Source organism: Thunnus maccoyii, chromosome 19 (genome assembly GCF_910596095.1).
Source record: "Thunnus maccoyii chromosome 19, fThuMac1.1, whole genome shotgun sequence".
NCBI lineage: Eukaryota > Metazoa > Chordata > Actinopteri > Scombriformes > Scombridae > Thunnus > Thunnus maccoyii.
In genome coordinates, this window is record NC_056551.1 from 24973104 (window position 1) to 25045192 (window position 72089).

The 72089-nt window shown below is 38.3% G+C and overlaps 4 protein-coding genes across 6 annotated transcripts in view; 3 read left to right on the plus strand and 1 right to left on the minus strand.

The window, feature by feature from the left end:
• Positions 1–11010: 11010 nt before the first annotated feature.
• grk5 (G protein-coupled receptor kinase 5) lies at positions 11011–31007 on the plus strand. Of its 2 annotated transcripts, none has more exons than XM_042396265.1 (16): positions 11011–11186; positions 18038–18127; positions 18224–18336; positions 19507–19584; positions 19808–19905; positions 20987–21079; positions 21236–21299; positions 23243–23383; positions 25221–25411; positions 25488–25525; positions 26879–26968; positions 28341–28549; positions 28632–28769; positions 29935–30072; positions 30159–30290; positions 30372–31007. In XM_042396265.1, the coding sequence occupies exons 1-16, from the start codon at positions 11123–11125 to the stop codon at positions 30459–30461; spliced, it is 1767 nt and encodes a 588-aa protein (XP_042252199.1). In that variant the 5' UTR covers positions 11011–11122; the 3' UTR covers positions 30462–31007. The 2 variants fall into 2 exon arrangements, with proteins under 2 accessions (XP_042252199.1, XP_042252200.1); XM_042396266.1 differs by lacking the exon at positions 11011–11186 and adding an exon at positions 16415–16903.
• A 1253-nt stretch (positions 31008–32260) lies between these two features.
• ash2l (ash2 like, histone lysine methyltransferase complex subunit) lies at positions 32261–41073 on the minus strand. Of its 2 annotated transcripts, XM_042396183.1 has the most exons (17): positions 40989–41073; positions 39889–39955; positions 39605–39750; positions 39340–39428; positions 39129–39223; positions 38124–38219; positions 37910–38005; positions 37751–37826; positions 37573–37590; positions 35950–36049; positions 35293–35510; positions 34968–35135; positions 33515–33708; positions 33338–33430; positions 33156–33254; positions 33005–33064; positions 32261–32920 (listed from the first exon to the last, which is right to left on the minus strand). In XM_042396183.1, the coding sequence occupies exons 1-17, from the start codon at positions 41045–41047 to the stop codon at positions 32813–32815; spliced, it is 1782 nt and encodes a 593-aa protein (XP_042252117.1). In that variant the 5' UTR covers positions 41048–41073; the 3' UTR covers positions 32261–32812. The 2 variants fall into 2 exon arrangements, with proteins under 2 accessions (XP_042252117.1, XP_042252118.1); XM_042396184.1 differs by lacking the exon at positions 37573–37590.
• A 7301-nt stretch (positions 41074–48374) lies between these two features.
• Positions 48375–50103, plus strand: pnx (posterior neuron-specific homeobox). Its single transcript, XM_042395766.1, has 2 exons — positions 48375–49104; positions 49536–50103. The coding sequence occupies exons 1-2, from the start codon at positions 48984–48986 to the stop codon at positions 49994–49996; spliced, it is 582 nt and encodes a 193-aa protein (XP_042251700.1). The 5' UTR covers positions 48375–48983; the 3' UTR covers positions 49997–50103.
• A 14850-nt stretch (positions 50104–64953) lies between these two features.
• aebp1a (AE binding protein 1a) overlaps positions 64954–72089 on the plus strand; it is a 24453-nt gene continuing 17317 nt past the window's right edge. The window contains exon 1 of the mRNA XM_042395728.1: positions 64954–65595. Coding sequence (XP_042251662.1) covers positions 65346–65595 — 250 coding nt within the window. The 5' untranslated portion in view covers positions 64954–65345. The remainder of the gene's footprint in view (positions 65596–72089) is intronic.

Here is a 72089-nt window from a genome sequence, read left to right on the forward strand (position 1 = left end):
ATATTAATGTGTAGGTGTGTATTTTTTCTCTAAAGTGTGTGTTTTGAGTCAGGTTTGCACATATGTACTACTTCTGTTTATATATGTTCTTTGAAAGAATTCTTAATAAAAAGTAAATAACAAAATAAATAAATAAAATTGACTAAATTTGTTTCTGAACATTCTGATTTACATGTGTGGAGAGTTTTTTGTCTGATCTAATTCATAAAACTGGAACACAGAACATTATACTGAACATGAGTTCATTATTTAAGACGTATCTTTGCATATATTTCTGTCATTTATGGAAAATACTCATAAATATCATGATATAGATTTCAAATATCACCCAGCTGATGTATCAACTGTTTAAGCAGCATTTTAATATTGTAACTGCTTGAGATGAAACATATTAGATGGTTTAAAATGATGAAAATAATCGTTAGTTGCAGCCCTGTGTGCTGTCACAGCAAAAAAAAAAAAATTGTGACCCCTTCTTTATCTTATAATCTGAATATCATATTCTATATTATCATTGGTTATTGTTGTGGTCTATGCCAATATATGGACACTCAAATAAACAAATCAATCAATGTATTTTACATCAATTCTAATGCTGCAATGTTTACATGTTAATGCATCTGTAACACTGAGAATCATTCTGCATAATTAGTCATTAAAAGTGCATTTTGTTGCTAATTACCTCTGTAATTAAGTAAAAAAATGCAATGCAGGACTTGAAAAATGAAATATTTTTATAGTGGTTTTGCTACTTTTACTTGAGTAAATGATATGAATTCTTCCTCCACCACTAATAAAAACATCAATGTATTTTTAAATGTAGAACTTGTAATAAAAAGATTCTCTTTTGACATAAAACAGACTATAATGGTTCCAATCTGAGGTCATAACTTACACATCTTTAGCACAAGACTGGTTGTTATGGTGAAATTATAACTTATAATGACTTATGATATTAAGTAGGTGATATTAGATGTCACTTTTAACAAAATTCAAATGTCAGTGAAGCCTCATTTTGTTTAAAACCTCAGATTTCGATGATCCTGTTATTACTGGCAGGTTCGAAATGAAAGGTTCACCATTTCTGGCTGCATTGTGTGGAGCAGAAGGATTTCCCAAAATGGAATTTGGATAAATAACGTAGCTGCAAATAGCTCAAAGTTGCATTTTTATTGGACCAGTTAAGCATGTCATCCAGACGCACCAGCTGTCATCCATGTGTGAGACATAATATTTTAGCAACAGATCCAAATGAGTCGCACGAGTTATTTTACAAGCTGTACTTTTAGATGCAGCAATCCAATCTGCAGAAAATCACAACCCACAGCACATGCATTTATCTTTTTTTAGTCTATAATGAGCAAAGACTGGCCACAAAATGTGCAAATATGCAACTTCAGTAGATTCTATTGAATGCTCCTTTGCTTTTTTCAGTGGATTTTTTTTTTTTTTTAAAAAGCACCCAAAGAAAGAAAAACAGAAAATTAAGAAATTGTTATAAATCCTAATGCAGGAAATATGATCAATTATGACTTAATAATCCTAAAGTATTCAGATTATGACTTACTTTTGTTATTTGGTCGTTCATCACAGTTGATCCCACAAACAGAAGAATCACTCCAAAAATCACCGTCAGAGTCCCTGTCACCATAAACCCGATAGCTACTTTGGATTTATTGATGGCCATAGTTGCTAATAATGATAAAAGTAAAAGACTTTTTTTCCCCCAACTGTCTCTGTGTCTGCAGATCCAACAGCTTGAATAAAAATGAGTGCTGCTGAATTAAAGTCCCGCCATGAACAGTGATGGATTCAGATGAAGCTGCAGTCCAGCGTGTCAGCTGTATATACTCTGCAGACCCCTCCCCACACTGTGCACCTCCCACATTTCCATCGAGAATCCATGCTTATTTGTGGGAAGTCACATTGTAGTCAGATGACGGCTCCGTTTTTCAGTGTGGATCAGGTTGACAGACTCCAGTCTCTACTCTAAGCACATTTACTCAAATAAGTATTCCAATTTATACATTTAATCCAGCACATTTATGTGACTGCTCTACATTTATGATTAAATTTCCATCCAAAACATATTACGTTTTGACTAAGATCATCTAAAGCAGTGACTCAATTACTAATTAGGTTCTAAAATACTCCTAAAAACACTGACATCCAGTTAAAGGACAAGAAAAAGCATCAGATTTAAAAACTTTGTATACTGAAATACAGAGAGGCTTAACCCGCATTGTGTGAGCTCGCTTGGCTCGAATGTAACGGACATTCACTAACATGTAAAAGATACGTACTGCAGGTTTAATAGTCAGCATGAACAGGAGGAATGATTACAGCGAGGAAAAGCTCTTTCACTGTTCAGATGGACACCTGACTGATGTTTTAAGACAGATTTTAAAAAACTGTGAACCTGTCCCTCAAGAAAACAGGTAGATTATGCAGCAGTGATTTCAATCCCCAAAGAGGAACCAAGTTTTGCCATTTAAAATAAAGCTGCAAACGGTTCCAGGCAGCATTTATGTATAAAAACTCTTTTACTTAATTCTGTGAGAACTTTGGGGAAGTTCAAATATCAAACGCCCAACAGTCATGGTCGGATTAACCTCCTAACGGGGCCCCGTGGCAAAAGTTTGTTGTTGGGCCCCCACTGATGTCCACTATACATGGTGGTACTGTAGGGCTGAAATGATCAATTAGCACTGACAGAAAGTTAATTGGCAACAGTTTTGATGACATTTTAAGTCATTTTTGAAGCAAAAATACCAAAAAAATCTCCATTTAAACAGATCTGCATGATAATAAGCTCAGCATCTTTCTGTTTTTGACTGTTGGTGAGATAAAACAAGTCATCTGAACATGTTCACTCGCTGACATTTTATACACTGAACAATCAATGGATCATTAAAGAAAATAACAGTTGACTGCAGCCTTACAGTACTCCTATGATGGAATAATATAACCTGTTCCTCAGTTTTCTGTGTGCAGTTTGATAAAAAGGGCCCAGTATTTGTATTTGTATCTGTATTTGTTGAGGCAGCAAAATTATTTGTATTTGTATTCGAATAAAAGTGGAAAGAGGCTTAAAAATCCTGTTTTTGTTTTCATTACGCTTTTAATTTTAGAAAATTAAAGATGAAAATTAAAGTGATGTCCAAATTAGGAAATATGCGTCATGTAGCAGGTGGATGTGACTCCCCTCATTGAGACCTGCTGATAGACGTCACAGCGGAGCAGAGGAGAGACACTGAGATAGCGACTATATTTGACGTTTTTTTTTCTTTCCAAAAACAAATAATTTTTAAAATATTTGTATGAAACAAATATTCGTAAAAAAAAACAAAAAACCAAACACTATTTGTGCTTTGCCGAATAACGTATTCGAACACACCCCTAATATAAACCCCAACCAGCTGCAACTTAAAAGTGATGCTTAAATATTAATGCATCAATAATAGTATTCCAATAATATAATCCACAGTATGGTATTTTTTAAAAAAGTATTTGTTTAGTTTATTTTGACATTGTAGGAAGGAGGAAATCACACATAAAATATAACAAAGTGAGTCCAAGACTGATCTTCCTTGATGTGGTCCTTGATATAAAGCTGTGTGTCTTTCATCAGTAACCACCTGAACCTGATTTACTTCTCAGGACCGGACGAGCACATGACGGCCTGGAGATATTCTTCAGTGGTGATTTCCTGGTTCTTACAGCTGCTACTTTACCGCTGCTGGGTGTTTTGATAGTTATTGTCTCTAGTTTCACTGCAGACTTCTTCCACAAGTGTGAGTTTTGTGACTCAGTCACACCAACTCTCATTGTGTTGCTAATATTGGGGACAAACTGCAAACGCTGCACTGAAAATGTATTAAAATGTTTCCCTATAGTTCAAACTTTAAAGCCAAACTGGAATTAGAAACATCTGTTTTGCTATGAACTCAGTATACTGCATATATCCTTGCAGGTGTTGGTTTTGTATTTATTTGGTCAAAATTACCACAAAAAAAAACACAGCACCACCTACATTTGTTCTCTCCAGGAGGAGTTCATTCTACTGTCATTTTTATTTGTTCATTATCTTTGAGGACGGACACACAGACAGTTAAATAATTGGGGAATGACTTCATAAGTGTTGCTAAGTCCCATCTGTGATTTGAGCACTCCCTTTACTATTTGGCATCTCCATGCAATACATACTGAAGAACGAAAGAACATACCGAAGGGAGTTTCAACAGTGATGCAATTACCAGCCTAGAAAAAAGTGAACAAACTACACACTCAGTTATGATGACGTGCTGCAGTCAGTGGTGAAATATGGAAGTTGAAGCATGTTTCCTGACATGCAGACAGTTTCCATAAATATGTCCAAAAAAGCTTTTATTCTCTTCTGAAAAATGGAAAAACAGCTACAGTGTCATCATAATTTATATTTCCCTTCGCAAAAATGACACATTTCAGTACAACTTTAACGACAAACACAAGTGGAGCCAGTGCTGGAAGAAGTAATCAGATGCTTTACTTAAGTAAAAGTATCAACACGGCAATGTAAAAATACTCCATTATAAGTATAGAAGTATTATCAGCTAAATTTATTTATAGTAAAAGTACTTGTTTTGCAGAAAATCAGGCTGTGATTGAAATGTAAGATAAAGACGCACATTATTAATACCGAGTGCATAAGCAGCATTTTATTGTTGGTTAGCTGGTGGACGTGGAGCTAGTTTGAACTTCTATATAAGGGTCACCAGATATGATAAATTGGGAGGGGAAGAAGAAAAAAGAAAGTTCTGCTACATACATTTGGATTAATTTTTCAGATTTTTTCTTTAATCTTTGCATTTTTGTGAAATATTGGAGAGTTTTTCCTCTTTCGGTCTTAAACCATTTTACCAATTTGGAGGTCAAATGTCTCTTTGGTGGAACTGCTAACAACACATAGACATCTAAAACACTACACATCATTATGTTATTTAATGTAAGATTCTAATCTGAAATGTAACTAGTAACTAAAACTATAATATAATATTATATACCTCTGAAATGTAATGGAGTGGAAGTATAAAGTAGCATCACATGGAAATATTCAGTTGTACTTAAGTGAACGTACTTGGTTACATCCCATAGAAGTTGATACTTAAGTGGTGATTTTCTGCTGCTGGTTGTTATGACAACTGTTGTCTCTGGTTTCGCTACGCATTTCTTTGCAAGTGTGACTTTTTAGGGGGTCACGCCCGTTCTCATTGTGTTGCCTATGCGGCGTCGGCTGTCATCAGTACACTGCTGATTGACTGATTAGCCGTGTTATATCTGGAACAATCAGGTACAATCCAAAGCAAAATACTGACCTCGGCAATTAGAGGGTTAATTACCAAGATGTCATGTCTGTTTATGTACGCGAGTCTTTGTATTTTTGTATCAGACCTCAAGTTTTGTTTATTTCAAAGATGGAAAGTTGATGTTCTGTGGAATCAAACTCATTTCCACCTATTGGCTTCATCAGAATTATTTTTATAACCCTGCTGACATAAAGTATAATTAATATTTAACATTATCATCCATTAATGAACATGATGAAGCCTGGCCTTGTGGTTTTTATCGTGAAAAAAACAATTTTTCATTCCTCTGGCAAGAATTCTATGGACATTATACATATATATATATATATATATATATATATATATATATATAATATACACATATATCAATGAAAAATCTTATAATCTTATATTTGCACATCTGTGATTTTTTTACCCATCACATCTAACATGGTGGGTTACAAACTTATATTACTATTAATTGCACACTACATGTACTGTTTACACATTCCTGGTCAATATCTAATACATTTCATTCTCTTCAATTTAAACTTTAAATTTGCAACAGCTCTAATCACTCAGAATATATTTGACATATTTTATTGTAAAATTCTCTTGAAACTTGTATATTTTGATTGTTATGCACCACAACACAAGGGCAAATATGTTCAAACCTACCAGACAACAAACCTGTTTATGATTTTGATTCTGGTTCTGATTGACGATGGATATTGTGTACTTACAGTCCTCTGAACATTGTGATCCAGAGCTCCTGTACTGTTGGATACTCCCACAGACGAAGCACCAGAGCACCCCCCTCCCGGCCCCTCCAGCACTGGGAAGTTCGAAATTCAATACATGGGAGGAACAAATGGGGGGGCTCGGTTTTTATATGCTGGTATTATCTCCTTGGCAAGCAAATGAACAATCAGTCCCCCTCGGTGCAGAGAACAGTGATGCACATGCTCTGTCAGTTATAAAAGAAAAGAGCTTCCTTAGTCAGAGAATACTGAACAGCCTGCGAAGCTAAATGTAGGAGTTCAATCTGAAAACTGACAACTGCAAGTAAATCAGGTTTTTAGAGGAATCAGACTGTTTTAAATGCGTTATCCAATGTAATGTAATGTGTCTTTTGACCATGTAAGATGTATATTCTATCAAGCAAGACTTAAAGATACCCTCAAGATAGGTTTTAATACATAAAAAAATCCTCCACTTTGAGTAATAATTTGTGTCTGATGGTTATTAAATGTTTAAACTACATCCAATGAATGACAATGATCAGGAAGAAACTGAGAAAGCATTCAGGTTTAGAGGAGATGAGGGCATGGATGAGGTCAGTGTTAATTTTTGGAGATGTTCCTTTAGTGGAGAACACATGATTAGGCAATTCAATTCCCAGGTTGTTGACAGTCTCTGTGCTATTGATTGAAAGGAAAAGTGCAGGTCAGGTCCTTTTTTTGTTCTTCATTAAAGGAGTAATCCACAGATTTTACACATTTTTTTTAATTGAAGGTTATTTTGAGGACATGTTTCAACCTTTATTTATACAGGTTGTCAGTGAAAGCAGTTCACTCTGTTTTGCAAGTGTGCACACAAGACAATCAAAGCAAAGAACTAACTCGTATTAACTACTTTTTTTGTCCACTAGTTGTCAGCAGAAACTAGTAGTGAGCACAACACTGACATATTATCAGCTTTTAAGTTGATATATTGAACTTGTTAGCAAACAGTTGCTTATTTCAACATCCAGCAGTTACGGAGCAACATGTGGTCACATGTGCCTCTCACGGCAGAGGGAAGCTAAAGATAACGGTGTTGAGAAAACAGATTTTGCAATCTGTAGCATGAGTCAGTTTTCATTTCTGGGTCACTTTTGAGTGAATTCAGCAACTATGGCGCGTGCGTTTTGTTTACAATTTTAACAATGAAGCATTGACACCTCTGACTGGCTTCTTCTCCATAGCTACGATGGCTGAGGCTCATGGGTATCGTAGTACCTGATGTGGCAGAAACAAAGTAGAAATAATTGAAACTGGTGGTCATAATATAAACCTATAGTATCATTACAGTATCCGAGAGAGTCCTAAGTGTCTATGTTAAGTAATATTAATGATATTGTTTGAAAAAAATCAAATTAAATGGGAATACAGACCTCGCCACGTCCATCTTTATAATCAGTCCATGGTTTGTACCAAATTTCATGGCAATCCATCCAGTAGCTGTTGAAACATTTCACTCAAAACTACAAACGTCAATCTCAGGGTGACGCTAGAAGAAAAGTCAGAGTATCACCAAAGTCATCAGGATACATCATCTGAGAACCATAAACGTCTGCACCAAATTTCACGCCAATCAATCAAGTAGTTGGTGGACTGACTGACACTGATATCCATAGAGTCATGCCTCCGGCTAAAAATCATTACTTCACGTTGGGTCTGTGCATCCATGAATGGGGCACCCTTTGTAGGAAGTGATCACGTTGTACTGCAGCACACTGTCAGATGGTTGACTTTCCATAATCGTGAACTCTGTGAGTCATTGTCAGTCATGTCAAAGTCTTTTTGTATGTTTGTTGGTTCTTAAATTATCCTGTGAGACAGTTAAAGTCAAATGAGGCATATGGATTGGAGCTAGACCTGTAAAAAAAAAACAAAAACATTAAAATCTTTAACCTTTGATGATATTGAATGCCTCACATATCTTTATTCATGGATTTGGTGAATTTGGGTGATGAAGAGTTTCTCTCTTACTGAGCGTACACATGATTGCTTTATACGCATTAGCAGGACACAAAGTCCACAGAGCAGCAGCCCACCACAGCTTCTCATCTGACTGGTCTGTGAAATCTCTCAGATCATTTAAGGCTTGAAAAGGACAACTTGTACTCCTGACTTACCACAAACCCTAAGTGGAGTTTTACTCACATGCCTCACTTCCTGAATGCTGAGGGTGGCATTTCATGAAAAAGGAACTCTTGACACTTCCCTTGTATCAAATGCCTTCAAAACTCAAAATCATGTGTTTCCAATGTATGGTATTAAATTTTAAAAAAGGCACTTTATCACATATTAAGTCACTAATTATCCAGGTGATTGGAGATTTAGTCGTGCAGCATATCAATTAGTAAAACTTTCAGAGAATTTGTCACTTTCTGTCACACTAATGAACACGAGAAACTGATTCGCTCCAGATTACACACTGACTCATGTGCAACAAATGACAACTTTGGGATTTTTTTTCGCCAGAGCTTTAAATGCATCACAGAGCATGTAGTATGTTTTACAGTTACCAAGCTGTTGACAAGTTTCACACCAAGAATCTGAAGGGGTTTTTTTAAAACTGTTTTGGCAGTTAAAAAGCGTTTTTTCCCCAATCTTTTTGACTTGTGACCCTTTAAAATGAAGCAATATCTACATGTGACTCCTCATCCACATTATAGGACGGGTTCACAAGTGTGTCTTAAAACAACAGTCAGGAGCCCAGATGAACATTGAAACATGTTTTTCTTGCTGTAATCATTCCTCCTGTTCATACTGACCATTAGAAGATCCCTTCATGATGCACTTACAATGGAAGTGATGTGGGACAAAATCCACAGTCCTCCTTGTGCAAAAATGTATTTAAAAGTTTATCTGAAGCTAATATGAAGCTTCAGCGTCCAAATGAGTCAAATCAAGTAGATTTCAACGTTACAGTCTTTTTAGTGCCAAAGTTCTTCTTTTTGTTACTATACTTCCACCTGCAGCCCAACAGGGAAACACTGTCCGAGGAAACACAAAGAGGGAATTTGATGCTAAAAAGACTGTAAATGTGTCAGATATCCACTTGATATGACTAACTCAGACTGCTGAAGCCTCATATAAGCTTCACATCAACTTTTAAACAACTGTGTGGACACACTGTGGACTTTGGCCTCCATCACTTACACTGAAAGCACAATTGAAGGATCTTTTAATATCCAGTATGAACAGGAGGAATGATTACAGCGAGGAAAACCTCTTTCACTGTTCATACGGACACCTGACTGCTGGTTTAAAACACACTTGAAGAATTGTGAACCTGTCCTGTAATATGGATGTGAGTTATTAGCAGTTCAACCAAAGAATTGGATTTTAAGAGACATGTAGAGGTTTGTAGAGGTGAAAAATTCTGTGTTTCAAAAGAAAAAGGCAAAAAGTAATTTCAAAAGGTACCTTGTACAACAGAAATAGAAATATTTTCATCTCTTATCTCTTTAAGAGAGAAAAAACCCTTTACTAGTTTCAGACAACTCAAATTGAGAGAGATGCCATACCAAATCTCATTATATGCAAATATCATTTTATTAATCATCAACTATTTCAGTAATTGATTTATCTTTTAAGAGATAGAGAGGTTTAAACTTCTTACATATGAATATTTTCTGCTTTCTTTAGTTGTCTATGGACTGTTGGTCAGGACAAAAGAAAACATTGGAGGACATCGCCTTGGGCTTTGGGAGACAGTGATTGACATTTTTCATTTTCTTCATTCTATAGATAGATAGATAGATAGATAGATAGATAGATAGATATTATTTATTGATCCCTGAAGGGAAATTCAAATTGTCAAGAGCTCATCAAAATATAAAAACAAAAAACTACCCAGTCAATTCAGGAGGAATTGAACTTATTGCTGTTAGTCTTATAGACCAAACAAGTTATCGATTAATTGAGAAAATAATCAACAGATTAATCAATAACCTGCAAAGTTAATGACATTCCCATCAACCTCAGCAGTATTTTGTGTTTAGTGCTAATTAGCAAATACTAACACACTAAACTAAGATGGTGAACGTTGTAAACATTATAATGTAGCATGCTAGCGTTGCCATGCTAGCATGCTGATGTTAGCATTTAGCTTAAGTACAGCATGTCAGAGCCTGTCAGACCTGCTAGTTTGTTAACCTCAGTCTGGCTCTCCTGGTTAAATAAAGTTTTTTTTTTATAAAACTACAAACATTTTCTCGAATTTATTTTAGGCTTTGAGTATTTCTTCACAATCAGTAGGCTTGTATTGGCCTTATTACGCTCGGCGCTCTGGGCAGACAGGCAGCACATTGTTTTAAAAGCGCTGCGAGGAAAACGAAAGGCGTTGAAGTGGCCTAGCATCAGTTTGATACGGCTCCCAACTTGCTTCAGAACTTTCTTGGATAATAGGAACTTGCTTCAGATTCAGAGCATTTACACAAAGAACAGACCACCAGTTTTCCTGCATCTGATTGAAGCAGAAACAACCAGCTGATCAGACCTGCTGTTGGCATTTCAGTCATCCCACATGCAATGAACACTGGTGGCCTCACCAGGACCACATCCTCCTGCAGTCATTCAATAGTTTTTACATGCAAATTGCACTTTTTATGTATAAGACAAAACCATTTTTTAATAATTCATTCATCTGTGCTGTACGTAAGCAGTTTCGTGTTGAACTTGTTAGCAAACAGTTGTTTATTTCCACATCCAGCAGTTACGGAGCAACATTATCATTCATTTGGAGTCGTGTTTCTGTCCACCTGGTGAATATAAGTCCAATATTCACTCTCTTTTAGCTTCTGTTTTTGCTCTCTACCAACTCCTGAGGGAAATATCTGGCTCTTTAGCTGCTAAATGCTCCACTATGTTCACCAGCTAGTCTACAGCTAACTGTGTCTGTTTGGTGCTGAGCAGGTAGTGTACAGTGGCTTTTTACAGCTTTTTCTCTGAACGACTGAGACTCGCTGAGACTGAGCAACGACCCCCCAGTAATGGAGGCTTGGCAGCAGATCATCGTGGGGGCCGATGGAGGGGGAGGCGCTGTGGGATCCATGGAGGGGTGAAACACGCTTCACCTCCTTCCAGCTAAGTAAATCTCCCTAATTCTACGTGATTCCTGAAGTTATTGTGCTAGTCTTCTTCAACACAGCCGCAAGGGAATATACACAGCTGCTTAAATTCACTTTATGCTGGGGTCAAATAGTTGTTTTTGTTTGCTTTATTAGTTTGGCTTTGCTGTGGCCACGTGATTCATTTGCTCCCAGATTTGGCGTGTTTGTTTGTTTGATTTTTAATTATAAATTAATTGACCCGCTGCATTTTGAGGGAAATATCCCGGCTGTGTCCTTAGGCTGTTATTTAGCGCACATATTTGGGGCATTAGGACCCACCTTTTAAAGACCGCAACTATTCTGCCCTTAACTTGGCCTCTCAGAACATACGCTCTATGCCATCCCTAAATCCTGGAGACAACCCGACCTGATCACACAGGAGGAGGAGGTGAGTATCTTCCCTGGACTCTTAACACCTTGATGTGCTGGTGGACGGTGATTTTAAAGAAACTCTAAGCCTGAACTATTTTATAATATTTTTTTTATCCATTGGTTTTAATAAAGTGTATTTCTCCAAAGACTCAAACCTGTGTGCAGTTTTGACAGAGAGCTCCCCAGTAGGACAGGGAAAAGAAACAAACCATGGTTTCGCCCCGTTACACTGCTGCGGCCGAAACGATGCTATGAGAGCGCCGAGAGGGAACCAAAAGAGGAAAGTTGCAGTCAGACAGCTAAACAATGACATGAAACTGACTATAAAGCTCCGTAAAGCCAAGAGGAGCTGCAGAGTCACTGATAATAATAGTCACTAAGCCAAAACCAACACATCACACACTGACAGCTCAGACATGATTATGAAAACATAGATTATCGCCGCTTTAAAAAAAAAAACAACAACTTTAAAAGATAATTATCCTGTGCAGATTGTTAAGCCTTTTGAGGCAAATTTGTGATTTTGAGCTGTAAAACTAACTTGACTAGAAATCAATAAAAAATATTGAATCACCATCATATACACTGCTATAACTGTGGTTTTAGTTATGTCAGCAGTGTTTGTTCGTACTATGCCTGTTGCCTGTTCAGCATGTGGCTTCTCTTCCTTTTCTTGATGTGGTTTTCCTGTTTGAACAATGCCAACAGATGCATCTGCAGTAGATTTTGTCTGTGTTGCTCTGTTAGTTTTCACATGTCAAGGTGCTGTTTGTAATATTCAGCTGAAGTTTTGTTCCATGAGCCATGGGTGTTATTTAAACAACATTCTCAACTTGTTGTTGCAGTTATTTTTACATATTTATTTGATTGAAATCTACAGTGACGATGCATGTGTGAAGAAGTTTTGTGCACACAGAAATAATTTGCATATGTGTAAAAAGTTCAAATATTTTGTGTAGCCGATGTGTAATTAAAATTTGTGAAGGAATATTTTCAACAGTGAGGTTTCACAAAGTCTGAGAGACGGACACACAGATTTCCTACCTGTGTATGCGACACTGAAGTTACAAGCTACAAGCTGCAAGCAGAGACAGTTTAGAAACGGTTTTGTTATAGAGCATCTTTGATTAAACCATAGACTGTTGTCACTGTGACGTCACCCATTGGTTTGTGGACTGCTGTTTTGAAGCCTTGAGTTTAGTGATTTGACCATCGCCATCTTGAATTTGACTGTCACCATCTTTGATATTTAGAGCCAGAAGTGACCATTTTTGGATGAGAGGGTGGAGCTGACCCTAATGCTAGCTGCTAGCTTGGTTAGCATGGTGCATTTATAGTCTATGGTTAACTGTGATAATGCTAATGCTAATTATCGCTAGCGAAAAACGGGCTTAAAACCATTCAAACAAAATGTACGTCCCAGAAAAAGCTGAAAATCTGACTCCTTAGGGGGTCTTTTAGTGCAGCCAAATGCTGAACAGACTTATTTGGGCGAACAAAATGTTGCAATTAACTTTAATGAACTGAAAACACACTGTGAAATAGCAGCAGCTACGTCTATACTCTGTGAATCTGGGGTTACGTTACATAACCAACGTTGTCGCTGTGGTAGCGACTTGTCAATCACAAATTAGCCATGCCCTAAAGCAAAGAGGAGAACGGGGGGAATAGAGCCTGTGGGTAACATGAGCCCACCCCCTTTATCTAGGTAACCATAAACAAAAGTAATCATGTGACCACAAATTAAGAAAGTATAGTTCACATTACTCAATCCATCTTGGACTCAAGCACATGGAGAGAGTGGTCAGCAAAACAGAGCAAAAAAAAAATTTTGTCATGTCAAGTGAATTCATCATGTTACTAAAGTTATCAGTCTTGTATCTTGATTGAAAAGTTTTGGACATTATTACATGTTAATTTAAGTCAGTGTAAGCTACAAAACAGGGTCATAAACTTAGCATAACTGTGGATCTGAGCCACTGTATGAAACAGTTTTGTGAAAATGGAGGTTGTGGGGTAAAACGTGCCAGTGATGTTGGGGCAAGTTGAGTCAATGGTTCAATTTACCCCCCAAAATTATTTTATGATATTCTGTGATATGATATTTCTGTTATGATAGAAACGGGCTGTGCTTTAATTCCCAGGAATTTATAAAGCAATAGTTATGATTTTTGGAGTGAATCACGTGATACTGATGTTGTGGATGGCATAGATAAGACTGCTACAGGAATATTATGTATGATGACTGCACTGCAAAATCTTTGCTGTTGACAATTTTGATTCACTTGGTGAGTGAGGTCTGATGAAGTGTCTAAAAATATGAGAAAGCTAGATGACAAACATCTACTCAATATTCTTGTCTTTATTAGTATCAGATGATGCAGGTTGTATCTTCTAATGTTAATAACAGAATTAGGCAGGGTGGATTATTATTTGAATTCTTATTCACCTAATATGTGGATGATTGAGTGAACAACTGAATGCTTGTAGTGTCACTAATGCCTCGAATCATATTTTATATGCAGATAATTTGATTCTATTCCACAAAGAGCTGGTCCTCAGCATTTGTTGAGCACAATAAATATAATTCAAATAGAGTGAAGGAGTTGTAATTCTTTGTAAAGAGGATACTTTTTCATAATTCAACCTACTTGCAGGAGCTTTTAAAGTAAGCAGAGAGGTCAGATGTATTCATCAAAAGTTTATAAAGGATTTCATAGATTTTTGATGGGAATACTGTTGCTCAGGGCAACACATTTCTGTAGAAATTTCAGCTGATGTCGAGGTCTGCCTGTTCAAGGATCACTGTGTAACAGTTGGCTCGGTTCATGTTAAAGTCTGATAAATGGGACCAGTACCATCTGCTGTCAAATCAGTGTACCTGCAAAGGGTAGAAAAAAATTATTTTTTGGGGATCCCTGAGGTAATAACTCCGCCATCCTGGTCTTCTGGCTGAAGATACATGGGTTTCATATAATAAAGGGCATTGCCCCACACATTACTTCCTACCAAAAATAATTTCCTGCATTTATATATCTCATGTACTGCTTGTGTATGTAAAGTATCTTCTGAGCCTGATGAGAACTGTAGAATTTGATTTTTTTTAGGTGGAAATACTAACCCAGTATATGGTTTTAAAGGTATAATATGTAATTATTCCACATTAAAATGTCTAAGAACAACTAGACCTATGTTATATATGTTGTTGAGTTGTGCACTTACATTATCCCAAATGTTTCCAACAATTTTCAAACCCAGAGAAATCTGTAATTTAATCAAAGTAACGGACCGTTTCATTTGGTCGCCTGTCAGTGGCATCATACCTCCTCTACCAAAGAGTAAACATGCACAAGCTGCATACAGCGGCGCTGTGTTTGTCCGCTACAATGGCGTCTACCGAGTAACTTACACACATACAAGGTAATACATGTACTTATGTACTTTTTCTTAGGTATTTATATATTTTCATGGAGGACTTTTACATGTAATGGAGTATTTTATATTTCTGTATTGATGCTTTTGCTTAAGTAAAGGATCTGAATACTTCTTCCACCACTGTCTATATTATAGGATTATTATTACTGACGTGTAACTTTATAAACAGCATTTTAAAGTTGGAGCTGATCAAGGATACTTACCACAATAAAATGTTGTTATGGATAAATCATCTGTTTAATCTGTTACTATGCATCATATTTTAAAAGTTAATTGTGTTTTGTTTGTTAAATCTTAATCTGGTGAGTAACCTGAAGCTATTAAATAAATGTAGTGGAGTAGAAAAAGTGCAATATTTGCTTTTACAATGTATTGGAATAAAAATATAAAGTTGCAGAAAATGGACATACTCAAGTAAAGTGTAAGTACCTCAAAACTGTACTTTAATTTTTAAGTAAAAATACCAACACTACAGTGTAAAATACTTAATTATACTTTTACTTAAGTAGGATTTTTTATGCAGCATCACCACTGGTACATTGTTATTCTGAAGACACAAACACACACAGGACATGTGATCAGAGAAGCTGCACTGGTGTCACATGTCCACCAGGTGTCAGTATTTACCTTTTCTTTGAGTTACAGTAACTGCTTGATTGAGCAGCTGTGGAGTAAAAACACACCTGGAGAGGTCTCTCTTCACAGGAAGGATATGCTGAAGCTAGTTTGAGACTTAAACAGTCTGAGTTAGTCAAATCAAGTGGATATCTTCCAAAGTTTCAGTGTTTTTATTATAGAATTCCCTCTTTGTGTTTCCCTGTTGAGCTGCAGAGGAAAGACAGAAACAAAAAGAGAGACTTTGGCACTAATACGACTAATTTGATGCTTCATATTAGCTTCAGATAAACTTTTAAATACATTTATTGCACAAAGAGATGTGTTTATTAATGTATTAGTCAACAACTATAACTCCTCCTGTGGACGCCCATAACTGGAGGGAAAAAAAACACAAAAGAAAGAAACAGAAAACACACCAACAATACAAATGTTTTTGGTTTTTTTTGAGGGGGGGTACTTTTGTTGGTGTGTTTTTCTTAATTTTGTTGTGTTTCTGTTTCTGATTTTTTAAATCTTTTTGTTTAGTTGATATGCTTTCTGGAATGTTTTTTCTGTTTGGTTGGTATGCTTTTTAAAAAATTTTAAAACTTTTTTGTAAAGTACAGTAAATATTCTGTTTTTATGGTGTTTTTTATATGTTGTTTTTTCTGTTTTGTTGGTTTGTTTGTTTTTTATTTAGTTGGGGTTTTTTTTTCTGTTTTGATGGTGTTTTTTTCTGAAATGTTGTTTGCACACCAAGGCCACCATACCTATGTGTAAATCCATCCCTTTCATTCAGTTTGTTTATTAGAAGATAAGAAAAATCTGTGGGGTTTATTCCAGACAGCAGGTTTAACAAACTCTGACTGTAACCCTGAACTCTGAGTCGATGATCCCTGAGATGGAAAACTCAGAGTACATGCCCATCAGACTCTGTAACGTCTCCTCACACTGAGTCTCAGCGTTTGTCCCGCCCCTGTGACGAGGGAGTGTCCTGTAGTTGGAGTAAACTGTCGTCAAATACCTGCATCTCCATTCATTAGTGAGTCACAGGCACTGCAGGTTAGACAGCAGCCAAACGGCACACCTCATTATTCCAACTCAACAAACTGGACTGTTGCTATTTATTGAAATTGCTGAATTCTGATTTTATTACAGTCAGTGCATGAAAACTGGATTTACTGCAGCTTCGGACAAATAGAGAAGGACAACTTTTAGAACACACACACACACTTCTTCATGGAGATTGAAAGCATAGTGGCAAATAGTGCTCTTATTAAAGCCAGAGAAGGTAAGAGGCCTTTTTTCATGTTTTTATATGAGAAATGTCAGTTCTTGGAACCTGCTACATCTTCTTCAACATCTTTCAAATCCCTCCTTAAAAGATGATTTTATTAGAAAACTTTCTTGTGGATTTACCTTTCCATCTTTGCAATTTTATATCCGGTGTTTAATGATCTTTTTGTTTAATCTTTATGGTCTCATTGTTTGTTTTTATTTGCTTGTTTTCTTTTCTCTGTGAAGCATTTTGTAACTGTAGAAGAGTAATAGACAAAGTTTTAATATTATATAATATTATGTATGTATGATGTAAGAGGAGGACAGCTTATTATTATTGTATATACAGTATTATACCAATAATATGTTTATATCGTCACATCTAGACCAAACAAACATGCGTTGCATATGGTTTTAGATCAATAACACTTAGACTTCATTTTGCAGAATTTTCTTACGCACTCAGTGACATTATCTCAGTCAGGATCACAGGTGTAGACGTCTATCTCCAGTCATGTTTTGGTTGTGTGATCAGAGGACGGTGACTTCCCTAAACAACACAGTGTCAAGAGCTGAGGAATGATGAAACTGATCACAGATTAGACAAGTGAACTGATTGTTGCTCTGTTTACATGTTGCCATGCAAAGCTGGTTCAGTTTTACCTCAAAACAACCTTAATTTTAACCTTTCTGGGTTTAAGCATTCTGTTTCTCCACAGAGAAGATCTCACTGCCTTTGAACAAAATCTGAGCAGAAAGCCACTCATTCATAGATTAGAGACATATTGAACTATTGAAGTCTCCCTGAAAGCAACATGAATAGACTATATGTGCTGTTTTGTGGAAATTAAGATGTAATCTTTAAGTGACAGCATGGCCATTTAAATCTGAAAGAAAGTTACAGAGTAATGTGGTCCCACAGGCTTTGCTTACGTGTTCCCAGAGCTATTAATAGTTGCTTCACTGTACTGGAGCATACTATTGTCTGAAACCTGACAGGCTAGGCATGCATGTACGCGCGTACACATTTATGAAACACTGCTGATAGACGAGTTATTCATTATCATTTTACTAATGTATTTTCACAACATTTCCACCTGAAACAGCTTTTCTTTTTTCCCCCGTTCTCTGTCCTGTCTGGCTGCAGGTGGAGGCAGTAAAGGCAGAAGCTGGAAATGGAAAGAGATGCTTCGCTTTCCTCACATCACCCAGTGTACGGACCTGGCCATGAACATCGGTGTGTGCACGAGTGTGTTTTATAAGTCAATGCATGTTGTGGTTTGTTGTGTGATTTCACATCATGTTTTTATTTTTTTTTACCTTTCTCCGTCAGAACGAGACTACTATAGTCTATGTGTGAAGCAGCCTATTGGCAAGAAACTGTTTCAGCTCTTCTGTCGGAGTCGGCCTGATCTGCAGAACTACATATCCCTCCAGGATGCTTTGGTACACTTGAAACTATGAAAAAATATGATTTTAATATTTCTACTGTAAGAAATACAGAGTGAGTTAATGCTCAGAAAGAAGTACATGCTTATGCAAACTGTGTCAGACTGTAATTTTACAGAATACAATTAGAATAAACACTGAAAAAGCACTGAAAAGATGACAAGACAATGCATCAAATTTGGGAGAACAAAGTCCAAAAATTGCACAACATTATTTATAAGGGTAGTGAAGTAAAAGCAATTTAATGAAGTCCAGTCATGTAGTCTGTAATACAACACAGTTTGAGCATGGACTGAGTTTCCCAAACATGACCATGCAACATGCAAAAGAACGAGGAAAAGAAAAAGGAAATATTGTATGAAAATGAAACATAATAAAGGCCGTCATGTGGGACAAAAATATAATGTTCATTGTAAACAGACTTAATAAGCAAAATAAGTTGAATTATGAAACTTTTTACAAAACTCTGCTGTAAATTTGGCACATTTTTAGTGTCACGATTAACTATAAAAATATATATATATTCATAAGCAAATCTGTAATAAGGACAGTAGAAGTATTGGACAAATTAACCATGAAGCAAAAACTATGAAAACGTTGGTAAATGAGCAACATTTGGATACAGTATGAACAGTAACATGCAGGAAAAAGTCGTAGGACAGACGTGTTGCTTTGCTGTGTCTTTGGTGCATTTGGTGCAGGATGCAGTTTTCTGAGTCTGATGCCCTCATTAATAGGAACAGCTTCAGTACACAGGAAGTGATCAGTGCAAAAATGTTATTTTAGTCAGTTTTAATGACATTTTCCTATAAGTCCTCCTATTCAGCATTAATAAGCAGTATATAAACACTGGTTTATAATGTTTATAATGTAGTTATAAGCAGATATAAGTGTTTGTTAATATATATAATATAACTATAACTCCTCCTGTGGACACACATAAGTGTTGCTGTATAAACAGATAATGAATGACAATATAGTAAAACACATTTGTAATAATGTAAAATATGTCTTCATAGGAGAAGATAATGTAAATTGATAAACACTTAAAATGCCCTAATATCTGCTTACAACTATATACTTCATACATTAAAATGTTTTGGAGCTTAAGTTTGGGATTTGTTTTTTTCTGTACATGTGTATCTATTTCTTTTTTGTCTCCTTCAGGACGTATTTGGGAAGAAGTCCGATGAGGAGAGGAGAGACTTTGGCATCAGCATCGTTAAGAGATTCCTCAGTAGTCAGGTCTGACAACTACACGGAAAACACAAGTCTTTACTAGTTACAAATACTTATGCGAATGGATCTTTTTTTAATTGTAAATGTTTATTTTTACTCCAGAGTAATACATCTCCATATAAATCCACCGAGAGACATAAATGCTGATTTTAACTGGTGGTACTAAACATAATAAATCACTGCTGGTGTTCTGCACACTGTTTTTAATACTGCATCCATGTTTCTTCAGTCCATTCAGTGTGTGCCCATCTTGCTGAGGCGTGAAAAGAGCTGCATCAAGAATCTGGAGTTCGATCCCTGCGTGGACGTCTTTTATTACTGCAGGGAGTAAGTCCATACATGCTGTCTGGTTATATGTGTGTGTGTGTATATATATGTGAATTTAGACATGTTTTAAGACATAATTTGTGTCTGAAAAATCCAGAATCTATGAATATGCAAATACTGTTCACTTCGAAAGTTTAACAGCTTGACACAAGATGTCTCCTCCTTCACTGTAAAGTTCATTCTCAGTGTTTGTGCACCGGATGCTTCAAGTTTCCATATCACACTTGTGTAAGTTGCGTACTGGATCATGAATGGCTCCAAACTAGTTGTGATGTCACAAATCCTGCTAGGTACATATGTTAAACTGAGATTTAAAGTCCAACTGAAAACTGCCTTTTTTGTCCACTGCAGCATAAATATCTGCTCTGTAAATCACTTGTCCTTTGTTGAGAAAAAATCCAAACTAAAAGAGAGAAATCTATAATTTCAGTTCTTTGATTTCATGATGGCGCCCCCTAGTTTTACATCATTTCCATCATCCACTTACGTAGCAGGAGTCCTTTTCAATACATCAAATCAAATCTTTCCATAAAGCAATAACATGTCATTCTATCGTAGGTAGAGCAGTCGTTCACACTGAGCCTGATTGCATCCTGCTACACAACACAAGAGCCACAGACTCTGAACAACAACCCACATTAGCTTTCCTGCTAAAGTCTCCTTCTCATTTAACATGAACACATGTCTTGTCCTGCAGCTTAGCTTGTTGAACAAGCCACCAAACAAACATTCACCAGGGAACGGTGCACCGCTAATGATAGTTAGCAGCTGGGTAGCTAATTAGCTGCTCAGCTGCAGCACATGAAACAGCATGTAAACATAAATGCAAATGTCACTTTGGTGATTTGGTTCTTATGCTTTAATACCATTGCTAACAACACACTATGACTTGTAGACACAGCAGTTAATATACTTTGCCCCCGTTCGTACGGTGTAACACCAGGAGTCTGCTACCTGTTGTCAATCAAACACAGACACCAACATACACAGAGAAGAGAGCAACATCCAACTGAAGGAACAAAAAACAAAACACATTTTTGTGTGCTTCAATAATGACTAACCTCTCTGTTTCATGGATTAGAGATCTACATAAATACCTCAGTGGAGATCCCTTCAGCCAGTACCAGGAGAGCATGTTTTTTGACCGTTTTCTGCAGTGGAAGATGTTGGAGAGGTCAGTATGTTGGGTAGCTGGTTTATCTGCTTGTAGTTGATACACTCCACTGCAAACACTGTTGACTCTGTGTCACAGGTTTTCTTGTAGAACAAGATTTTATATTTTAAAAATTTGTTCTAATCAAAATGAAAACAACCTATCTTTCTCTTCAAGGCAGCCCATCACCAAGCAGACATTCAGACAGTACAGACTGCTGGGGAAAGGAGGGTTTGGAGAGGTAAGGCTGCAGTCACCTCACCGTAAAGACAAATGTATTTCTGTTATGGTTGTTACTTAAAGCAGCGGTTCCCAACCTGGGGGTCGGGGCTCCTTGAGGGGGTCACAAGAATTTCCTCAGAATCATTTCTCTTAAATTACTGGATGATTTTTCTTCTTCAAAACTATCATATTGGTATTTGTTGAGTACTAGTACTTATAACTCAATAAATACTTAAATAAAACAAGGGGGAAAACAGTTTTTGGTGGGAAGGGTCGCTAAGGCTTAGGCATCCAGTGATGAGGGGTCACAAGTACACATAGCTTTCTTTTAAAGTGGAGATTTTCCATTTCAGCGCGTTTCCAGGTGAAAAAAGTAATATAAAGCCTTTTGTGTCTCCAGAGGGAGCTGTGTGAATCTGATAAACTGCTTCAAGTGAGTCTGCATCCGTTGGGGTTGACCACAAGTTTGAAAATGAACTCTGTAGCTCCTCATCTTTGCTGGATGCTTGCAGCTCCAGACTACATTAGCTACTATTAGCATAACACACCTGAACGTCTGAGCAAACTGACAGCGGTCAAGTTGCATTGTGAGTAATGAGGGCACCAGATTTTAACAATGAAGAAGAATGTGTGGAATAAAAAAGAGGAAATCTCTGGTTCTGCTGTGTTGATTTTGATCCTTAGAGTCTGTCAATGTTATAAGAATCTAATGTTAATCTGTGAAGTGCTTTGTTAATGGTCACTCACAAGGATTGGTTTACCCAAATGAAAAGAAAAAAAACAAACAAACATTCACCTTTAGTGGTATCTGGCTTTTCATAGCCAAAGGAAGATATTTGCGGCTGACAAACATTGATATCGAAACATGACTCAGAGTCTACAGCCATGCTAGCAGCTCTGAGAGACTCTGCTTATGCATAGTGGTGCTTTGTGCTATTGATGCTAACTTTAGTATCTCAAGTTGGCGTTCAGACCGTCATCAGCTCTGTGTGAAAAAACGCAGCCTGTCATTCATTTGAACGGGAGCAATGCATTGACGCAACAAGGGTACCACTGCAGAGAGCGTGGCGAAACACTGCAGGGTCGTCCAGCAAAACAGTTGAAACTGGTTTAACTTTTGCTGCAACACAAGCCGACGTCACCTATCAAGGCGCCGCGTTGGCCAATCACATACATGCATGCACACATACTCACAGAGACAACGCTGATGTATGTGTAGCCTAATGTTTACCATGCTCACCATAGTACAGCTGATGCTGGTGGGAACTAACAAAAATATCGAACAAATTATAATTTTGACCTGATGATGGCGCTAGATGAAAAGTCAGAGGATCATCAAAGTTACTACAACTATTTCTTAGAGGAACATGAATGTCTGAACCAAAACTCATCACAATGTATCCAATAGTTATCAAGATATTTCACTACATGTGTGAACCTCATGGTGGTACTGTAGGAAAAGTCAGAGAATCATCAAAGTCATTGGGATACATCATCTTGGAACCATGAATGTCGGTACAAAAATTTCGTACCAATTCATCCAGTAGATGTTGAGATATTTCACAGTTTAAATGAAAATTTTGATCTGATGGTGGTGCTAGAGGAAAAGTCAGAAGACCATCAAAGTCAGTAGGATCCATCCTTCAGGGAACATGAACATCTTTACCAAATATCATGGCAATCCATCCAGTAGTTGTCGAGATATTTAATAGTCACGATATCTTGGCCTCTGTCGCTTCTATTTTTTACATTTATATATATTTTTAAGTATAAATATATTTATTTTAAAATATGATGATTATTTTTCTTTAAATCTGTCTCTCAAACGTCCCCCAACATTATGGAAGTGCACTTCACTGGATCACTGCTCCTTTTAAACACCTGACTCGTCTTTGATACCGACAATAGTCTCAAAGACACACATGCCACAGTTTTACTGATCACATTCTGTTTTCTCTCCAGGTGTGGGCTTGTCAGGTTCGAGCCACAGGAATGATGTACGCCTGCAAAAAACTGGAGAAGACCCACGTGAAGAAGAGGAGAGGGGAGGCCATGGCTCTCAATGAGAAGGAGATACTGGAGGGGCTGGACAGTCGATTTGTGGTAAGATTCCCGCAGTTAGGCTTTTGTTATTGAATCCTTTGGTTTTCTGCCCGTTTTCCAGTTTACACAAGGCTTAGTCTACAGCCAGGAAAAAACAAACAGTTTAATAGGCAAATGCTGTTTCACAGTTCAAAGAGGTCAAAGACGTGTGTTTAAAGAGGAAATAAGGTGGAAAAATGAGCGAGACGTAAGAAATACAGTCTTTATTTCTGTGAACATTTAGGTAGGTTGTCACTTCTGTACGGTTTTCATCGATGTTTGGCTTTGTCTTGGGAGGTTTTTTTGGTAAAGAGGTTGTTTTAGTTTTCTCCTCTGAAACTGCTGTCATATCATCTGGTACAGGAGAAACAGAAAACTGGTAAAGTGTAGTTTATTTGTAATGATGGATAACAGCAAAAATAAATGTAATAAATGGTAATAGCAAAATAGCAATGTTCAGGTCATGTGCTTCTACTCTTAAAGGATCAGTTCACAATTTTTGAAGTCTGTCTGAAAACAACAGTGTAATGTGCTTTCAGTGTAAGTGATGCGGACCGAGACCTACAGTCCTGATTTTGTGCAAAATTGTATTCAAAAGTTTATCTGAAGCTACTATGAGGGCTTCAGTCTGGAAACAATCAAGTGTATAATCTCCAAAATATGTTTAATTATTACAAAACTTCCCTCCTTTGAGTTTCCCTGTTGAGCAACAGTGAAGGATAATAAAACACAGAGGGGGTTTTGTACTAAAAAGACCAACTTTGGAAGATGTTTTCACTAATTTGGATGACTGAAGCTTCAGATAAACATGTTTGAATACAATGAATAAAATGAGGACTGTGTATTTTGGCCGAAATCACTTACACTGAAAATGCATTATGAAAGGATCTTTTATTAGTCAGTATGAACAGGAGGGATGATTACAGCAAGAAAAACTTGTTTCAATGTCCATTTTGGCACCTGACTCCTGTTTACTTGTTACTTGAAATTTTGCAAATCTTTCCTTTAAATAAGTCTTCAAAGATAAACCTTAAAAAACCCTAAAATCCAATAGTTGTTGAGACATTTCACTAAAAAACCAAAAATGTTACCTTCATGGTGGCGCTGGAGGAAAAGTCAGAGGATCACTAAAGTCTGTAGGATGCATCGTCTGGAGAACATGAATATCTACTAGGGGTGTGCCCGAATACAAATACATTATTCGGCAAAGCACAAATAGTGGGTTTTATACGAATGTTTGTTTCATACAAATATTTAAGAAATTATTTGTTGGGGGTGTTCCCCAGAGATAAAGCTGAGCTACTGACACAAGCAAAGTGCTCCCAATGGACTCTCCATAGCCTGTTGTTCACCTTCTCCTTTCCACAAAGTTAGATTGTAAAAACTAGGCAATAAATGAAAAGTGCAAAGCAAGAATTGCCTTTGAAGTTCCTCCCTACACATTGCATGGTGTGCTGTCTCTGTGTTATGGGTGTCTGCATGAGGCAATGAGTAAAGTTTTAGCTCAGTAGTCAGCACAGTCATCTATGATTTGGGAGACTCCAGTTCAAGACCTGATGTGGGGACCTCCTTTGTAAGGTAGTTTATTCATGAACACTTATTGTAACACTTTAATTTTCTAAAATAAAAAATGTCATAAAACAAAAACAGGATTTTTAAGCCTCTTTCCACTTTTATTCAAATACAAATACAGATACAAATAACTTTGCGGCCTCAACAAATACAGATACAAATACAAATATTGGGATCTCTGCACATCCCTAATATCTGCGCAAAATTTCATCACAATCCATCCAACAGTTGTTGAGTTTGGAGTTTGGTTCAACTCTTCACATTCACTTTCTCGTCCTCTGTTTAGGTGAGTCTGGCGTACGCTTATGAGACCAAACACGCCCTGTGTATGGTGTTGACCATGTTGAGTGGAGGAGACTTGAGGTTTCACATTTATAACATCGGAGCGCCCGGCTTGGATATTGACCGAGTGCAGTTCTACGCCGCAGAAGTCTGCTGCGGTTTAATCCACCTCCACCAGAAGTCAATAGTTTATAGGTAAGCGTATTTACAAACCAGCGACGCAATAAGTCACACCTCTACAGACTCTAATGTGCTGTGTTTTATCATCCAGGGATCTGAAACCAGAAAACATTCTCTTGGATGACAACGGTATGTACGACCTCAGTCAACACCTTTTGTTTGTTTTAGTGATCAGTGTGCAATAAATAGCAACGACTGCTACACCATAATAACCTAGAATCAGATCACATTCCAACCTCTGCAGACAGAACATGATGAAATTACTGACAGCCGCCCATTTGAATGATTCATACGATAACAGTCCTGCCACACAATTGCTTGTCCAATCAGATTCATTCCTCAGATGCGTCTGCTTGCTTTAGAGAAGGAAATAGTGTTGATGGTATTTTGACATGGGTACAAACAAAGGCAGGATGAGGAAGTAAAGAGTCTGTGGGAATCAGGTGTGGTGTCGTCTATTTTAAGAAACTTCTGCACCTGTTCCTTCATTCTTGGCAGCATGTTTGGAGACTTGGAACCAGCTTTCTTTTACATGCCTCGGTAATTACAAAATGACCAGTTAATATACTTACGGTTGTCACACGGAACTAGCGTGCACTCTGACTTTACATAATACAATACAACTTGTATCATCAGTTTATAAACTGAAACTCATTTTACATCTTTAGGCAAGTTCTAGTTCAAGAGATTTACACACAGATTAAACATACAGTCACACATATGACACAAAACATACATATCACATCAGATCTCAGTTAGCAGCACATTGATAATTGGTTTAGCAACAGGACAAACTGGTGTATAAAAGAATTCTTCAGCCTGTTGCATTTAAATTGAGTGACTCTAAATCACCCATTAGAGGGCAGAAGTTGGTGCTGTCCATTTAAAATGTGAGGAATCAGAAGAGATACTGTTAGCAAGTCTAAGCGCGCTCTTACTGTGAGCTATTTGATATGAGCTACAATAACCTTTGCACAAATTTGGAATTGACAGCACAACACTCTGAATAACAGAAAATAGAAAATAATCTGGCTACTGGGTCCAAACAGTCTGAGTCTACAAGAAAAGTAAATACGCTGCTGTATCTCCTTACAAATAAACCCTATATGAGGAGTCCATGATAGAGTGGCATCTATCATAACACCGAGGTATTTGTATGAAGAGACTTGCTTAACTTCTACATTGTGGATTGTCACTAAAGGCAGCTGACAATCAGGAGGAAGAAAATAATTTCCTCTGTCTTATTAGTATTGATAATAAGAGCATTTTTGTCACTCATTCAATTAGCTAGTCAACATTACACTGGTTCAGTCTGGGGTCATCGCTGTCAGTCAGCAGAGACAGTAAGCTGGAATCCTCAGAAACTGGTTAGGCATACTGTAAAGCTGCAGGGGAGGGAAGTGGAAATTGATCAGGCAAAAGGGAAAGCAACCAGGAAACCAGTTCAGTTTTTTATTTTTGGGTTTTTTTCCCCCCCCTAAGGACACATCCGCATCTCTGACCTGGGCCTGGCTGTGAGGCTGTATGAAGGCAGTCTGGTGCGAGGCAGGGTGGGCACGCTGGGATATATGGGTACGTATGTGACTCACATTAATGATGATGTACTGATGTCACCAGCAATCTGTTGATTTTCACCTCAGAGGCTGATTTCACCGAATGAACCATAAAAGAAAACTGACCTGACAAACACACACAGATATAAAGCAGTAGGCACTCTTTGTCCTCCGTAGCTCATGTAATTTACATACTCTGCTCCGAGTCCTTGTTTTTTTTTTAATAATAATAATAATAATAATTTTATTAAATAGCACTTTTCAAGCATAAGCAAAAAGTGCTCTCCAGATTAAAATGAATAAGTACAAAGTAAAAGTATATATAAACATATATAAACAAGTAAAATAAAAGAAATAAGCTCATATAAAGCAGGTAAAATGCCAATAAAAGAACAAACCTTGAATATTAAACAGATAAAAGTGCAAAGTATATGGAAGCTTGCATATAAAAAATAGTAAAATGATACTAAATAAAAGCAAAAAATTGTGATGACAATAAAATTAAATTAAACACCATACACCAATAATAATAATAATAATGAAAACAAAATATAAAAGTGATGCATTAATGTAAAAGGTTGTTAAGTATAGGCCATCCTGTAAAAGTGAGTTTTGAGGAGGAATTTAAGTGCAGTGTGACAAAGAAAACAAAGCAGAAGCGTAAAGCAGAGCTATCAGATCAGTATAATATAGAAATACTAAAGTCCTTTAGAACAAAGGCTACGTTCACTTTACATGCTGAACTGGCCGAATCCAAATTTTTTACCTCCAACTTACTTAGATCAGATTTTTTCACTGAAGTGTGAACAAACCAAATCACTTGCATATGTGGTCCTGGACCTGAGTTTTATCTGATCTCTGGCTGTGCGACTGCTGTCATGACGATCAGATTGGAGTCTGTGTGGTTTCTTGAACGTCTTGCTTCTCTGCACATACTGACGTCATCATTCAGTTTCGACACCTCGCAGCCCTGGTAGTAAAACAAAGCGACGGCGGTCAATGGAGAGACCAGGAAGTTTTAGACATTTATGTAGAAGCTTCTATTGAAACCAAACTGGAAGGAGATTATCGTAACCGAACGCTAGCAGCCATGTTTAGAGTTTGACTGTTGCAAAAATTACATTATTTGTCTTCAAACTGGAACCAGATACATGTCACTTACAAACATAATCAGATCACAACAATAGATCTGGCTAAAAAAAACTTGTAACTGAGCATTAAGACCTGCCATGTTTGATGGCGTGATAAATGCATGTATGTGTGAGCGTGGTCATGGGAATGTAGAGGTTTGTGTGGAGAAAAGATCAGAAAAAAGGAGGGAAATGAAACAACAACACCGCTTCTAGCAGCAGAGCGGACACAGAGTTCATTGATTTGCATCCTGTTTGCAGCTCCGGAGGTGATCGGCCACGAGCATTACGGGATGAATGTGGACTGGTGGGGCCTGGGCTGTCTGGTTTATGAAATGACCGCAGGACAGCCGCCGTTCAGAGCCCGAGGAGAACATCCGAAAGCTCCGGACATGGAGAGACGGATTCAGATGGAACAGGAGGAATACGGTGACAAGTTCAGCGAGGAGGTGAAAGACCTCTGCTCACTGGTGAGTTCTTAGAAAGCCTCAGGAACTGCTCAACGGGCAGCTACATGAATATTTATATTTATTTTTCTCTCCTGTGATGTAGCTGTTGATCAAGGACCCCAGAAAGAGGCTGGGCTCCCGGGGCTCAGGAGGAAGAGAAGTACAGTCACATCCCTTCTTCCGAAAAATCAACTTCAGGATGCTGGAGGCGGGACTTGTTGAGCCTTCATTTAAACCTGATGCAAGTATCCCAAACTGTTTAGACACAAACATACAATATCTCTACACACACGTGTTTTTACCTGTTGTGCTGTTACGTAGTCTGACGTGGGCAGTGGTAGAAATACTCAGGTTTTTAACTTCTTAAAAGTGGTAATACTACAGTGTAAAAATACTCCATTACAAGTGAAAGTATGGAAGTATTATTAGTACAATGTACAATTTTTTAATTTAAACTACATTTACAAGTTTCCTATGAAGTTTCCCAGGAAAAAAAATAATTTTCTATTAATTATATAGAAAATAGAGACAAAGTTCTGTTATTTCAGCTACAGTTTAGTTAGTTATGTTGTGTTTATAAGCCAGTTGATTTCTAGAGGACAGAACTGCTTTATTTAAACCGAAATATTCAACATTATTCTCAACTTTATTCTTCATATATGCTGAATTGTGCAGATAAATTTCACATGTTGAGCTGACCTCCTGTGTACAGACTAAAAGACTTTGTAGGTTACATCAACTATCACTGCAACAACTGAACTTTATCTCTAATTTTGCAGTAATTAGTACCAAATTACATACATTGTTTTCAATGAGCTTCCAAGGAAATTACACATTAATATAACATTTTTACCACTATAACCTTCATAGCTTTAAATTGTTAATGACTCATTTTATAGTTCTTTATAGATTGGTAAAAAGCCATTATTCCTATATTAATTTTTGGGTTGCTGGTTTACATCCTGCATAAAACATGACTAGCTTTGTCTTTTTCTTGAGCTCTTTAATTCTTCAGAAATTCACCTCAAATAGACGGTTTGAGCACTTTATATCTTCTGGAAAAAGTCTCAAGGCATCTAAATAAAAATAAATTGTAGACTTAATAGCTTATAAATCCTAATCCTAAATTATGCTTTATTGGAAAGACGTATCCTGCATTTCAATGTTTGTAATTTTAATTATTTTATATACTGTTGGTCACTTAATACACAGTATTTTATGAGCTCAACAAATGTTTTGTCTGTGAAATCTTAATATTCACAGTAACTCATAACTATAGATGTGAAATAAGTGCAACTATCTATAAAACTGGACTTGAGTAAATGTGGAGGTGGGTGATAAATGACAGAAAAACTGAATTTAGATGTATGTTCACTGTATGTCGTCCTGTGCTTTTACTCCTCTAGCCCAGACTGGTGTACTGCAGCGATGTGCAGGACATCGATGAGTTCTCCACAGTGAAGGGAGTCGTTCTGGACCAAACAGACAACAACTTCTACTCCAAGTTCAACACAGGCAGCGTTCCTATAAGCTGGCAGAACGAGGTGAAGTCATTTCTACTTTACATCGTACAATCTGTCCAAACATAATCTACAAAGCTCACTGTCTTTTCTCTCACTTCCATATATAGATGATAGAGACGGGATGTTTCAAGGAGCTGAATGTTTTTGGCCCTGAGGGGTCTCGATCTCCAGACCTGGACTATTCCCAGACCCCCGAGAACCCCAAACGCAGCCTGTTGGACCGAATCTTCCGCAGACATGTAAGAACACAGTCTACTGCTTCTCACAGCGTGTATATGTGTATTTATATGAACACTGTGTATTCCTCTCTCCACCCGTAGCATCCTCCAGAGCCGTCAGAGGAAAGCAGACAGAATTTGGTGTCCAATGAAACCTACATGACGTCAGAAATACTCAGCACTGCCCTGTGAGGACCGTCACAGCACAGACTGCTCTAAAGACACTGAAAAACAAACAACAAGCATCCGCTGTAGCACTAAAGGACAGCTGAGGCAGTTTGGATGTTTTGATGTGGGATTGTATGAGGTAGTTATCAAGAGTCTGCGTATTACCTGCAGTAGATTTGGGTCGGCACACTCCCAGTTTGGAGAAGCAAACAGGAATACCGACCCAAATTTACTTCAGGTAACTAACGGACTATGGATAACGACCTCATACAACCCCACTTCAAAATCTAAACTATCCCTTAAAATCACAGCATAGCATTTTTCTTTGTGTTTTGTTCTCCTTACACTGACAGCTACACTATATTAGCACTTTCTCCTTCATCTGTTCTCAGTTTAATTTTACTGTTGGGTCAGTTATACACACACACCAATACTACACCAATACACACATCCATTTTAAAGTCTAACTGAAATCATATTTATTCATTTTTTTAAGTCAAAAATTATGGCAGCATGTTTTTTGAATATATTGTTAATAGTTTTTTTATTATTAATAAAAAGGAACAAAAAAGGTCTTTTGGGGAAATATCAGAAATGCTCCTTTTTCAGCCAGCTGTCGGTGTTAGTTTGATTGACAGCAGCTAGCAGGCTATGTTACACCTTACAAAGTAAAAAAAACTGCTGTAGCTACAAGTCATGGACAGACAGTGTGTTGTTAGCAGTGGTATTAAAGAGTAAAAACCAAACCAGCATCTAACAGGTCTGACGTAACATTTTCAGGTATGTTTACATGCTGTTCAATGAACTACAGCTGAGCAGCTAATTAGCTATCTAGCCTGCTAACTAGCGTTAGCCGTGCACTTTTCCACAGTGAATGTTTGTTTGGTGGCTTGTTCAACAAGCTAAGCTGCAGGACAATATGTGTGTTCATGTTTGTAAGTTAGATAAGAGGGAGACTTTAGCAGGAAAGCTAATGTGGGTTCAGAGTCTGTGGCTCTTGTGTTGAGTAGCCGGATGCAATCAGGCTCAGTGTGACCGTCTGCTCTGTGATGATAGAATGACACTTAAAAGATTTGATTTGCTGTATTGAAGGACTCCAATGATTTACAGAGCAGACATGTTGCTGTAGCAGACGAAGAAATGCAGTTTAATTTCAGTTGGACTTTAAAAACAAATTATGTCAGTGGCTTTTTGTTAAGTACTTGAATTTTGATATCGGTAGCACGGCACATGAAGCTATTTAACATTAATGTAACGCAGCTGTTCCCAACCTGGCGGTCGGAACCCAAGATATGAAGTTTGCCTGACTTTTTTTTCCTTGTTGAATATGTATACATTACTCTTTCATTTGAGTTGATTAATCAATTAGTTGTTCAACACAGCAACAATTTTGATGATTGATTTATTGTATAAGTTTGTAATTTTTTTTTTTTTTTAAGCAACAATGCAAAAAATGTAATTCACGTTCCTTTCTGGTTACAAATGTGAATATTTGCTGATTCTCTTCTTATATGTTAGTAAATTAAATGTTTGTTTGTGTTTTGTGCTGTTTTGTATGAACCTTCTTGTTGATGTGTTTTAATGTACATATATGTATTGTTGAGTTTTGTGTGTATTTTATGTTCATTAAAGGCCAGTCTAGGGACGAGCATCGCACACCAGGCTGTAAATGCTGTGTTATGTGGCATTACTTCATGCTATATATTTGTCCCTACACAAATAAACATTAAATAATGTTTAAATAATGTTATGATCATTCTTCAGTATTTCTGAATCTTTGTGTGAAATCCAGACTCCATTAATGAATTCAACTTCATCCGTGTTGCTTTTTTTTTTTTTTATTTAACCCAGAGTATAAAACAGTAAATAAGTGACACACATTGTAAAACAAATAAAATTAGCAAAAAGACAGAATATACTAAAGACTGCAGAACCACTTCCTGTCTACAGAAGAACTGTATGAATTAGTTACGTGGGTCTGTTTTGGCTGCAGAGCATTGTGGGCTTTAACATGATAACTGACATCAAGTGAGATATCTATGACTTCAAAATATACATATCTTAAAGCAGAGCACCAGAAATAAGATGATTTAGTCGTCCGACGTTCGGTGTGGAATGTCTGTTGATGCTACGCTAACAAATGATGATATGCTGCCATCCGTTATTAGCTTGTGTGATCATTTTTTAGCACAAAATCATGAGGTTTTAACTTCCTGTCTGGCAAAACTAACATCACAGGAGCTTTTTCGACCTACACTTTATTGCGGTGTGTGGAGCTTAGATTTTACTGTCTGAAGGCAGAGTAAAGTTTGGACTTGGGGGGGAAGGGGGAGTGGTGGGGGTTTCTGTGCACTGAAGTCAGTATCTTCATGTGTTCATCCTTCCCATGGAGGGCTACGTCGTCCGTCCACATCCGTCTCCACGTGGTACAACATATCAGCCAGTGTGTGTTCGATCACAGCTCCCCAGCCCATGTCACTCATCTGAAAAAACAATGAAACAACAGATCTGTGGAAGTCCCTGTCAAGTTTTTAACGTCTGGGAAAGGAAGAGGAAGAAGCTCTCACCGGCTGGTACTTTACATCCTTCGGAGGGTATTTGAAATTTGGCCCAAAATTGACTGACACCTTAAAAGAGAGACGGTAAACTTTAACAAACAAACAAACAAAAACTATAAGAAAGCACAAAAAGCGTCATTAATACAACAGATGTACTGACCGTGCAGCTCTTGTAGAGTGAGATGGCGGGGAAGTAAAGGCCTTCAAACAGGTTTTCAAAGGCGACACCTTGATTCACTCCGTTTTTATAGAAGATCATCTGAAAAAACAGGATCCGTGAGTTAACAGCAGCGAACTTTGTCAACATTTCTCACTGGATTTTATTTCGAGAGGTTTTCTAACCCTGCTGGGGCTCATGGACTTCAGGCTTTTCTCTGCTTTGTCCACATAGTCCTTTTCCTCAAAGTACAAGTAGCTCTTGAACTTAATTAGCGCCTGAGAAGAGAACACAGTAAAGATTAGATGTCAGAATAAAGATGTGTGGGCAGTCAGACGTTCTCATCATGTCTCAGGCGTTACCTTGTCCTTGTATGTATCCGGCAGAGCTTTGGAGGTCTCTGTGCCGTCGGGCAGCTCTATGAAGAAGCCCAGCGTGTCTCCCTGACCGTAGCCTGAGGAGTAATGTTTTCCTAATGACTGGTGGAAGCGCGTTCCCTTCTTACTACGCCACGAGTAGCTGAACTTGTCGTAACCCAGAGGAGCCTGCAGGTTACCTACAATATGAAAAGGGGGAAAAAATGTCTTAACATTTAAAGAATTACTGGAATGAGGAAAATATCAACACTGAGCCTAAACTATCAACTCAGAGTGAGTATGTATGCATGCAGAGAGTCTCATATTCAGGAAGCACCTGCGTTCAGCTGGAGTCAATTTACACCAAACATCATTTAAAAAATGACACATGAGTTCATCTATACTAGAGGGTGACATCAGTTAAGCAATCTAGTATTTACGTGAGAAGCAGGTGTTAAGTTGTCAGGATCAGGGTGGAATGATGGGAAAACTGCAGTGGACGAAGTCATATGTTATATTAATATGTCATCTGACAGATGTCGTATATTCTGCAGCCGTTTTCCACACTGTCATTATAGCCGGCTATCGGCTGTGATATCTTTTGAGTATTGAGCAAAATGTTTCTCACTTGGTCAGATTCTTCGTCTCGCACTTCTTCTTTGTTGATGTCGTGTTTGACTTCCTGATCTAAATCAGGAAGTTTTTCTACTTTGCATTTTATATAGGACAAAGTTCTTGTGTGGCTGTTTAACGCTCGTGCTTCAATAATTCTGACGTACTTGTTAAACGGGAAAAAGTCACTTTGGTGTTCAGCACAGAAACTCAGGTACTGTCAGACAATACACCCAGTGCCAGGATGTATAAAATAAGTTTTACCTGTTCTGCTCTTTACACATATTGAAGCTAGTATATAGAATCTTAATCTATAATCTATTCTTGATATAGATCAGGAATAATAAAAGTGACGAGATCAGATCAGTTGTGCAGAATCATACAAATCATGTAAATTCCTCTTTTATTATTTCAATTATTTAAAACTAAACATTAAAAAGTCGTCCACAACTATTCTGATATCTTTCATAGGAATATTCATATACTATTCATTGACATATAAATGAATGTACACGGAGGTGTTTCTGTTGTTTGCTGCATCTCTGAATGTGTCTGCAGATGATTTATGTATATTTTTGATTAATTTGCTGATTATTTTGTCGATAGAACAATTAATCATTTTGTCTATAAACAGCCCGAAAATGATGAAAAATGTAATGTAATGTAATTTCCTGGAGCCCAAGCTGAGGTCCTCACATGTCTCATTTTTCCATAAATAAAGGACTAAAACGATAATTCGATTATCAAGATAGCTGCCGATTAATTTTCTGTCGATTGGCTAATTGATTAATGGTTGCAGCTCTGTTGTGATCATATTGTTCCTAAAGAGGTGTGTGGAACTACTGACCGAGCGGTTGAGACCAGCCGAGCCGGGCCGCGGTGTCTGGAGGCATGTCCTCAACGGAGACCTCGAAGTACCAGGCGCCTTTCCGTACGCCGTGGGAGGCTCGCACCATGGAGTAACCCTTCTCACCCGTCACCGTCAGACGGTCGTCAGATATCTTCAACTGAGGCGCTGCAACATGAACATACTGTGTAGCAGCTTTGTACACAATCCTCTAAAGTATAAACATGACTTTAAAGAATAAGTAACTTCATTTGGACATTAAACTGTTTTATCTCTCCATTTCAAGGTTAAACAGGTTCTAGCCGTATTTTTGACCCTGGAGTACCTCTGTCATGTAAGGCCAGCAGCACCCTCTCGTACAGACAGGCCCGGTACAGATCACCAGGGATGGGTTTGCCAGCCCAGCAGTCCAGCTCCAGCTTCTCCGGGTCCGGAGCGTGGGGGTCCGGTTCTGCCAGGATGTAACGGTACCCGTCTTTGTTGAAGGGGTGCTCTAGCGGGTAACCGTGGGGAGGCAGGCGCTGGGCCGAGAACAGGGGGTCGCTGCAACGAGGGAGGAAGAGTACCTCACTGGGTTATACATCATCTGTTATTCCACACATTTGTATTCAGTGTCAAAACCTGGTGCCTACATTACCCACAATGCAACTCAACCGCCATCAGTCATGTCTGTGATTCAGGTGTGTTATGCTAGTAGCGGCTAATGTAGCCTGGGGCTGCTAGCCTCCAGCAGATATGAGGAGCTACAGAGGTCATTTTCAAACTTGTAGTCTTCAACCAACACTGACTCAAGTGACATCACTTGAGGCAGTTTAAGTGATACAAAGCTTGTAAAAATAGTGGAGTTCCTATTTGAGTTAAACCGGCACAACAGAATATTTGCTGTTAACATAAACTGAGTGTGTGTGTGTGTGTGTGTGTGTGTGTGTGTGCGCGTGTGTGTATGTGTGTGTGTGCGCGCATGTGTTTTCAGGTCTTTTACCTTCGGGTTCTCTTGGTTGCTCCTGCAGCTGTTCCCTCCTGTTGCTGCTGCTGTTTACGTTTAGCTCCTCTTCCTTTTCCTGGACCTGGAGCCAGAGCACCTTCAAACACACGACACAGGTTTTACTACTGACACACAATGACACAGTGACACAGACACACAGACACAGACACAGACACACACACATAGTCGGTGCCTCTTTAGCCACCAAGACCAGCAGTACTCTGGAGAGCAACTTTTAAAAAAAAACTGAATTTGGAGTCAGGAGAGACACTCTGCTGCTGTATCAACAAAACATTTAATGTCAGTCCTACAACAGTTGAGTCACATGATTTTACACCAGGTGGCATCGTTACTACCAGTAGGTGAACTGTGTTAATTGATCTTTACAGCTTCAAAACCTTATCAATGTTTTTATCTCCTGCTCCTGTTTACAGGTACATTTATTCAGATATACTTTAAGAATTGTCTTATCATAAGCTTTACAAACCAACACTGTAAAGACCGCCACTGAACACACACACACACACACTTACACACAGTGAAAGCAGGTTATTAGGCGTTCGGTGTACACGAGGAGACAGCAGGCACATAAAGGCAGGAATTAGTCCGCATGGCATTTTCCAAACACTATCAGCCTCTTACAAAACCTCTTCAATGTGACCCAGCCAGTAAAACTGATACTAATCAGATTCCTCACAAAAATATGACATGCAGTTATTCCTTCAGACAAAAAAAATTTGACTAATTAACTTCTACCAGTTTATTAAGAACTCAAAAAGCAAAGCGCTGGCTGACGACATTAAACTTCTCATTTTTAAGAAAAGCAGCTGATTAATTGTTGAATCTGTTTTTCTATTTTGTATGTAAAACCACATCTGATCACTAGAGCTTTTTTTTTTAAGCGAAAATGCAGATATCTTGTGAATGTGATATCTTGTAACTTTAAAATCCTTCGTAATCTTCAAAAACATCACTATCATCCTTCCTGACTACAACACTGAACACTTTTTAAACTTTTAAATTATTTAGCATGTGGCTGATGATGGTCTGACCCAAAAAACTACAAATGGAGAAGAAAGAGGAAGAAGAAGAGGAGGACGAGGCTAATTAGTATTGGATGAAAGCCGATGACAAAAATCAAAAAAATGGCGTTCTGCTCTCACACGTGTTCAGAGGACAGAGCGTCATTTCAGTGAGGAGATTTTTTTGGGGGGGGGGGGGGGGGGGGGGGGTTCAGAGCCCATTAGCAGCAAGCCAGAGACGAGGAAGATATGTTCACCGATCAAAAAAGGAGGGGGGGGGGGGGGGGGCAAAGCTTTTGGGAGAAGGGCGACGCACCAAACAGATGCAGAGAGCAGACATAGGGGGAGGGGAAGAGGGGGTAAGGGGGGGTCACAACTGGACGTGGATGAAGTTGCCCACAAGATGCTTATTGAGGATCAGTTTGGCTCGTGTTTTGGTTTGAGTTGTGGAGGGAGGGGGGTCGGGGGTGGGGTGGGGGGGGGTGGGGGGCAAACTGAAGTCTGATTGGAACCTCAAGGCCAACTTCTATCCAGAAGGGTTACAAGACAAAAAAAAACACACTGATCAGCCCCAGATGCCAAAATACCACATATTCACCTGAGAAAGAAGATCCACCTGGAACACAATGCACAGAATCACCATGGTCACATGACATTTAACACCGTCTCACGCTCAGTTTGGACTTTATACGGACATTATTTATGTCATATTTTCTCCCCTCTTTTGGCCTTTGTTGATATCAAATAGTTTATTTTTATGTGTTTTATATATTTACCGTTCAGCCCACCAGCAGTGGGAGTTGCAGTGGTTTGTTTCTGTGTGTCATATGAAGGTCCGATGTTTGCCAGGTCCTGCAGAGAAATAACTTTAATTATATATATATTCATGTAAACAAATTCTTCTGTCCTACATGTGACAGCAGGGAGGTACAAACCTGATCCAACAGGCCAAATTTGGGATATTCCTCCTCCGGGTCTTTACTGCCAGGATCAGGATGTTCCTTCACTAGGAAAACATCTCGCTCTTTACTCTGCAAAATAAACACAAGTACTATTAAACTACTGATAAAGAATAAAAGTAATAATGCTGATTTTATTATCTACTTAATTCTCTGTGTACGGGACTGTTTTTCCTCATCACAACATTACCATCGTCTTCACTATGTTGTTGGGCCAGGTGAGCTTCCCTGGTCTCTGACGAGTTGTCATACACTCCCAATACTTATCAATGAATGGTATGATATCCTGCCACAAAAATAAAAAAACAGACAAATATTTTCATAAGTTTTCACACAGTCAACTACAACACAACATGTTCACCTTCTTGACACTCTTTATATTTGCATAATTCCACCTGAGGTCACCTTTTTAAGCCACAAGGAGCAATGAAAATAAATAAATTGCACAGAAATTATAATGAAATTACATAGTGTGAGATGCACCAATCTGTTGTGAGTAGAGTGTGTCAAATCATCATGAGTGTGCAGATTTTTGTGTTTCATAACACAAGCCCTGTTTCATTAGCCGATATTTGTTTACATTTTTGCAAAGTGGCTGTTAAAAGTCATGTGAATCAGCTGTCAGCAGCTGCTGTTTGCAGCGTAACATGGATGTACACACGACTATCACTGGATCACTGTGATACTGAAGAAAACTTCTTAGGCAGGTTCTGAAGTGTCTTTGTTTATGATTTCTAAGTGGATTTATGGAGGTTTATTGGTGATGCACATCAAAGATGATGATATTCTCGGGAAATGTAAGTCACACTCAAAGAACTCAACTCCCTTGCGTCCCCCTGAGGAGGCACCTGTATCAGACCATGATAGCAATAATCTTAAATCTAGCTTTCTATATCTTGTGGTTTTTTAATGCCTTCCTTTTCATTCACATGAAGTTTTTATTATGATTCCAAACAAATTTCCTGCAGAAAAACACTGATTATTTTGGTAATTTAATAAAAATTGCATGAATCTCCTCTTTATGGTGGATTGCTCTTTATTTGTTGCAACTTCCTGACTATTGGTCAAGATTTGGCCTCAATTTTTGACATAATATCCACTAAATATCAAGTTAAGTTTATTTGAAAAGCCTAATATTGCACACAATTTATCACATAAGCACCATCACAAGTTTGTGTGACCGTGTTACGCTCACCTTGTCCTTGGGGAACATGGTCTTTGGGTGCTCGTCTTGTGTTCTGGACCGCCATGTCAGGTTTGCCAGGGCTGTGAGACACATCTCCTTCAGGTCTAAAAGACAAAACTTATCATCAGTTTGTGTGACCGCTACTGAAGATTAAGTGTCACAAAGTTTAAATCTACTCTTAATTTAATTTCAGGAGGTTTTTAACACACAAAACACCTACTCGCTTGTTTCCTGAGGAAGTATGTGTTGCCGCTGTGATGGCACACGTTGCAGTGAAACACATAATTGGTCATAAAGGGAAGACAGGTCCTGTAGAGAAAGACGAGGGTCAACCACTGTGTCTTGAAAACTGTCAGTAAACAGTACGAGTCAAAGGTTTGGACACACTCTCTCATTCAAGGGAACGAGAAGGTGTGTCCAAACTTCTGACTGGTGCTGTAGTTGCTGATATTTCACTGATCGTCATCATTTTTGAATATACGTACGCGGTGTCGATGCCAAACGTGTCTGCGGTGAACCACTTCATACACAGCGCACACTGCAGCTCCACCTCCCCCAGCTGCCTCCCGCTCTCCTCGTCTCCGGACCCAGTCAGAGCATCAGCAGCCTCTGAGCCTTCGCCAGCTGTTTCCTGTGACAAAGAGAGTCTCTTCATTAAAACAGCTCCTGTATGATCATTTGTAACAAAGTCATGGAGAGCATGTAGTGATGTAATTAACAATAAAATCAGCTGCATTGTCAGTTAAAAGGAAATTTAAAGCAAGGTTACCATTCCCTCTTTGCCGCTTGAAGATTCAGTATCCATGTTGGTGGGTATTTCCCCAAATGCTGCATCACTGGAAGTAAACAAGAAGATTAATCAGATAATTAACCAGCTATACACAGCTGTATAAAGGTTCTGTACAGTCAAAAATGATACAAGGTGTAATAATGTCCAAGTTTTCATATATTCCAGTTAGTTTGTAGGGTTGACAGAGACAATATTGGACACAAAATATTAAACAAAATTGATTTTTGTTCACAAAGGAGGTCAATCCACTTGACATAACTAACTCAGACTGCTGAAGCCTCATATAGGTTTCACATTTAAATGCATTTTTGCACAAAATGTGGATTTTAGCCTCCATCTCTTCCATTGAAAGCACATTTGAAGGATCTTTTAATAGCCAGTATGAAAAACCTCTTTCACTATTCATATGGACACCTGACTGTTGTTTTAAGACACACTTGAAAAATTTTGAACCTGTCCTTTAAACACAACTAAATATTGTGAGTTACAGGCTTTTGTGCACATTTTAAGTACTGTTTTAAGGTAGAATATACATTTGTATGGCAAAATACTGTTTATGTAACAAAGCAAATGTGGAAAATGTAGTATTTTGTTCATATTTTGACCAAATATGCAGTTTGCACTTACAGTATGCACTTAAACTCAGCATAAGGAGGTATGCTTTAATGTTAAGTGGCGTGTTTATGATGAAAAATACATATTGTTTAATTAAGTCAAGCTGAAACTGACATTTTATTCAAACGGAGTCCCGCTTTAAGATATTTGAACACCTGGTTGCTTAATTAGAAGTCCATAATAATACATAAGAAGTATCAAAATATTCCTTATATACTTAATACGTTTGACGATAAACAGAATAACTTTAAACTGTCAATTTTTAACTGTAAAGATGTTTTTCTCATTACAAAGAGCAACAGAGCTGTAACGTTATCTGGACGCGCTAACGGTAGCTAGCCAGCTTTCTAACAGCTTTTGCGGCTAGAAAACAGCGCATATGCGAGTTATATTTACACAGTTAATAACAAATATGTCCCGCAGCCTTGTGAAAGTAATGAATATTTAACATGAAGCAGACAAACCCCTCTCCGGTCTCCGGTTCGGTCGTTGCAGCACTGCCCGCCTCTCCCTCAGACGCCATGTTTCAAATCAATGAAAACAACAAACATCGCGAGAGACGGTTGAGAGAACAACTTCCGGGTTGCTGAAGCCGCGAAGCTCCACAGCGACGCCGCAGGTGAACCGCGGTACGACAGGTCAGGTTTTACAAAAACTGTCTGTAATACAGCGCTGACATCAGCTGTTTATACACAATAATAACTGTAATATGAGTCTGTCCTGCCTGCAGTAACTTCAAAATGAACTGAGCCAGTCTGGTTCCTCAGGGCTGAAACAATCTTAAAGACAACAATAATGATCCCTGACAGACTACAACGGATAAAAACGATGACACGACATATTCCTGGAAAATATCACATTTAAAAACATAACATGACCAGGGCTTTTTAAAGTTCTCAGATGCATTTTCCAAAACAGCTCATACGTGCAGCAAAACACTGTAGTAAACCTGCAAAACCTTTATTCATGTTTCAAAATTAAGTTATTGTGCCAATGAGTCATTGCCACCAAAATGACACGTTGCTTTTACATTGTGTAAAACCATGGTGGTTAAAATGTTAAGATGCTTTGTCAGAATGACATTGGACTCTGAGTTCCTCTGCTCCTTATTTCCAAACAGTCTTGTACCAAACTGTTCAACTGAGAAGAAACATTATCTATTTTGATCACAAAGACATATATAACAATTGTTTAACTTGTCATTGTCATTTGCATAAATGTGCTTAAACATTTGCAAATGATAACAAAGAATGAGAAATAGTATTTTTGTTGTATATAAGTAACAACATGTTGTGAAGAATTTCACAAGAATTGAGTCTTAGCAACTGAGAAAAACTATAAATTGTTAATTGTCTATAAAATGTCCTAAAATTGGGACAAATGCCTGTCACAAGTTCCAGAGTTCAAGGTGACGTCTACAAATATCTTGTTTTGTCTGACCAGCAAAAACTAAAGATATTCAGTTTTCTGTCATCCAAGACGAAGAAAACCAGGAGTTAATTTTTTGGGGGGAGACAGAGTCTTGTTAAATGGGGACATATATACGCAGTATAATGTACTCAGATAGAGATATAAAAAGTGTCAGTAGTTGTGTCAACTTTATAATAAGTCAGTGGTTCCCAACCAGGGGGTCGGGACCCCTGTAAGGGATCGCTGGATTAATCTAAGGGGTCATGAGATGTCAGGACAGAAAAGGATACAGAATAAAACATATTTCCAGCACAGAAAATAGATTTTTTTTCCAAACATTTCTCTATTTTTTGTGAATTACTGTATTTTATCTCCTCGAGACTCTTAAAGTTATTCAAATTAAACACAATAAGTCCTCTACTGTTTAACTAGTAGACGATGCAACGTGTGACGAGACCTCCCAGGTAGACTTTGCTTTATTTTAAAGTCGTGATGAAATGAAAAATGCCTTTTTAACACTTTTAGATCACATCCCCGGTCATAATGTGAACATATTTAACAATATGTGCCCAAAAAATACAAAAAAATCTATTTCTTTGTATTCTTGCATCAAATTCCAAGCATAATTTCTTCCTGTAAAAGGATTGAACCAACCAATTCCAACCAATAATATCACAACATCCACCCATCAAACAACTTTTAGTGGCACAGAGCAAAGATTCATTATGACTCTTCCACATATCAACGTTCAAATCAAAATCCTCCCAACGTAACGTCCCTGTTTCAGTCGGAAATACGTCACGATGTGGAAATTAGATGCTCTCGAAATGCTGTTTCATCTGGACTTTAAAGGGTCAGAGGCCAAAAACGTTTGGAACCACTGCTACAATATTCAACAAACACATTAAATGGAACTGATATGAAATGATCAGATTGTAGTCATTTTAAATGTGACTCTAAGAACAGGCCTTTGACTCTAGATATTTATAATGAAGCATAACCTCAAAGAGTCATTTGATGACAAGTTTCGTGTCTGAGAATGAACATAATTTACTTCAGAGTGACAGTTCACAACATTTTGGATAAATGTTCACTGTGGTGGAAACTGAATTAAAATGTCTCGGTCAGACAGAATCATAATGTTTAGGTGTAACGGTGGAAGTCTGGGTTTGCTCTGCGGAAGCTGAGTCGCTGTTTGGATTTGTAAGCAGATCCGCTCGTCGTTTCCTCTCAGGATGACGGATTGGTGGTCGGGATCTCTGCAGCTTCTGAAGCAGCCAGAAACAGCGGTTCTGGCTGAAACCTGAAAACGTAGTAGATTCCAAAGAATGAAAATCCATCTCAGACTCTGAATTTATGGCGCTGTGTGCTGTCACATGATGTGACAGCAGGAGAAGAACTCTGTGAGGGGTTTTTTTGCTGCCAAAATCTACATTCACAAGTCACAAGATTTCTGTTTAATTATTTGATTGTTCATGTAAGTTTTGGCCAGATGAAGCCCAGGAAGTTAACTGCTCTTTGAGGTTATGCTTCATTATAAATATGTAGAGTCAAAGGCCGTTTATTAGAGTCACATTTAAAATGACTACAATCTAATCATTTCATATCAGTTCTATTTAATATGTTTGTTGAATATTGTAGCAGTGGTTCCAAAGCTTTTTGGCCTCTGACTTCTTAATAAGTGGAAGTGTCATAATGAATCTTTGCTCTGTGCCGCTAAAAGTGATATTATTGTTTGAAATCGGTTGGTTCGAGCTTACGTGAGCACGTTATGTTTTGTTTTACAGGAAAAAATCATGCTTGGAATTTGATGCATTTTTTTGGCACATATTGTTAAATATGTTCACATTATTACCGAGGATGTGATCTAAAAGTGTTTAAAAAGGCATTTTTCATTTCATTGCAACTTTAAAATAAAGCAAAGTCTACCTGGGACGTCTCGTCACATTATTGTGTTTAATTTGAATAACTTTAACCCTCCTGTTGTCTTCCTGTTGACCATGCAGCTTTTGTCCTCCCGGGTCAATTTTGACTCCATATAAATTTTAATAAAACACCCCAAAATTCAATGAAAGCAGTGATCATTACTTTTACTTGCAAAGTGTGTGGTATGGAACCATCCATGTGATTTTCAGGCAATTAGATGAGAGAAATCCATATTTCTGATATAAAAAACATTTGAAAACGGGTCAAATTTGACCTGAGGACAAAAAGGAGGGTTAAGAGTCTCGAGGAGATAAAATACAGTAATTCACAAAAAAAAAAGCAAAAATTGGAGAAATGCTTGAAAAAAAAACCTATTTTGTGTGTCGGAAATATGTTTGGACATGTAATAGAGAGACCTACAGTTATAATCCTATAATCCATGACACCATCTGTATATGGAAACAGATGTTCAAATAATAAAACCCTCTTTTTACTCGTCTATAGTCAGATCTGCTGTAGATGAGAATAATTCAGTATGAGGTTTTTATGTTCATAGTTTCTAGCAACTGTTGTTAAATGTAAATTGCACCAAATGTGCTTGAAAAAGTAACTAAATGTAGACAGATTACATAATAATCATGGATTCGGTATTTATCACCGTCCTCACATTTATAACCAGCACCTGATCAGGGTTTTTTTTTTCTGATGTGCAAATGTCTTCTTCTCTTCTTTAACATCAGCTCTCTGTTTACAAAGTAAAGAACCATAATGAGAAGCTTTGTGGTGAGATGAGACCACCCCGACGTACGCTCAGACGGTTTGTGGGGTCGTTCCTGCACCAGTAAAGATGCGTTGAGCACAAAAGGCAAGTGTGCCGGCAGACGTGTCACAAAAGAGCAGGGGAATGCTAAGAGCACCCCTGGGTGATGCAATAAATGCCTTGAAGCCATTGTTTGGAAGATAATAGTCGTGTTTTCTCCTCCTCTTTCCTCCGGCAGTGGAGACACATCTGTGACGACGGGATGGTGGGAGGAAGTTATGAATACGTAAAGGAATTCATGAAACTTTTTTCTTTGATTATTTCTTAATAATATAACAGTCATCACATAATAATAATATATTTTAATAGATAATTGATTCTATTTCCTTCTCTTCATTAATAAACTTCTGAAACATAAACATTACAACAAAAAGTATCACATATTACCTGTTTAATCTGTTTCTTTTTTTTCCATATTTTCAGTTGTATTCAGTGGATTTTGACCTTTATTGTTTGTCTCATGTCATTTTTTCTATCAATTATTGATACGATGAGCATCTCAGGTTGGCTAACTTCCCTTTATACTCTCTTGCAGGACTGGGTTTAATGCATAATTGTCAATTTAGGATATTTGCTTTTCTATAACCTTTAGTTACAGTAATATGTTGCTGTATATAACATAAATTAAACAATATTTCATATAACATATTTCATTTAATAAATTAAGAACATATTTGCATATTTATCCCTGAATCATGTGTAACATTGTGTTTATTAGGAGGCAACAAAGCTGTTAGTTGCTCATTGAAGAGTTCATCCTTTCAAACATATTCACAAGATAAACATTGTTTGATTTGGGAGATTATTACAATGACTTCAGAGTGTCAGATTTTAATGAAGCAGGTCGAGCCTGAAATATTTTCGTTTACAAATGATCAATGAGAGGAATGATTGTTGATTCTGACAAAAGAGAAAGAAGGAAAGATTTACTATGTAAGTGTTTATCAGAACCAGTATCAGAAACAGGTTTACCGCCAATTTTCCTTGGTGTTGTGGTGCATAACAATCAAAATATATGCAAAAATCAAGGAAATAGAAATGTACAATAAAAATATAAAGGGTTTAGTTTTTCCTGATCTGAATCATATAGAGGGTGTCGTATGTTGTACAGATGGTGAAGCTCTTTGAGGCAAATTTGTGATTTGTGAGATAAAATCAACCTGTTTTTACTTTCATTTCTCTCAAAGGTTACAATGATATATGATTTATTAGTCATTTATTCTTTTTTGAGTCGATTTTATGACCTTGATGCTAAAGTCTGAGAGTCTGCTAATGTAAATGTAAAGTCTCCGTCCACTCAAAGACGTGTTTGTGCAGAATGATTCATCAGCTGAAGGAGGAAAAGTTTCTCTGTTTTCACCTTAAATCTCAGTTTAACACGTGAGCAGGATTTGTGACATCACAACTAGTTTGGAGCCAATCGTGGTCCAGTATTCAACCGACACAAGTGTGATGTAGAAACTTGAAACAATGATCCACACCGACTGAAAACATGACGCTGTTATTAGTCTTTAAAGCCGTTTCTAAACAAACTAACGTGACCAAACTCTTCATGATGAAGGAACATGTCACCCAGTGCAGCTGTATGACTCCCTGATGTGGTTTTAATAGTTTTTGTACAACAAAAAGGAAGAAGATATATCAGACTTTAGATACACACACAATACTTGTTAGTAGATCAGTTCATTGTTGGTTTGGATCCAAACAATAATACAAATAAGAAAAATATTCTCTCTCTTATCCCACCTGCTCCAACTTACAGTATCTCTCCTCATCATTTCTTCATCTGAATCGATGTGTTTCTCCTCTTCCTGTCACACAAAGCCGCCGGGTCAGCGAGGGTCAAGCCTACCGGTGACATCTGCTAATTGTCCTGATGGGCCGGCCGCTCGTGTCTTTTCAATACCAGTTGCTCTGTAGGTGTCTGTAGCTGGGAGCAAACCAGCAGCTGCCACCTTCATGACTCACCTCCACATGATCATTTAACCCCCCCCCGACTCTGAAACCCTCCCTCCCTTTGTGAGGAACGGTCACTCTGGGTATTAGGAGACTATAACTGATAATGTGGATTTAAAGATTCGACTGTTACGGGTCTTTTAATGTTAATGAAGCTAAAACTGTGGATGCAGCCGGTTAAACATGAACACATGTGGAGGAAAGTTATTTTTAGTCCTTTTAGATGTGCATTTTGTATATTGAAGATCTATTTCTTGTCACAGAAAACAGTTTAATTCTCTATAAAGCTCAAAATAATCCTTGTTAATGCTCTAAATCATCTCTCTGGCTCTTACTATTTGTACAGTTTTTACTTCATCTTGTTTCCTTAAAAACATCCAGTTTCTTTATGTAGTTTTAAGGTTGGAAAATGTATTTTATTCAACTTTGTCTGATAGTATCGTACATGTTCTGTATTAGCTGTTACAGCATTTTAATTGAAGCTTTATGATGTTAACGCTGAGTGAAATAATCAAAACATCTTTTTATGGCTGCACCAGTCCTCCAAAATGAAATGTTCTTGATGTCTTGTGGAACATTTTATACACTTTAACCCCCAAAATTGACATATTTGTTATCTTTGGGATCTACAGTAGAATTTAATAAAGTCCTGAGAGTTGGAATAAACTGTGGTTGACAGTAAGGTCACAGTTTGCTTGATGAAATGGTTCATCAGGGAGGGAAAACATCAAATATCTCTTTTTGCTTCAGCTGTTTGTCTTTTCTTTCTTTTCTTTTTTCAATCACTTCAGTGTATACCTAAAAAACAAGATTTTTTACACAAAAAAGGAGAAGGGAGAAGAAAAAACCTTATAATACCTGCCCTCTTCTTAAAATAATAACATTAATAGTTGAGATGGATGGATGGAAGGACGGATGGATGGATGGATGGATGGATGGATGGAAGGATGGATGGATGGATGGATGGATGGAAGGACGGATGGATGGATGGAAAGATAGATGGACGGATGGATGGATGGATGGATGGATGGAAGGATGGATGGATGGATGGATGGATGGAAAGATAGATGGATGGATGGATGGATGGATGGAAAGATGGATGGAAAGATGGATGGATGGAAGGACGGATGGATGGATGGAAAGATAGATGGACGGATGGATGGATGGATGGATGGAAAGATAGATGGATGGATGAAAAGATAGATGGATGGATGGATGGATGGAAAGATAGATGGATGGATGGAAGGACGGATGGATGGATGGAAGGATGGATGGATGGCTGGAAAGATAGATGGATGGATGGAAGGACGGAAGGATAGATGGATGGAAGGACAGATCGATGGATGGAAGGACGGATGGATAGATGGATGGAAGGAACGATGGATGGAAGGAAGGATGGATGGATGGATGGATGGATGGAAGGAAGGATGGATCCACCTGCATGAATATAAACACTCCACAGTCACATAAAGACATTAAATTGTTGCTTTTCTTTATGTTTGGTTGTAATATAACCACAACTTTAGTGCTGAACTCTTGTCAATAATTGTAAATGTATGAAGTAACCAAAGCTCAGAGTGACTCTTTAAACTATTTGTTTTGTCACTTTAAACATTCATAAAACCAAATATATTCAGTTTTAATTAACTTAATGACAGAAAAACTGAAAATTTGTGAAGCTGGAACCAACAATGAATTGATTAGTCCGGTCATTGTTTCAGCAGTGATTCACTGAAGAGGTTATGTGTAAAATTATTAACCTTTTATCTGATTTTCCTTCTGTGTGTCTCCGCCAGCAGAGCTGAGCTGCTGCAGTGATCAGATGGTCAACAGCTCTCATAAAGTTGTAAGTGGGCTTCTAATTAAACCAAAGCTCACTCAACATGACAAACGGCGCTATGGAAACTGGCACACAGGAGACAAAAAGGCGCAGACTTTCCCTTTGATGAGTCCATCAATTAGCATCACAACCGGCGTTCACGTGTCCTACCAGCGTAAAATCTCACATTTGCAAATAATGACAAGCTAAAGCACAATAAGGAACACGGAGGATGAGAAAGGGGGCACATTTTAACCAGATGCCCGGCAATAAATAACAGGCTCGATGCCCCCCAGCTGAGAGCGCATCATTTACATTTTTGGGGGGTCTCACGGGGCCGGAGCGTGTCCGCACAGGAAGCACAGAGGCTGCTGATTGTTCCTGAAAGACGCATCGCTTCGTTTGGGTCACTTTTTGAATGAAATGTAAATGTGGCGGCGTGTGCAGAAGCCGCATATATAAACCCCCAGAGGAGCGCAGGCAGGGACACTGATACCTGCGTCCTCATCGGCCCCACAGCGAGCTGACATGCAGCCAGTTGCAGCCAAACTACCGCTTATCCACAGAACACCGTTTTCTGTGGAGGATATTCTGGACCCCACAAAATTTACAAGGAAAATTATCAGTGCAGATGATGCAGCAGCTGCAGGTAAGAATCAAACTGTTTCAAGCTTAAAAAACAACCTGTTTGTGTTGCTGTTAGTCAAATCCTGCTCTCAAATGCAATTTTGAGTTATTTGTGCTTGTTGTAGCGTATTAAACAGATATTTCATCACATTTCTGAGGGAAATATTGTACTTTTTACTCCACTTATCTAGATTTTACGTACAAAATGATGCATTTTATAGACGATAGGTCCAAATATAAAGTAATTTAGTTTCACCATGACCTGCTACAACATTAAAGCTGTAATATTCAGCCTGATAATGTAACATTGACTGCTGTATAAACATCTATACAACCTTTGAATGCAGGACTTTTACTTATGTGGAGTATTTTTATAGATTTAGCTTTTCTCAGCTGTTAATTTACTTGTATGAGTTTATGAATTGATTCATTCATGACTTTGTTTTCTTTTAGGAGCTTCTACTGTCAGAGATGAACTCAGAGAGAAGCAGCATCCTCCTCCAGCAGGTGGAAGCCCGGAGGAGGCAGCTTCAGGTCCGGAGAAGCGTCAGGGGTCAAAGGGCAAAAGCAGACGGATCCGCACCGCCTTCTCCTTGGAGCAGCTGCAGATGCTGGAGCACAGCTTCCAGAGGTGCCACTACCTGTCGGTGCTGGAGCGGCACGCCATCGCCTCGGCCCTCCGCCTCTCCGAGACTCAGGTCAAGATCTGGTTTCAGAACAGACGCACTAAGTGGAAGAAGGAGCGGCAGTTGGGGAGGGAGGCGGAGGAGGAGCAGCAGCAGCAGTTTGGCTTCGCATCACATCCTGCAGTCTGCTCGTCTCTGACCTACAGTCCTCTTTACTGCCAGCAGCGCACGCCACTCCAGCTGTTTGCACCTCTGCCTCTGGTGCCTTTTCACCATTATTACACATGATGCACTGAGAACATTACGGACCAACATGTACTGAAGCAAAACTATTATTAACACTTACAGGAGAGCTGTTAATGTGCCAAACAGGACTGAGTTTAAATAATGAAAATGGATAAAAATGCTAAATATTTTCTAATGTAATTATGCTATAACTTATTTTGATAAACATTTATACTGAAAATCTTCTTGTTTGTTCTTTGCTGCTTAAAATACATTGAGAGTGAGTCTGTTTGACCTTCACATAATGCCAGAAACACCTTTTAAATCAGAATATAAGCATGTGTATGAATCTCTACACAAACACATCTTTCAATATTTATTCCTAAACTGTGATTTTCCATTTGTGGCTGTGTGGTGGAAAATCTTCAGATGAGCCAATAAATCTTCAAGTCTCCCACAAGATATGTGTTCCAAAAAAAAATCAAAAAGATCCAAACTCAAAGAAACACACTGAAACAAGCAGAGTTCAATGTAAAAGCATCAACTGCAATACAAGTAAAGCGAAGCTTCGTCCATGGATGAAAAACCTAATGCAAGATCACAAAACATCGTCTTATATACTCTTCATAACTCCTCCTAGTGAGGGCTCCTCCTCATTTCACTAAATCTCAGGGTTTTCTTCCATTGTCGCTAAGTCTCATCTCTCCATCACTTCCAGTAAAACTCCTCCCATAATGACATCATTCGTGACCTTGAACACTTTGGCAACGATCCAAATATGATTCAATTTAGAAACAATGGAGTCTCACACCTCTCTACAACTGAAAACAAAAAGAATACCGGTGGCCTTTAATAATCAAAAGTTACAGGCAAATCATTCAAATATCGTACGTGCTCATCGGCCGGTAATCAAATATCGTGATCGCTGACCCGTCCGTGACTCTAAATGACATCACTCTGCACGCTGCCCCCGTGCTGACACCGACACGACTGTTTACACAAGGAAATTATTCTTCCACAGCCTCGAGATAACGTTGTGCAGTTACAGCTTCATGCTCAAATCATGGGGATGTATTATGATGTAAAATTATGACTTTGGTCAATGTTTTTGCTTTAATAGTCACAAGAAATAATAGACACACGTTCATGTTATGATTTAATGAGGTGAAAGGAACCTGACAGGGTTCTTCCTGCTGATAGGACAATGTTGGCTGTTTGGTGAACAGAAAATACACCTTCTTGATCCAGGTAGAATATATTGGATATTAGTATTTTGTCAAGTGTAAGCTGGATAGGGTGCAAGTAGGAGATAATAACATGTAGGCATAGAAATACAGGTTTATTGTATTTCTTATACTTTTTACTTCTCATGCAAAGACATTGTGCAGAAAATGTGTTAGTTTTATGACTAAAAAGCAGCCGATTCCTGAGGTTTCAGTCAGGATGAGAAACTAGAAAATTAAGACTGAGGGTCACACAAGACTCAGAGTCTACAGACATGTTAGCAGCTCTGTGAAGCACAGCAGCTAAATGCTAACATTCAGCATTGTTACGACCTCAAATATCTAGGGGGAACACAAGGAGTAACATAATCAGGTGACTGAAAGCCCTTTGTAAAAATGGTAAGAAAAAGGCCACTAAAACAATTGCAAAGTATAACAGGGAGAACCATTTATTAACAAAAAGGATTATTAACAGATAAACCGACTGATATAGTAAAAAAAAAAAAAAAAAAAAGGAAGTAACTTATGCATCAGGGTCTCCAAGGCCAAAACAATAAACAAAATCCCACTCTAACTAGAAAAGAAAAGAAAAGTCTCACTTGGGCTACAGAATGGGGCAAAAAGACAACGCTACGCTCCCTGGCTAGCCACAAAACGGGAGAAAAAAGGAGAGCAAAATAAAAAGGCAGAAAACCCCTACAAGGCTTCCTGAAAACCATCTACAAGTTACACAGAGCTCTATCAACAGCAACACAGAATATGAACAGCAAAAACTCGACAGCACCAGCCCAACCAGCAGCCTAGTGGCAAAACAGGCAGAAGCACTGGTTCGGGGGGGTGGGGGGGTTGATATACAGCTCCACTGATGATCAGATGCAGTTCAGGTGCAGGCAATCCAAGCAGGCAGAAAGCTCCCCCCCCCCCCCAAAAAAAGAGGCTGGGAGAAAAGTCAGTGAACGTAACAAGCATGCTAAGATGTTCACAGTTATGATGCTAACATGCTGATGTTTAGTAGGTGTGATGTCTACCATGTTTAGCATCTTAGATTAGCATGTTAGGGTGCAGCTGAGGCTGATGGGAATGTCATTAGTGGGGCTGCAACTAACAACTATTTTCATTATTGATTAACCTCCTGATTATTTTTTTGATCAATCAATAATTGTTTGATCTGTAAAACCTCAGAAAATAGTTAAAAAAGCATCATACTTTCCTAAACTCAAAGTGACGTCATTAAATGTCTTGTTTTGTCCGTCTAACAGTCCGAAATAGATATTCTATAATGTAAGACAAGGAAAAGCAGCAAATTCTCACATTTAAAAACCTGAAACCATCAAACGTTTGGTATTTTTGCTTGAAAATTGACTAAAACTATTAATCGAATATCAAAATAGTTGCTGATTAATTTTTGGCCGATCAACAGATCAATTACTTGACTGATCTGATCTGCAGCTCTAGTCATCAGTTTAGGAAGAATTTAGTTATAAACCAAAATATCTGACCTGACAATGGCGCTAAATAAAAAGTTAAGGGATCACCAAAGTTATTACGGTTCATCCTGAGGTGAACATGAACGTCTGAAACAAATTTAATGTTAATCTGTCCAACGATTGTTGTGATATTTCACACATAAATCACAAATGTCGACCTCAGAAAGGTATCTGATCAGGTGGTGCTGGAGGGAAAATCAGAGGATCGCCAGAATCTTTATGGTTTATCATTTGGGCACCATGAACATCTGTACAAAACTGTGTGTCAGTTCATCCAGTAGATGTTGAAATATTTCACAAGAGTGTGTGTGTGTGTGTGTGTGTGTGTGTTTGTTACCCCACTGGGATCTTAAACACTGACCCTGTAGTCCAGTAGTCCTCATGGGGACCAAAGCCTGGTCTTAATGAGACAAAACATCATTTGTGAGGTTCTGGTTAGGCTGTCTACAATGAAAGGAAGTCAATGAGTCATTACAATGTCCTAACAAGGATAGTTGCGCAAACCTGTGTGTGTTTGTGTTTGTGTGTGTAAGAGAAATAGTAATGACCAGATGGTCTGCAGTGGACATCCCACCTGGTTCAAACTCCTTCCAACACTTTTTTGGCCAAGTTAAACTCATACTAAAAGTATTTCAAAAGAACATCTCTCTCTGCTTTAATCTTTGTTCTCGAAGTCTCTCTTCCGCACACACTCACACACACACACACACACACACACACACACATATGCAAACACAAGCCTGAGCACATCTGTATGTAATTTAGCACATAATCTTATCCTCAGATGTCAGAGGAATCTCAACTCTTCAACATGTCCATCCATTATGTTGGATAAGACAAATCAATGAAGTATTTAGTTTTAATAAATCATTAAAAAAAAAGGATCATTCATATTTTGAGATTGTGAAACGGTTTGTGAATGTGTAATAAAGTTTTGCAGCTGTAGAAATATTTTGTGCATGTGTGAAAAAGTTTAATTTGCACACGTGTCAAAATGTAGAAGGCAAACCAGTCGCTCGGCAGTGTTACATACATACTGTCGCTCTGCTGTAGCATGTTGATTTAATAATGTAAGCATTGCTAGGCAACCGTTAAAACATGCGTCTGAGAGAAACTGCCCTGAGCTCATTGCATCCCCAGATGGATCAGCAGTTGACGTAATTGTATGATTATAATGTGTTGAGCTGCCTTATTTCTAACATCTCTTTTAATATATCCCGTCTTCTTTGTGCCAATAATTAAATAAGTCACTTTGTGTATAGTTGCTAAATACATCCATGAGAAGCAGCTCTGTATTAGCAGACATATCTGCAGCTTTGTGTGACCTTATAATAGCACACATTTGCTGGTTAAGTTGTCATCCTCATATTTCACATACTGAAAGAGGCCAAAGACTAAACTTTTTAAATTCATTTATTCGCACAGTAAAACAAAGCAGCATAAACACAACAACAAAAGAGAAGAAATAAACTGTGCAGGTGAGATTTATAACCAGTAGAGGCTTATTGAAGGAATCTCACCTCATTACGTTTCATAAGCAAATACAAAAAGTCATGTGATCCGCAAAAAGCAACCCGAGAATCAAAAAGCAAACATAAAGTAAACAGCAAAAATCAAACAAAGACATAAAATAAATAAAATATAATGAGGGTGTGTGTATGCGCGCTTACTGAAGCACACTTGTGTTAAGTCAACTCCTTATGACAGACAGAGAGAGAGAAGCCAATTATTATCAGATATGATCAGTTTGAATAGTCAAGTTTGGTTTATCAGACAAGTCCTGAGCTTATATTTTAAATTCTTGAGAGAAATAAACTGAAATGCAATTTTGATGTAACTGTTCCACAGCTGAGCCCCCAAATAGATCTAATAGAAAACTGACAGAGTCCAGTACGGATCACTGGGAGGTGTAAACAGCACAATGTGATTTAGCCAAGTAGAAATTGTTCCTGGATCAACATCCACATTGTGGTCCTGGATCAACATTGTGATCAACCAATCACAGCCCTCTGACATCATCAGTGTGCTGCTCCTGTCATTCTCTCACAATGTTGATCCAGGACCGCAATGTGGATGTTGATCCAGGAACACGTTCTACTTGGCTAAATCACGTTGTGCGGTGTAAACATTTGTCTCGTATTACAGTTGTGAACATCTTGTGGTCCTCTAAGTTCTTGAAAGAAAAAGAGAGAACCACACAGTAAAAAGAAGACCACCAATTTCCACGATCCAATTGATCCTGAACAGCGGCTGGCAGCACACACACACACACACCTGATCACAGGTGATCACCGGTGATCAGCCTTTTGACTGGATCCGCAGATATTCAGGGCACAGCCTCAAAACGCTGCAACATACAGACAAGATCATGATCAATAGTTGTCCTGTGATCAGTCTGTGTTTAACTTCTCTGCTGGAGCTGATAGTATCAGTGTTTCCAGGCTGTGTTGTTTGCGTGTACGGTGGCTCTGAGTGGTCAAAAAACTCTGTAAAGGCTTTTGACGGATGCTAAAAAAAAACCGCGGAAAATCGAACCTGCTTCGAAAACTTTAATGACGGACGAAACTGTCGGAGTCGGTGTGTAAACGTGATTGACACAACGTCACGTCGTATTTATTTTTTTAACGTGCGACAATTTCGGAAGAAAAAAACAGACCTGGTGTGCAAAGACCTTCACTGCTTGATGACTCCATTTTGAATTTTCGCAATGAATATAGTAATAAAACGCATCGGACTCAGTGTGCGTAACGATTTTTGTCAGATGACGGATTAAAAAAACGCATACAACAAAAACGGACTTGGTGTGCAAAGACCATTAGGCTGGAAAAAATGCTTTACAGGGCAAGAGCAGACTTGTTCAGAGGGCCGTGGTGATAAAATGAGTGTTATCAGGGTCTAGGATGCCACAACTTTGATCCAGAATAATAATAATAAGTTTATTTAGTATTGCACCTTTCACAGAAATAAAGTTCACAAAGTGTTTCACAGGAATAAAAACTTAAAATTAAGACCATAAAAACATACATACAACAAAAACATATGCCACAAGTTAAAGTTAACATAAGAACAAAACACACCTCAAGAAGAAACGAACGAACGAACGATCATTACACGTAACGTACAACTACAGAAGACCAGATGATCCACATCAGCCTGGTTTACAGTCTGCTGTACCAGCCTCGACCAGTCAGGAGCCATCGTAAACACACAGATCATCAGCAGGAGGCATGAACACGTATCACTGACTCCACTGCTGTGCCCTGCCAGGACTTTCTGTTTGTTTTTTTGTGTTTTTGTGCTCTTTGTGGTTTCCTGTGTTACACTTCTGTTGTCCAGTCCTTTTTGGTCATATGGTTTTTGCTTGTTGACATGATTTGTGTGGTAGGTTTAGAGGAACTGTCTCTGTCGGTTAGTCAGGGTGTCGTGTACTTTGGTTTGGGATCATGGTTATTCTTGGACGGTTGTATCGAGAGGTTTGTGTGTTTTTTGGGTTTTGGTTTTCAGTTTGTTCTGTGTTTCCCTGCTGTGTCCCTGCAGTTCCTCGCTGGTCTGTTTTTCTCTCCACACCTGCCCTGCGTCTAGACTCGTCAGCCAATCGGCTCCCTGCCTGTTCCCCTGTTTCATCACCTCACTTCACCTCTCCTGAGTTCTCCACCCATCTCCCCTCCTGCACCTCGTCTCCTCGTTAGTTCAGTTAGGCCACGTTTACACTGCCTGGTACAAGTGATCCAATTCTGATTTTTTGCTCACATGTGGCACAGATCGGATATGTATTATTATGAACGTGTAAACAGGAAAAAAAGCACATGGAATCAGATATTCTCAGATCCGTTTTGGGAAATAAATCTGATAGTAATCAGATATCTGCCAATGCGACTGTCATCTAAACGGACAGATCGGATATTCTCTGTTGTTGAGATTCACACATCATTGAAAATGCGACCATCTTATACTTTTTCACATTTTAATGACGTATAACGTTATTTTCATGTACCTTTTCGGTAAGCAAACCCTTGTTTATGCATGCGGGTTGTTTCAAGTGTTAAGCAAGTGTAAACAAAGGTATCGGATATCAGTCACTTGTAAAAGTAGATGTAAACAGGAGGTCAGAAAAATTGGCATATAGGCAGAAAATCGGAACTGGGCATCAAGACATGCAGTATAAATGCAGCCAAAGTTTTTAAGTCGTGGTTTTCTGTTCAGTCTTTGTTGGATCATTTGTTCTGTTGTTGTCACCAGTGTTGGGTGTCTGTAACACAGTAATGTAACATGTTACTGTTCCTACATTCAGTAATCACATTAGAGTCACTAATCAAAAAATTCTGTCGTTACTTGCGTTACACAGGTTCTTCAATTATCTGCATTAAAAAATAATCAAAGGTGCCTTTCATGCACGCTTGCGCAACAATCGACTGACCTCTCATGACGTGACTTTGGCTTGAGTTCAGACCAAGCTGCAAACTCCGGGGCTGACAAATGAGGCCACTGCAGAAGTGCCAAAAACTGCAGTTCCTTGAATGGCCACTTGAGGCTCCAAAAGCGAGTCAATCCCCATAGACCCTCATGTTAAAATGTCCAACTTTACAGCAGAAATAAACATGTTTATGCCTCTAGGTGGCTTGTTTCAGCCATTCAGCCCGCCTCTTTGCCCATTTTTGATTGGCTGGGAGTTACACAGAGTCACGTACTGCCAAGTTGGCGACAGCCGGAGCGGCTCACTTTGAGCTTCAAAACCGCTCTTCAGAAACCAACAGGTGACGTCACAGTAACTACGTCCATATTTTTATACAGTCTATGGTTCTGACACACAGATACACACGTGTGGGAGAAAAGACAAAAATGGCAGAGCGGTCTACAACTTTTGAGTGGCGGAGGTATGCACACTACTTCGAATTTGTTACGCGAAAGGACAAGAATGTGACGGTAAAGTGCAAACTGTGTCCAGGCCAGAAACAATTATCCACTGCTGTGAACACAACATCACACAGCAGCACCTGCAAAGGCAACATGCTAACACAAAGCTAGTAGCCAAAGACTCCCGGACCCAGAGTGATGCTCAAGCTGAGTGTATGCCGACCCCAACCAAGCAGCCAAAGCTTGATTTTTCAACAGGTAACGTTAACAAAAGCAGAAATGAATCGGCTTGTAGCATCGTACATAATAGAGGAAATGCTGCCTGTTTCAGAAACATTCTTAGCAAAATACCGATAACAGGGAACGGACAGCCACCATCATCAGACAGGAAAACTTTTTCTTTTGTATGTCCTCCTTATTAAGATAGGGATTTGCTCCAATATGTGGGCATATGTAAAGTAGGGGTGTGCCTGAATACAAATACATTATTCGGCAAAGCACAAATAGTGGGGTTCTTTTTACGAATATTTGTTTCATACAAATATTTCAAAAATTATTTGTTTTCAGGAAGAAAAATAAACCATGTCAAATACCAGCATGCAGGTCATTTACATCACTATCTCAGTGTCTCTCCTCTGCTCTGCTCTGATCAGTAGGTCTCAGTGAGGGGAGTCACATCCACCTGTTACATGACGCACATTTCCTAATTTGGACATCACTTCCAGAGTTGGGGGTGTTCCCCAGAGATAAAGCTGAACTACTGACACACGCTTCATGAGCACTTATTGTAACAATTTTCTAAAATTAAAAGCCTAATAAAAACAAAAACAGGATTTTTAAGCCTCTGTCCACTTTTATTCAAATACAAATACAAATCATTTTACTGCCTCAACAAATACAGATACAAATACAAATACTGGGCTCTCTTCACATCCCTACTGTAAGGTTTAACGTTATATTGGTAACTGGAAATTACACAACAATGCATGTCAGGCGTTAATGCAAAAGTAATGTAACGAGTAGTGTAATTAATTACCTTTCACAGGTAGTTATTAAGTAAAGTAATGTATTACTTTTTAAAAAAGTAACGAGTAATGTGTAATACATTACATTTTTTGAGTAACAACCCCGACACTGGTAGTCTCCCTGCCTGCACTCCTGTTTGCTGTTCCGTCAGCTTTTGTTTTTGTTGCTAAATAAAGAGTTTTTCTTCAGACCTGCTTCGCCTTCGGTCTCTCCGTTTGGGTCCGTTCCTGCTGCTCATCGTGACAAGAGGTGATTGTTACACTGAAGTCATACATACCAATTATGAATATCGTTCATCCAGTTAATCTGCTTGGCGTGAGCGTCAGTTCTGGTCAAATTGTCATTGCTGCTTTCTGAAAACAGAAAAGTATTTCAAAGCGTTACAGGCCACATCTGTGTATTATTAATGTTTCCAAACAGTAACTTTTTTTTCTCTCTCTCTCTCTCTCTTTGCATGTAAGGATTCAATATGTGGAGTATTTGAGGTTTTTAATTGTATTTATTTCTAGAGGCCACAGAAACAGTGGATGCCCCTTCATCAGATGAAGGATCCACAGTAAACACATCAAACTACATATCTGCCATATTAAATATGCCTCTATATAGCTGTTCATTTATATTTGTCACTTGTAATCCAACCTTCTGTTTACATTTATTCTTGAGCCAAATAAATTCTTACAACTCTAAAAAGTCATAACTCATATTGTTTAGCTTGTTAAAGACTGTATGTGATGATTAACTGTTGATTGATTTGTTCATAGCATTAGTCTAAATGAAGGTGAGGGCCTTGTGAAAATAGATTAAGGTACAATGATGTAACAAACATGTATTTGTTCAGAAACAATTCACGTTATTGTAAAAGAAACAATAGCACAAGAAATATTACATAGCAAATAAAACGTCCATAAGTATAAAGCACCTTAAACTATTTACAATTGAAATGGAAGCTACATCCTCATACAGCTGGAACTGCTTTCTGTGACACTCTGGATATGATACTCATCATATAATACATACTGTCTGTTATCCTCTGCTGTTTCTGGCAGGTCAGCTGTTATCTGGGTATCATCCCTCATATATGAGCCTCCATATGCAGCAGCTTTGGAATTGTCTCTCTAGTCGTTGGTTGTAGCATTTCCTCTCCACATCTGTTGGTATTTCCCTTCATTTCTGACCAACAACCAACTGAGCAGGATCCAGGGCTGGCTCGGACTATGTTGGTGCCCCAGGCGAGGTTTTAGATCAGAGCCCAACCTCCAGTCCAAGAACTTCAGATATGAATTCACGCTAAAATCAACTGCCGCAATGGTTCCTCAAGCCCAAACAAAGTCTTCCCCGTCCTCCAGACAAAAAGGCAAGAGGGGGTCAAGGTGCCATTCAATGAGTGTTTAGTGACATTTCTACATGAGGTAACACATGAAGTTTGGTGGCTGTCGTGTGAAAACTGACTGAACAGTAAGGCTTTGGAAAATCAAAACTGATGAAAATCCATGCAAGTTAATAGGAAAAGACAGGAAAAATGTTAAGAAGGGAGAACATGTACGCTACGTATTTCCAAACAACCCCACTTCCCACTCATCTGGTGCCTCCACCCTCATTTGGTGCCCTTGACGGCCGCCTATGTGGCCTACATCGGCTCGTAGAAACACCCACAGCGATGAATTCACCATCGGCTCAACAACAGAATAACAAACAGAATAAGATTAAAATGCAAACCAATCACAGCGCAGAAAATTTAATCAACTTCCTGCTAATTTAGTGACTTACTGTTACCATCAACTTTACCTGAGCTAATAGCTAATGCTAACTTTATCTTGGTAAGCAAATCAATATGAACCCGATACTACTAGAAGAATGAAGCTTCTGTAATCCCACAGGAGCTAAACTGTCCTAAATCCACAAAATTGTAAATACAAAGAAGATCTTTAACTATGTGTAATTATGCAACATATCATCATTCTTGGTTATCATCATTCCTTCAGCTTGAAAAGTTCCCGCCATTATTGATGCTGCTACCTCGGTAACACTAGCAGACATTTGTTAACATCCTAAAGCTACATTACTGTTCTATTCTGGGTACATAAATCAGCCTTCCTGACCGAAAAATATATATTTGGACAACTGTGTTGCTTTACAATAACAGCAAACTAACTACAAGCTAAATACACAACATTAAATATTCACCATTAATATCTACAGCACCTTTAAGTACAATTAAACCCACCTGGGTCGCGGGAGAGCCGCACCGTCGTCCATCTTTCAGGACCTGCAGGGGGATAAATACAATGCAACCATCTGCCCTCTGATTGGACAGATTGATTTTGCGTTTGACCAATCAGAATCAGCTGTTAAAAACAGGGTCAAAGTTCATACTCACAACTTGTAGTTTGTAGCTTGTAACTGCAGTGTTGCACACACAGGTAGGAAATTTGTGTGTCCGCCTCTCACTGTTGGAAATATTCATGCACAAATTTTAAATACACATGCACAAAATATTTCCACATCTACAAAAACTTTTTTTTACACATGTGCAAATTATATCTGTGCGCACAGAACTTTTTCACAGATGCACAAAATATTTCAACAGCTGCAAAACTTTATTGCACATTCACGAACCGTTTCACAAGCTCAAGATATTAATGACAGAATGGAAAAACAAAGAAGAGTAAATGTCACAGGAGAAAAACAGCACATTTTGCATTATATTGTCCTCAAGTGCCACAAATTCTGAAATTTATTAACTCAAAAAGTAGCATCCAAACTAAACTTTAAGAGGATGAAATGTCAAGTTTTATCAGCTGCTGTTGGGATTTTTTTTCCTGGCAGGCTGGTTAAACCAAACAAATCTGAAACCACCTTTATCAATGAAGTATTGGAAACAGATGGAGGCAAAACAAAGTAGCAGTGTGGACGAAACGGGAGATAAAGGTTGCTATTGTCTCTCACACACATGTGTGTAAACACAAAGAAACCTCATCTAAAAAAAGGCAAAACCAAAATAATGAGAGCGAGCGAGAGATGACATGAGTCAACATCTACTGGATTTTTCCATGAAGCATGTGTGATAAACCTCGAATGATCTGGTTGACAAGTGACTCACAGCAAGAGTTCTTCTGTTCTTCTCTGCAGGAATTAAGATCATAAAACCATAAACAACAAGAGCGATCAATGTCTCAAAGGTATCTGATCAGATTTGATTCTTAATTGATAAACCTCTGTGAGGCTGTAATGCTCACTGTAAAGAAATGCAAACTGTTGGTTGTGGTGAAGTAAATATAATAGTAGCCTGAAGATGGTGCTGGCAACTATTTTGATAATCGATTAATAGTTTCAGTCATTGTTCAAGCAAAAACGTCAAATATTTGCTGGTTCCAGTATCACCAGTTAGAAGATCTGCTGCTTATTTCTGTTGTTATATCATTGTAAACTCAATTCAAGTCAATTCAGTTTTATTTATATAGCACCAAATCACAATAGAAGTTAAGAAAGTCAAAACCGCACTCTTTCATTTACAGAGACCCAACAATCCCCCCATGAGCAAGCACGTGGTGACAGCGGCGAGGAAAAACTCCCCATGAATACTTTACTGAATGTTTTGGGGTTTTATTGTAGGTTGGCCAAAACCAGACAATCAAGAACATGTTTTTGGGCTCTGGGAAACTGTTATTTTCTGTCCCTTTATAGACAAAAAAAATCGAGAAAATAAACTTCAGATTAATCAATAATGAAAAGAATCATTAGTTACAAATGTTTTGCTGTCAGTCCAATCATGTTCTTCTCCTCTTGAACGTCTTCAAAGATATTTTTAATCTCAAAAAATACGGTTTTACTTTTATGATCTTTCTTTTATTATCTTTCTTTCAGTTTATTTCTTTTACTTTCAGTTATTACACAAGAAATTAGAGACCACAGAGAAAACCACAGCTTCCATTAAAATGTAAAAGGCTCCTTATGTCATGTTCTATGTTATTACAGACACGTCTGAACTAACCACACACACATGACTCGCTCATGGACTTGCCTCCGTCTCTTCTGTCAAGCCATGACCTTTAACCTGCAACAGTTGGGGCTTATGGTGTTAATTAAAGGCTGCTAAAAAACAGAAATATTATATAAACAATGATATATCATATTTTCAAGAAACTCCCGTCCTTATCTAAACATACGAGGCGAGCCAACACGGCATGCTGTTGAGAAAGATTCTGATCTGAGGCTGCATTTTTTAGTTATTTTATGCATGTCAGTGTGATTTTGAATGAGGTTTTCTTACTTCTGGAGCAGATTTCCAGTTTCTATTGGACAAAGTCACAAATTCAACCTCATGTTGGCGCTAGAGGAAAAGGCAGAGGATCACCAAAGTCAGTGGGATTCGTCTTCTGGAGGACATGAATGTCTGCACCAAATTTCATGCCAATCCATGTTATTGTTGTTGAGATATTTCAGTCTTGACCAAAGAGGTGGCTGACATCGCCATCCCTGGAGCCACAACGTTAACACAGCAAAAAAAAACTGTCTGTCATCTGTCGGAGGCGAGATGATCGAGCAAAGTCTCTCTATTGACTTAAGAACATGACTCAGTTTCCTCACTCAGGAATAAATACATCAATTCTCAACATCTGCTCACAGTTTTTCAGATTGAGGTAATGTTTTTTTGACCCTCTGGTGACCGATATGAAGATCACAATCTGTTACGTAATACAATTTCTTCATCTAAATATTACTGTATAATCTCACTCAAGACAGTTGTGTTCACAGCTTTTTGATATCAGATGGTTTAAACTTTACATACATGTTTTACAAGCCTCTTTTAGTGAATAAAATTTAATGGAGTCCAGGAACACACTTCATGATTTAAGGCCCTACATTTGGCCGTGACGCATTGGCTTTTAAGATCTTGGAGAGTCTGCACTGGCTTTGACTGTTAGGACATGTCAAATCTCTTGCCTCTAAACTGAGTGTCAGACCAGTCGGAGCCGTCTCAATGGCCTATCAAGCATGTTAGATGTTTTTTACGACTGGATTCTGGACAAATCTGAAGGTGACGTTGCAGCCTGAGCGGGTAAATAATACAAGGTCTTACTAACAAAGTGTAACTAAAGTGAGTCTTTCAATGGCAGGCAGCATGTTCCTGGAGATTACTTTCCATATTCTGAGACGACTAGAAGGGGAAACCTGTAAAATTTTAAGTTAAAACTGTTCAAAAACACTTTTCTAGCATAGGAAAAAGTACTTGATTCCCTCCATATCAGTGATATTCACAAACACTCTCGTCTAAAGTAAATTTTCCGTCTCTTAAACTTTAATCTCCGCTGTCTAAAAAAGTCTACATTGTTCCGCTCTGTCCTGTCTCACATTAACAGAAACTCAGTCTCAACAACAGAACAGATTTGTTCCAGAGTTGGATGTTTAGTTATTTGCATTATTACAAATGTCAGTGGAATTTTTAAAGTAGGTTTTCCTACTTCTGGAACAAAACTCAGAAGTTCCAGTTTCATTCTCTCTGCTCTGCTCTCTGTGTCTGTTTTTACACCATCATAAGTTACTGGTCACACCAGACCGAGTAAGGCTGCACCAACAAAACCCCTGGATGTGTTGAATTGGGAAAATCTTGTGTAAAATGGCCTTGATGTGACAGAAGTCTTTCAAACGACTGAAGGTTTGCACAGCTAACATCATTTTCACTCCTTTTGTCTTGAGTTTGTTCACTTTTCTGTTTTCACTTGAGCGTCTAGTACAGAACAGCTGCAACCATTAGCTGATTAATCGATCAGTAGATGGACAGAAAATTAAACGTCAACTATTTTCATAATCGATTAAACGCTTTGAGTCATTTTCTAGGAAAGAAATGTTAAAATTCTCTCATTCCAGCTTCTTAAATGTGAATATTTTCTGGTTTCTTTAGTCCTTTATGACAGTAAACTGAATATATTTGGGTTGTAGACTGTTGGTCAGGATGATAGGTTGCATTTTGGGCTGTGGGAAACAGTGATCGACATTTTAAAGACCAAACAAGTAATCTAGAAAATAATCGACAGATTAATTGACAAGGAAAACAATCTTTAGTTGCAGCTCTAGGCGAGTAAGAGGAGAGAAGGGTTGTTAAAGTCTCTTTTTCTACTCTGATGACATGTGAAGCCTCAAGCTCTTTGAATGTGTTTCAGTCCAGGTTCTGTTTTCTATCTTTTCATTTCCTCACTGTTTCATTCACTGTAGTTGATCAGAAATCATTCTCTGGTCCTGCAGAAACGTCTGTGAACAAACTGCAAACCAGAGTAAAATGTTTTTCTTTGATTTTGTTTCTTCTTTCTTTCTTTCTTTCCTTCCTCCCTCCCTCACAGGAATGTCACATGTGGCAGACGCTCCTCCCCTCTGCTCAGAGATGGGTGAGGGGAAAAGGGGGTGAAGGGCCATGAGGGAGAGATGTGAGTGAGTGAGGAGGAGGAGGAGGAGGGAGCAGGACGAGGCAGGGAGGTGTGCTGCTCTGCTGTTGCTGCTGCATTTCTCCGCTCCAACACGACCAGGAGGCTGCTTTAAAACTTCCAGCCCTCCGCATTTTCTTCCTCTCTCTGTTCTGTCTCTCCATCAGGGAGGAGGAAGCTCGCTAGACCTCCACGAGCTCATCCTTTTGATTCTCTCCATCCCTTTTTCATTTCTTCAGAGACTTCTCAAAGTCTGCTGACCCGAGATATCTGTGCATCTGCAGGTCAGATGTTGGTTACCGTGAGTGCTCTTTAAAAGGACTTTCAGTTATTTTTACAGCTATTCTTGGAGTACGTCTGGTCTGTTTCATCCCAGTCAGCGTTGTGTTTCCACTGGAGAGAAATGAGGGCTGAAGTCCTTGTCGTCTGGGTGGCTTTGACCCTCTGCTGCGTCCTCGTCTGTGCCAGTGAAGATGTCAAAGAGAACAAACTCTCCAGAGGACGAGTTCAGGTGAGAGAAGCCAGAGGACTGGTCAAGCACCGGAGACAAGGGGAGGAAGGAGAAGCTGAAATGTCAGACGAGCCCGCTAAGGTGGTGGAAGAGGAGAGGACAAAACCAAAGAAGAAGAAAACACCTGAGGAAATTGAGGCAGGTAAGAAGGAGCCACGATATGACTGAGATTCACAGCTGTCAGCGCAGATGTTTTCAACTGAATCAATCTACAGAGTCTGCTGCTTTAATTTCTTTCTTGACCTTTCCTACCTTCTACTCCTCTCTGAGCTCTCAGCTCACAGCCTGCAGCCAAGACACTGAAGATACATAAACATGAAAGGGTGCAATCAGTCCTCAAGACCAGAAAACATTTGGTTTGGACTGAAAGCAACTGTTATCTAGTGTTCTTCCTCCAGCTTTTTCTCTGAACACGTCCAGAGATCACTATTTGTTTACCTCTTTGTGGTCACAAAAGAAAAGCAGCACAGTTGGGTGTTTTTCATTTAATGAAAGTATCAAAGTGACTCAAAGATGACGGAGCAGGAAACTTGCAGCTGGTCTGACATTTTCTTGGCAGCCTGACCAAACCACTGCTTATATGACCTGCTTTCTCTGCCAGGAATACAGGTCATGTACAAAACTCTAAAACTTTTAGCAGCTTTGTTTTGTCAAGCACAACCATCAGAAAATCCCTTTTTTTTTTTTTTTCATCGTGAGAGCGGCATCCACGCTTCAGTTAAGTCAGCAAGAAAAAGCACATCTGTGAAAAATACAAAGCATGAGCAACAGCAGAAATATTTCCACTACGATTTTCCATAAGTGAGCGGACAGGATTTACGAGAGGGCCCAGTTTCAGTAGCATTGATGCAGCAGCGCTGATGTTCTGAATGTTAACTTTCCGCTGCTTGAAGCAAAACCACAAACCCTCGCAGTCAGAGTTTTCATGTGTGGCTGATTTAGGTTACATAAAAACCCATAATTAACTAAACCTAAGGTCCAAAAAAATTTTTCATCCCTCAGGCTTTGTTTATTCGGGGAACTCTTTGCTGAATGTGCAAAATCTTTATCAGCCTCGTTTTATTGTTTGACATTCACAGTTTTGGGGGATACTTCAGTGGCAGCTTAGAGAGTCAAGAATGTGGACATTAATCGTTGTCTTTTTCTGCACTGATTTTTGGAGCTTATCAAGTAAATGAATGTTGTTATCTTTTGTTTACTTCTGGTAACATTTACTGCAGGCATGGCCAGATTAACCCCTCAGCAGAAGTTTACTTGCTGAAGTTCCCATTAAGTACAGCGCACACAGTAGATTATATATGGCAGCCTCTTTACATGCCCAGAACACCAAAAAACAACCAGTTCTCCTTTGCAAGAATAATACCAGCTGTGTTTCAATTACTTTCTTGTATTTTAATTGAACACAGATTTATTTAGGAATATGCACCATGTGAGCAGAATATAAACTAAAATAATTAAAGGGGATGTATCATGCACATTTCCAGCACTATATTTATATTCTGGGGCTTTACTGGAATATCTGTGCATGATTTCCAGTTAAAAACTCCTTATTTATCTTCTACTGGTCCTTTATGCAGCCCCTCAGTTCAGCCTCTGTCTGAAACAGGCCGTTTTAGCTCCTGTCTCTTTAAGGCCCCGCCTCCTGATGAGCCCACTCTGTTCTGATTGGTCAGCTTCAGGAAGCTTCCTTCACCTCCGAAGGCTACATAAACTAACAAAAGTAGCAGGATTTCACTTCTTTTTCTCCTTCTTTACTCCAAATGTCAATATCTCTAATACATCCGTACATGAAATCAGATCCAAAACAATGTGACCAACCCCTGGAACAACCTTAGTGACAAAGATTGCAGAACAGACAGCTGTTTGTGGGCATGTAAAACAATCTGAAAAGAAACGTCAGGGCAGCTAAAACCTGGGCTTTGTCTTACAGGGAACATTTTACATACGTCCAACTCAAGTTTTGTAACTTTGATCATATTTAACATCTGAAACAAGCAGAATATGTCCCCTTTAACATTTCCACACAGGGTAGATTGAAGGAAAGGGCCACAAGATGAAAGAATAATGAAGGGCCCGTCTTTCTTGATATTGTATTTTACTTGTGCATTATTTACAGTAAATTACAGAGAACCAATTGACACGCAGTGAACCTGGGACTATTGGGGCCCAAGGGGTTTTATGTTACCATCACGATACATCAATAAGCAAATAAACCATTTGCAGGAATAATTGTGTCTTGAAAAAACACAACAGGAAAAGTTTTGAGGTCAGATCTGGAACATTTCAGGAATTAAAAAAACCTTCCTTCAATCTAATCTTATGTTGTATGATGTTATTTCTGAGTATAGTCACAGAAATACCGAGAAGAGGTGACTGAGTGTAATAAAGAGTACCTCCCCTACCTCCATCCCTCCTCCCCCACGGAACAGCGAGGGTGAGTAATGAATTGGCTGTGAGGGATTGTTGTGTTTAAGAACTGGTGGAACATCAGGAAACATGTCTAGCAGAGGAAAACAAGCAGCCTTCTGTGTGTGCGTTGGAGTCTGACGATGGTTGTATAACGACGGGGGATTAAAAACAACGAGCCCTTAAACCTTTTGAAGATCTCTCATCTGTAATATTCCATGTAGTTCAACATGAAACCACTTATTTTATACTTTAAAGGTCGTAAGCAGTTTCTCATCAGACACTCGAGGGGGAGTAACTCAACACCTCTGCATTACTCCTGCGTGTGTGGTTACATGCTGAGCTGTTTGAAGATCAAAACAGCTTGAGTCTGAAGGTTCTGTCATCCATCCATCCATCCATGAACCTTCATATCTTGGGAAAATAAATTGAGGATTAGCATTATATTAGCTGTGTACAATATGTAAAAAACCAACAAGCCCTTCAAATTACACAACCAGATGTGTGGTTTGACCACGTGACTCCAGAATGACACATAGGAACGTTTTCTAATCTGGCACTTCTGTTGACTTTAATCAGCAGGACGACATCATTTGTCTGTGTTTTCCAAAACCGTTACACATCACTGTTAAAAACGAATGATGTTTAATGATGCGACAACACTGTGGTTAAGGTCTGGTTAGGTTTAGGGGAAGATCATGGCTTGGGTTAAAATCATCACTTTGTTAAAATTTGAGAAACATGTGGTGTGGGTTAAAGTTACCTCTTTAAAGTTAGGCCACTTTCATGGCTACAATAATAACCACGGGGTTAAAATTATGGGACGATTGTAGTTCCACTTTTTTAAAAACTGTCTTGACTCGCAGTTGGAAACAAGAAAGGAACAGTGGTCTCTTGCGGTGAAGTCCACTGTTGGGTTAAAGCCTCTGTCCACATATGTCATAATTACTACGGCCACTAGATGGCAGCTGTCGCTCAACCGTAACTATAGGTCGTTTTTGGGCGACTGACATATCGACCTGTTGTGTTGTTTTTCTTGGGAGGAATCTAACATGTAACAAATCACCTATTATGTCTCAGGTTTTAGTGCAGCTTGGCAACAAACTACAGTATCTTTGCAGCAACCTACAGCTTAGAAACATACTTGGATTGAGCTAAAATAACCAATATAACCATTCTGTCTTTTGATGCTCAGCAGCCAGCATATCTTAATCAACTTGGCTACATATTTGAATAAACATCAATTGTTATGTGCTTTAGATAGAAGGCTATTATAAATTATGAAATGCAAGTGGGATAAACAAGGTGTGGGTAAAGATCAGGCTGGACTAACATTGGGATTCACTGGTGTGTAGTTCAAGAGACAGCAGTCATCTGGGAATAATCTTTAGACTTGCAAGCAACAGTTATATAAAAATAATCTTTAAACACCAGTAATTCAAACCAGCTACTGAAGAACACTACTTGAAAATGCTTTCATGCACCTGCCAGGTATTTTCTAGGATTAAACCAGTTTTAATTCTTAATTCTTAATTTTTAATTCTTTTTTTAGTTCTATTTGGGTAACCAGATGCACAAATGTAAATCTATTTTCTGAATAAGATGTTACTGACCTTTTGGTTTGATTCAACAAAGGAGGATGAGCGATGATTATATGATGTCGATGGTTGCATGTGACTTCTGTCCCTCCATTACTGCGGTGGCGAAAATAAAAATACTGTATTTTACCGTCACATCTCACAGCAGCCTACTGTTAATGTCTGTTCTTGGTTTTGGCTCCAAAAAGCATCGAAATTACAGTGTTTTACTGTATTTAAAAAGAACAGTACCATACTGTTAGAATTTGGATGTATTTTTACAGCAATTTATTACTGTATAATTATAGATAACCTGCGTTATAACTTTTATTGTATTTGTGACATTGAGTAAGCACACTAGCTAAACTGACAAAGATAAATTGTATTAAGCAGGGTTATAGATCTAAGATTGTCAATTAATTTTGGCTTTTTACCAGGTTTGGCAATGAGAGTGATGATCCCTTGCTTCATAGTAGTTGGAAGAATGTGAGTTTCAGATATTTCTTTTAACATATTGAAAATAAGGTCTTTAAGATATTCCCAAAACTCCTGTAGAAATTACTTGTTAGACCATCTAAACCTGGAGATTTGTCTAAGAATGAGCATTTAATGGCTTTTCCCATGTCACCCATACTGATGTCTGTATCACATATGCTTTTGAAACTCTCATCCACTTTATGGATTCATTCCTTAATGTCCTCAAAGAAAGCATCAGCATCTAAGCATAAGTAAGAGGAAGAGTACAGTTTAATGTAGAATTGGGAGATTTCCTTAGAAATCTTGTCAGGGTCCGTACATTCTTGATTACTAATTAGCAGTGCCTTTCTTTTTTCCAGTCTACAAAAATATGCTGAGCTCCTTTCACCTTCGTCCATCCACTTCACCTTTGATCTTATATATGATCCTCTGGCTTTAGTAATGTAAAGGTTGTCTAGTGAGGAATGCAGGACAATAAGTTTTTGTTTGTTATTCTCACTTAATGAATATTTGTTATGGGTATAGTTTATTTCTTTAATGATTTCCATTTCTTTTTACTACTAGCCCTGCTTAATAATTTACTATTTGATATGGAAATCTGACCTTAAATACTCCCATTTATCTCTGTAAGTTGTAAAATTTGAATCCTCTGTTCTATCGTTGATCGATGCTATACTTTTTTGACAAGTGGGTTCACTTTTAAGCAGGTTTGAGTTAAATTTCAAGTATCCTTTTTTCCTTAGACATATGTTTATGGGTTTAAGCATAAGTTTAACCATACAATGATCTGTTAGAGATGCTACAGAAATTGTAGAGACAGTATAACCACAAATCTATTCTGGATTTGATTGAACCATCAGGTTTAAGCCATGTGAAAATTTGGGTACCAGGATTTTCGGTGCAATACAGGATTGTAATGGTGTCTCTGATATTTCTGTCAAGCCATTCATCCATCACCATATTAAAACCACCTCCAAATATAAAATCTTCAGTGTGATACCTTTGACGTAGATCCTTTATAGCCTTTGTAATTTCAGTAATCATAGTTTTGTTTGGTTTAAGGTGGTTATACCCATATATATATATTTCCCAGGATCAGAAAGGTATCATTTACTTCAAAGACTCAAATTATCCAGTGACCAAAAGTATCCCAGTTAGTGGTTAAAATCTTCCCAGGTAAATTGTTTAAAAGTATAGCAATGTCTGCTGTCAAGTATCTTGTCTCCTCTCTGGTTTGACGAGAATTTGTCGTCCATATCATTAGAATGAGTCTCTTGGAGAAGAAAACATTGTGCTTTTTTCATTTTTACAAAACAGGAGGGTGGATTTTCTTTTTATAGAATTTCTTAGACCCCTAGTATTAAGTGAGAGAAGGTAAGATTAAAGGAAGACATATACAAAAAGGAGTATAAATTTAAAGTAAAAATTTAAGGATGTTAGTTTTTTTGGAACTAATCACTGTTGCAAAACCTCTATCTGGCACTATTGAAGACAATAAAATCTTACTACAAAATAAACATTCTTATCCTCATATTATAAAATGTATCTAAAGAGAACAAATATTTTTACAGCTTAGTTTCACCTTGTTCCACATGCGCAAAAAACAGAATCTCACGGAAAGCTGACTTTTAGAGTACAAATCTTCATATGAAAGGACCTTGACCATCAAACTGAGATCCCTTTAAAGTATAAAAAACTTATTTTAACTACAACACAGAATAAAAACCTTAGAAAATTGTCACAGTTTCAAAAGAGAACATTTAAGATGTGAGTATTAACATAGAACCTCTGTGGTAGGACTCTCAAATGTCTGAGAGTGCAAAATAAATGACACATTGTTATCTTTAGCCTATCTAATCCGGAGCAACCCTGTTACCACTGATGTAGGCCTCATGTCCTCTGTAGTATACATTCTTTCCTGCCGCCCTGGTTTGCTTCATCTTCGGCCAGGCAGCCTCCTGAGTCTCTCTGTCAGCTTTGCAGAAGTCTTGCTTGAAGCGAATCCCCAAGTCTTTGCAGATCTTGGAGTTTTTGGATAGCTTCCAAAAGGCACCCCAATGGTATCTCATGATGAACTGCTTGATGACCTGATGGTCTCCTCTGTCCTTCCAAGGTGGCAAACGGTATCAACCACTGTTTCCATTGATGTAGCCCAATGGATATCTATGACAATATC

Bases quoted from the DNA above. Each gene is read 5' to 3' on its own strand.
- grk5 (XM_042396265.1), top strand. From the start codon at position 11,123: ATGGAGGGGGAGGCGCTGTGGGATCCATGGAGGGGTGAAACACGCTTC. The intron at 25,412-25,487 runs GTAAGCGTATTT...TTTATCATCCAG, and splicing joins CAGAAGTCAATAGTTTATAG to GGATCTGAAACCAGAAAACA. The intron at 28,770-29,934 runs GCAAGTATCCCA...TTACTCCTCTAG, and splicing joins AGCCTTCATTTAAACCTGAT to CCCAGACTGGTGTACTGCAG.
- ash2l (XM_042396183.1), bottom strand. From the start codon at position 41,047: ATGGCGTCTGAGGGAGAGGCGGGCAGTGCTGCAACGACCGAACCGGAG. The intron at 37,827-37,909 runs GTTTGTACCTCC...ATTTCTCTGCAG, and splicing joins AATTTGGCCTGTTGGATCAG to GACCTGGCAAACATCGGACC. The intron at 35,511-35,949 runs GTAAAAGACCTG...CCCTCGTTGCAG, and splicing joins GCAACCAAGAGAACCCGAAG to CGACCCCCTGTTCTCGGCCC.
- pnx (XM_042395766.1), top strand. From the start codon at position 48,984: ATGCAGCCAGTTGCAGCCAAACTACCGCTTATCCACAGAACACCGTTT. The intron at 49,105-49,535 runs GTAAGAATCAAA...GTTTTCTTTTAG, and splicing joins AGATGATGCAGCAGCTGCAG to GAGCTTCTACTGTCAGAGAT.